The sequence below is a fragment of the Panicum virgatum genome, chromosome 4N (genome assembly GCF_016808335.1).
Source record: "Panicum virgatum strain AP13 chromosome 4N, P.virgatum_v5, whole genome shotgun sequence".
Classification (NCBI taxonomy): Eukaryota; Viridiplantae; Streptophyta; class Magnoliopsida; order Poales; family Poaceae; genus Panicum; species Panicum virgatum.
In genome coordinates, this window is record NC_053148.1 from 11301441 (window position 1) to 11363860 (window position 62420).

The 62420-nt window shown below is 45.7% G+C and overlaps 6 protein-coding genes, 1 long non-coding RNA gene and 1 pseudogene across 9 annotated transcripts; 7 read left to right on the top strand and 1 right to left on the bottom strand.

Annotated features, from left to right (window-relative positions):
- Window positions 1–3589: 3589 nt before the first annotated feature.
- Window positions 3590–5211, top strand: LOC120670798 (protein ALTERED XYLOGLUCAN 4-like). The gene is made up of 2 exons (XM_039950959.1): window positions 3590–3836; window positions 3943–5211. Exons 1-2 carry the CDS (start codon window positions 3619–3621, stop codon window positions 5015–5017), a joined length of 1293 nt encoding a protein of 430 aa, XP_039806893.1. The 5' UTR covers window positions 3590–3618; the 3' UTR covers window positions 5018–5211.
- A 438-nt stretch (window positions 5212–5649) lies between these two features.
- Window positions 5650–7372, top strand: LOC120670741 (protein ALTERED XYLOGLUCAN 4-like). The gene is made up of 2 exons (XM_039950888.1): window positions 5650–5909; window positions 6009–7372. The coding sequence occupies exons 1-2, from the start codon at window positions 5692–5694 to the stop codon at window positions 7111–7113; spliced, it is 1323 nt and encodes a 440-aa protein (XP_039806822.1). The 5' UTR covers window positions 5650–5691; the 3' UTR covers window positions 7114–7372.
- Window positions 7373–8085: 713 nt separating this feature from the next.
- LOC120671272 (protein ALTERED XYLOGLUCAN 4-like) lies at window positions 8086–9496 on the top strand. The gene has a single exon (XM_039951562.1). It carries the CDS (start codon window positions 8105–8107, stop codon window positions 9350–9352), a length of 1248 nt encoding a protein of 415 aa, XP_039807496.1. The 5' UTR covers window positions 8086–8104; the 3' UTR covers window positions 9353–9496.
- Window positions 9497–21220: 11724 nt separating this feature from the next.
- On the top strand, window positions 21221–21873 carry LOC120670510 (annotated as a pseudogene).
- Window positions 21874–25224: 3351 nt separating this feature from the next.
- LOC120668693 (protein ALTERED XYLOGLUCAN 4-like) lies at window positions 25225–27047 on the top strand. Its single transcript, XM_039948445.1, has 2 exons — window positions 25225–25686; window positions 25767–27047. The coding sequence occupies exons 1-2, from the start codon at window positions 25260–25262 to the stop codon at window positions 26855–26857; spliced, it is 1518 nt and encodes a 505-aa protein (XP_039804379.1). The 5' UTR covers window positions 25225–25259; the 3' UTR covers window positions 26858–27047.
- A 1087-nt stretch (window positions 27048–28134) lies between these two features.
- Window positions 28135–38918, bottom strand: LOC120669850 (probable serine/threonine-protein kinase PBL20). Of its 3 annotated transcripts, none has more exons than XM_039949715.1 (6): window positions 37452–38918; window positions 37260–37356; window positions 35278–35293; window positions 35073–35225; window positions 34536–34594; window positions 28135–30284 (listed from the first exon to the last, which is right to left on the bottom strand). In XM_039949715.1, exons 1-5 carry the CDS (start codon window positions 37471–37473, stop codon window positions 34577–34579), a joined length of 306 nt encoding a protein of 101 aa, XP_039805649.1. In that variant the 5' UTR covers window positions 37474–38918; the 3' UTR covers window positions 28135–30284; window positions 34536–34576. The 3 variants fall into 3 exon arrangements, with proteins under 3 accessions (XP_039805649.1, XP_039805650.1, XP_039805648.1); XM_039949716.1 differs by lacking the exon at window positions 28135–30284 and adding an exon at window positions 32642–33685; XM_039949714.1 differs by lacking the exon at window positions 28135–30284 and having other exon boundaries at window positions 32642–34594; window positions 35073–35232.
- LOC120669121 (WRKY transcription factor 42-like) lies at window positions 31008–33443 on the top strand. Its single transcript, XM_039948929.1, has 3 exons — window positions 31008–31713; window positions 32611–32960; window positions 33417–33443. Exons 1-3 carry the CDS (start codon window positions 31008–31010, stop codon window positions 33441–33443), a joined length of 1083 nt encoding a protein of 360 aa, XP_039804863.1.
- LOC120669851 lies at window positions 35847–36484 on the top strand. Its single transcript, XR_005672838.1, has 2 exons — window positions 35847–36233; window positions 36323–36484. It is a non-coding gene; the product is annotated as an uncharacterized LOC120669851 (long non-coding RNA).
- Window positions 38919–62420: the final 23502 nt, after the last annotated feature.

Below are 62420 nucleotides of genomic sequence, written 5' to 3' on the forward strand. Positions count from 1 at the left end.
AAAACTAGGTGTTTTTCTAAGCAAATAGGACTAGAACACACTCAAATCTAAGATCATTTGCTAGGCTAAAATTAACATTTGAAACCGTAATTTGAATGACTCGTCATTTTATGTGCAAAAATTTGTTTTCTCCCCTCGACTTCAACTAGACTTTGGTTTATCATGATGTTGGTGAGGTACCTATTCAATTTCATACGCACATAAACGCTTCTTCTTTATTTGTCAGGAATTTGCTTGTGGTTTGGACATGACATGGGCAGGTGTGCAATACACACGCACGTTTACTCTTTAATTATGTCGCTTCTGCTAGCTATACGCAGAAACCATGAGAAGTTATAGTAATGTAGAATTAACTCTGACGATGAATCCGTTCGTATCATGCATGTGAATTGTTTTTTTCCTGTAATAATATCTATATGCATGCTTTTCCTTAAAGTTAGCGACAAAATTTGTGAGAGACCGTAATTATTTTAGGATGGCAAGTAGTAGGAGTAAAACAGATTGGAGTATTTGAGAACTTGAAAATTTTAACCAGCTATTAATATGTTTTTCATGACCGAACTCACACTTTAAAATAAAAGTTTGTTTGGAGATTTGACTGCTAGGCTTGTACTATATAGGTTGCTTGTCTTGTACGCACGAATAAAGTATCTTTGTCCTATCAAGGATGGTAAACTACCGAGACAGATTAGATTCGTTTTCTTATTTTACAATGTATGCGCAGTCAACAGAATAATTTCTAACATTGTTACACAAATTAAGCTTCCTTGTCAGATGATGAATATATATAACAATTGGTGTACTCTGTTGTATTTAAATGCAGAGAATATGCTACATGGACTTAGTATGAACTATGTCTTTGCCTCTGTTGTATCTTTGGATTGTAATAATTCTAATATACTTTGGATGTATTGTGTTGTAATAATTTATAGGCATATCCGCAATAACAAGAATAATAAAAGTCCAGTTGAGGCCTAAGAGAGAAAATGGAAGTTGTCACATGAAATGACAAGACTTTTAATTGGTAGTTTTTGAAATAATTAAATAACTTTCAAACCATTGCTCAAATGAAAAAGTTCGTAAAACAAAAGTTGTAGATCTCGAAAAACTGAACAAAGTTGGTATTCAAAAGTTTTTCATTTGACCTCGGGAACAGTAGGAAAAACACAAATTACATAATTTTCCGGTCGAAAATCACCGAATTTCGGTCGAAATCACCGAAATTTCGGTCGGAATTCATCGGAATTTCGTTTTTTGAATTTGAGGTCCCTTTCCGTTCGAAATTAGCGAATTTCGGCGAAATTTCGGCCGAAATTTCGTTTCCGGCAAACGGCGGGATTCGGAAAAAAAACGAAAAGGTAAACCCTGGGGTGCGGTAGTGGGTCTGACACCTCATCCCCACGGTGCGGTTTGCCCCGCCACTGGAGAAGGCCTCCGAACACTTCCCTCACCTCTCTACTCGATGGGCAACAATAAATGCTTGGTTCAACCAGGTGTACTCGTACTTGATTCCCACGCAATCTAGCCGGCCCCGGCAAGTATTTCCTTGCAGGCTGAGACGACGAGGCTCCCTGGACGACAGAGCATGCCTGAAGTAGCTAGCGGACATCTCTTCAGAACCAGAGATTACTTGTCCTAGAGTGTGTTTAGTTCCCACCAAATTTCCAAACTTTCCATCACATCTATCACATCTCCTATCACATCGATACATTAAATATAGCAAATAATCCATGCATAGAGTACTAAATGTAGTTAAATAAAAAACTAATTGCATAGTTTTGATGTACGTTGCGAGACGAATTTTTTGAGTCTAGTTAGGTCATGGTTGGACAATATTTACCACAAACAAACGAAAAGTGCTACAGTGACTGATGTGACTTTTTCTCCCTCTTTTCACCTCATCTAAACACAGCCCTCCTTTGTTTCTGGCCCTGAGATTTGATGAGCAGTTAGTTTCCTTTTTCTTTTCTTTTTTTATTTTTACTCTGAAATGGCCGAAATTTCAAGTATTCACTAAAGGTGTGTGTGTGCCAGAGGCGACAGCAACGGTTACCACTTGTAATTTTCAAGTCTCGATATCAGGCAACCAGCACAACGTAGCTTCCCACCGACAGTAATTAGTACTATATTATTTCATTTATAGAAGTTCTAAACTAATCTTTCCAAGGTTAACTCGTCTTGTATATGTACATGGAACCACGAACCCTTGAATCCCCTTAGGGCACCCGCAGTCCTTAGGGCACCCGCAGTGGGAGGTAGTAAGAGGGTAGTAAGCTCTTGTTCCTAGTAACATACATTGTGAAGAGTGAATGAAGAATGAGGAGTAGTATCAACCGGAAACAACGTTAGCACCGGGTAAGAAGAATAAAGAATTCATATTGGGCTCTGTCATGCAGCACTACAGCAGCATGTGAGCTACGGTGAGAGAGGGTGTGGCCACGCTCATCAATTTGGGCTGGACTTTTTTATTTTCATGGGCTCCACCCAGGGTTCACCTTACCGACGGTAAAACGATTTTCGCCAACTAGCGGTATCGGTAAACCGGCGGTAAATCGCCGAAAACCGCTAGAAACCGCTCGAAATGACAATTCAAATTCAAAAAACCGGTAACCGTTGTTTACCGACCGGTAATCGATGTTTACCGACCGGTAACCGTCGTTTTTAACCGGTAAACACCGTATGACTTTGGAAAATTAAAAATTTTGGCAGCATTTCACCGTAATTTTGTAAATATCATTACTGATGGTATATATCAAACAATTATATAACATTTACACATACATAGAATAGAAGTTCATATCCATAAAAATAGAAATTCACATCCATAGTCCATATAGATCATCACAACAATAGTCCATGCAAATCATCACAACCATAGTTCTCACAAACCATCATCGTCAATATATATAATACATAGTAGTGGTTTCCGGTCCAAATGAACAAATGAACAAATGAAAATATATGTACATATTTGAAATATGAACACACATATATACATATAGCTAAAATGAACAAATTAACATCCAACTACCATGAACAAATGGATTCATATAGCTAATATGAACACATGTTTTTGAATATAGCTATACAACAAACATCTAAAAATCAATGTAAAATCAAGAAATACTCACAATGCAGTGGTTTCCGGTCCAAACGCGCCGATTTCCGCTCGGAAAACGCCGAATACCGCTCGGGATTAGAGGATACCGCTCGGGATTACCGGTCCGAAAGATTTTTTTATTTTTTTGAGTGCCCAAACAGTCAAATATTTGAACATGTTCTATATTAGAATGATGTATGTCATCTCTACTTTCTTACCATATTTTTTCCTTTTTTATTTCAAATATTTTTGAAAATTTTAAATTCGGGCGAAATTTTTCAAAATTTACCGCCGGTATGGATTGCCGCCTAGTAGCGATATCGGTAAAAATCGGCGGTAACCGGCGGTTACCGATCGGTAAGGAAAACACTGGCTCCACCTTATTACCAGTTGCATTGTGAAGCTTGAAACAACTACTACCAGCCGACACATGACCCATCCCTATTACCCATAGTAAGATACATTGCGGCTGCTCTAAAGCAACCATCACCCTGTTGTGCTAGTGCTACTGATCAGAGATGGGAGCAGGGTACCAGCCACTGGATCCCCACAACCAGAGGCTATCCAGCAAACACCATGGCCGTTTCCTCTCCAGACCCGCCTGCGCTTGGCTCGCCTTCGGCTTCCTCTCCATGGCGCTCCTCCACCTCCTCTGCTCCCCTCCCGGCACCCAACAGGCAGTGTTCTCTCCTCTGCGCCAGTACATCAACAACACCTACTCCTTCGTCTCATCAGTGTACGTGACAAATGCCGAACGCTTAGACCTTCAAAGTTTCTTCAAACTTTTTTTCCTGTGTTTTCAGTTCTGTTCTGAAGATGTTGTGTGGCTTGTTACCTTGCAGACCGGGAGAAGGACGGAGCTGCAACTACTCCGTGGGGAATTGGGTGTGGGCGCCGGGCCACGCGCGCCGCTACAACGCCACCGAATGCAACGCCAAGGAGAGCCACGACTGCCTCCGCAACGGGCGGCCCGACACGCGCTACCTCGACTGGCGGTGGCAGCCGGCGGGGTGCCCCCTGCCGGCGTTCGACGCCGGGGCGTTCCTCTCGGCGGTGCGCGGCAAGCACGTCGCCTTCATCGGCGACTCCATGGCGCGGAACCAGGCGCAGTCCCTCATCTGCCTCCTGAGCGCCGCGTTCCCCTACCGCCTCCTGTACCGCGACGAGGGCCCGCGCAGCTACAACTTCTGGCGCTACGCGTTCCCGGCGCACGGCGTGACGGTGTCCTTCTACTGGAACCCGTTCCTCGTCAAGGTCACGGGCAAGTCGGAGGACGAGGCCGTCCGCGAGAACCACGTCCACCTCGACACGCCCGGCGACCGGTGGGCGGCCGACGCCGGCGCGTTCGACGTCGTGGTGCTCGCCGCCGCGCACTGGCTGCTGAACGGCGCCATCTACTACAACGAGAGCAAGCTGATCGGCGCCCACGGGTACCCGGAGCTCAACACGACGGGCCTCGGCTACGCGTGGCCGCTCCGCATGGCGTACCGGACGTCGGTGGAGCGGCTGCGGTCCGACGGCCGGCCGAGGACCCTGCTGCTGGCCACCTTCTCCATGTCCCACTTCGAGGGCAAGCCCACCGACGACCCCACGGCGTGCACGAGGACGGAGCCGTACAAGGACGGGGAGAAGGACAACGAGTGGGTGTTCAGGGAAGTGAGGGACATCGTCTACGACGAGGCGGCGGCGGCGAGGGCGAGGGGCGGCGAGAACAGCACACTGAGGGTCGAGGTGCTGGACGTGTCGAAGCTGGCCTCGCTGCGGCCGGACGGGCACCCCGGCATGTACATGCGCCCCAACCCGCTCGCCAACGGCATGCCGGAGAGGATGTACTCCGACTGCCTCCACTTCTGCCTGCCAGGGCCGGTCGACACCTTCAACGAGATACTGCTGCAGATCCTGAGGAAGAAGCGGTGATCTCTTGAGGACCATATGACTGCCATGTATACTTGTGCTTGAAAACAAGTTCTTAGAAGAGATTAAGCTAAATTTTGTCCTTAGGAGATGGTTTAACGACTGTATCATGTTTTAAAGGAAAAAACTATTGTAAGTTCCTTTTTTTTGTTGCATATTGAGTACAAGGAGTTGACTGTAAATTACTAATAATTTTATTTCTTTAATTTGGAGGCCGACATGTTGAGATTCTTGGAAGACTATCGTGGATCTCTCAGCTGTCAGAAAATATATTCTGCTCGCGCACATCTCTATGCACCACATCGTTGAACTTGGAATTCATTTGATCATAGTTGTCAGAAAGTAGTAAGCATCGTTGAGGACTCTATTCAACAATGATAAAGATGTGATTGTAACATGTGTTAGATGCATGGTCAAGAACTGCATGCCCACCGACAGTCCACTCGGTTAATGGTTATATATTTACCATTTTACCTTGAGCAAGCTGCAAGCACAGAGGTCACACTGACTGTACAAAACCGTAGACTACCAAGTTTTGTTTTTATAGTACTATTCTTCCAAGGTTAACCGCGTCTGCTATATATGCACATCTCGAACTACCACCCAACATTGAGCAACCACAGCCCTCCCTTCTACTTAGTAGCTTAGCCCAGTGGGCAGTGGCTAGCTAGCTAGAGATGGGAGTGTACAAGCCACTGGATCCCCGCAGCCAGAAGCCGTCGAGCAAAACTCCTGGCTGTTTCCTCTCCAAACCCGTCTGCGTCTGGCTCGTCCTCGGCTTCCTCTCCTTGGCGCTCCTCCACCTCCTCTGCTGCTCCCCCGCCGCCACTCAGCAGGCGGTGCTCTCTCCTCTGCGCCAGTACATCAACAGCACCTACTCCTTCGTCGCATCAGTGTAAGTAGCTAGCTTCTTCTTCGTCGTCTGCAACCTGCAAGCTTTGGCACAGAGGTCGATCTGATGACGATGAGGTATTGATGCATTGGTTGTGTGCAGGCCGGGAGAAGGGAACCAGCAGAACTGCAGCTACTCCGAGGGGAGGTGGGTGTGGGCGCCGGGCCACGCGCAGCGGTACAACGCCACCGAGTGCAACGTCAAGGAGAGGCAGGACTGCATCCGCAACGGGCGGCCCGACACGGGCTACCTCGACTGGCGGTGGCAGCCGGCCGGCGGGTGCCCGCTGCCGGCGTTCGACGCCGGGGCGTTCCTCGCGGCGGTGCGCGGCAAGCATGTGGCCTTCATCGGCGACTCCATGGCGCGGAACCAGGCCCAGTCCCTCATCTGCCTCCTCAGCGCCGCCTTCCCCTACCGCCTCCTGCACCGGGACGCCGGGCCGCAGAGGCACAACTTCTGGGGCTACGCCTTCCCGTCGCACGACGTGAGGGTGTCCTACTACTGGGCCCCGTTCCTCGTCAGGGGCAAGGGCAAGCCGGAGGACGACGGCATCAAGGAGAACCACGTGCACCTCGACGCGCCCGGCGACCGGTGGGGCGCCGACGCCGACACCATCGACGTCGCGGTGCTCGCCGCCGGGCACTGGCTGCTGAACGGCGCCATCTACTACAACGGCAGCGAGGTGATCGGCACCCACAACGCGCCGCCGGAGTTCAGCAACCACACCAAGATCGGCTACGCGTGGCCGCTCCACATGGCGTACCGGAAGGCGGTGGAGCGGCTGAGCTCCGGCGGGCGGCCGCGCACCGTGGTGCTCGCCACGTTCTCGCCGTCGCACTTCGAGGGCAGGCCGATCGACAGCCCCACGGCGTGCACCAAGATGGAGCCGTACAAGGAGGGGGAGAGGGAGCTGGAGTGGATCTTCAAGGAGGTGAGGGACGTCGTCTACGACGAGGCGGAGCTCGCCAGGGCGAGGGCCGCCGCGGCCGCCGGCGGCGCCACGAGGATCGAGGTGCTGGACGTGACGACGCTGGCGGCGATGCGGCCGGACGGGCACCCCAGCGTGTACATGAACTACCACCCGTTCCAGCACGGCGTGCCGGAGAAGATGCTGTCCGACTGCCTCCACTTCTGCCTGCCGGGGCCGGTGGACACGTTCAACGAGATACTCGTTCAGATCCTCAAGAAGAGGCGGTGGAATCAGTGAAGGAATGTGATCGACTGCCCGTGCTCCATGTCCATGGCTCGCAGTACACCCCGGTTCGTGTGGCAGCTTTGCCTGGCCGTGGATGCATGATGATGAGTCGTCCATCTTGATGGCTCCGCCGTCTAGATCGTGCGGCTACGAGCTGCCCTTGGGGTTATTTTTTCCCATACATATCTCTTTAAAATACTACCTGTTATGTACTTCATCACTTGGATATTAAACAGAGCTAAGCTCTCGAGGAGATGAGCGCTAAATTTTGGCAAGGTTTTTTTTTCGACTCGTAAATTTTGGGAAGCTAAGGTTGTTATTTATTAACGAAACAACGTTCTTTTTGAACGTATCTACGTGCAAAATGCTCGAGATATGGGTTGACTGTTACATGGTGATTTGGAGGCTGATGACAAGTTGAGATTCTTGGAAGACTAGTTTAATTAGCTTCAGAAGACGGTTGAAGAATCATACAGTACTAGTAGATCTCAAATCAATTCTTCTGATGAATACATTTTTCTGTTTTTGCCGCGTGGATCTCCATGAATTCGCATCGGTCAGCTCGCATTTAATTTGCATTGGTCGTCATAGATTTGAGAGGGCGTTCTAGACCCGGAATCTTTGCAGAGGCTGTCGATCATCTTGACCTCGGATGTAGTAGTTTAAGGTCATTCTCAATGGAATTAATGAAATTTTATTGAGAGTTTTATAACATTAAATTCTATTGCCACAATACAAATTTTGCTAACATGGTAAGAAGATAGAAGAAAGAAGGTCTTAATAACTGTATGATGAAACTGTGCATGGACTGAATGTACGTACGTACTACTCCAGATTATTAATTAGCAGATCATTAATTACCTCCCGAGGCGCATGCACATGCAAATACCACGGTCAACTGCATGGTGCTTCGATCAAGCAGCTAGTATATATGGCCCCGGCCCCTTCAAAGTTGAGCAACCATAGCCGGCGCCGTCTTGTACCTGTAGCTCGCCGGCTCGAGATGGCCGCGTGGCAGCCAGTGCGTTCCCTCGGCACCACCGCCTGGCTCGCCGCCGGCATCCTCTTCCTGGCCCTCCTGCACCTCCTCTGCTGCTCTCCCCCCGTCACCCGGGACGCGGTGTTCGCCCCGCTGCTCCAATACGTCAACACCACCTACTACTCCTCCCTCTCATCATCAGGATCAGGACGGAGCTGCGACTACTCAGAGGGGCGGTGGGTGTGGGCGCCGGGCCGCGCGCGCCGGTACAACGGCACGGCGTGCGGCGCGACGGAGGGCCAGGACTGCGTCCGCAACGGGCGCCCCGACACGGGCTACCTCGACTGGCGGTGGCAGCCGGCCGGCGGGTGCCCGCTGCCGGCGTTCGACGCCTCGGCGTTCCTCTCGGCGGTGCGCGGCAAGCACGTGGCCTTCATCGGCGACTCCATGGCGCGGAACCAGGCCGAGTCCCTCTTCTGCCTCCTCAGCGCGGCGTCCCCGCACCGGGTCGTGGACCGGGACCCCGAGACGTACCGGCGCCACTTCATGCGCTGGGCGTTCCCGACGCACGACGTCACGGTGTCCGTGTACTGGGCGCCCTACCTCGCCAGGTCCGCGGGCAAGACCGTGAACTACAGCATGCCGTACAACCTCGTGTACCTCGACGCGCCGGCAGACCGGTGGGCGGCCGACGCCGACACCATGGACGTGGTCGTGCTCTCCGCGGGCCACTGGCTGCTTCACCCGGCCGTCTACCACAACGGGAGCGAGGTGATCGGCGTCCACGCCCACCCAGAGCTCAACCGCACCGAGATCGGCTACGCCTCCCCGTTCAGGCAGGCGTACCGGATGGCGATAGAGCGGCTGAGCTCCGGCCGGGCGCGCACAGTGGTGCTGGCCACGTACTCGCCGGCCCACTTCGAGAACAACCGCCTGGATGATCCCACGGCGTGCGCGAGGAAGGAGCCTTACAGGGACGGGGAGAAGGAGCTCAACAAAATGGATGAGGAGCTTAGGGGCATCGTCGTCGAGGAGGCGGTGGCGGAAGCAGCTCGGAGGAGCGGCGGCGATGTGATGTTCGAGGTGCTGGACGTGACGAAGCTGGCGGCGATGCGGCCGGACGGGCACCCCGGCCCGTACATGAACCGCGACCCGTTCGCGCACGGTGTGCGGGAGAGGATGCAGACCGACTGCTTGCATTTCTGCCTGCCCGGGCCGGTCGACACGTTCAACGAGATACTGCAGCAGATTCTGATCAAGAGGCGGTGGTGAGATTACAGACTTAGCTCTAGCGGCACGGTGTAGGTCACTTTTGCGATAGGAGATACATTTTTTGAATAATGGGAATGAATTCCGGCCTCTCCAAAATGTACGTAGCTAAATGATTATTACAAAATATAGCCGCTCATTGGCTAACTGTGGAATGAACAAAGGGAAAATAATTTAAATCAATCCTGAGGTTATACTTCCACCTGTGATTGTCTAACTCCAAGGCAACGACCTCTGTCATCGTCACGGGGGAGGAGATCCTCCTAACACCGGAACAATTAAGATCCGGGCTGGAATATCATCCTGACCAAAGATGATAGCAATGGGCTATTTTGCCGTTGACAGCAATTAATCGTGCGATTAAACGTGCAATTAAATCTGTAATTAATGGCCATAACCGCATCACCTAAATGACTCTGATGGTGTCCAGGTTCAACGATCCTGAGCACCTGAGTCACTATATAAGGAGTGACATTCCCCTCATCCATTCTGCACCAGAGCACTGAGGCAACTCGGCTCCTCTCTTCTCCCTCTCCAGTTGCAACAACTGAGTTCCCCAACGCTAATTTCTGCGCGCACAGAATTAGCGTGAGCAGGCCTCCGAAACCTTGCTCGCCTTGAGATCCTGCACGGGATAGGCGGGCAATCAGGTTTTTGGGTAACGCTTTAGCGTGACTGCTCAAAAATACTAAGGCTTTGCCCAATTGTACGACTACTTCCTGGTGGACGAGCCGAACGACTACGTCGACTACATTCCGGTGGCCGAACGACTACGTCGACTACATCTTGGTGACCGTTCGCGGGACTGCACTGCGAACTTCTTCCTGCACCGATTTAGTTCGACTACTTCGACTGAGGCCAACCGAGTAGATGTCTACTCCAGTTGGTAACAGCGCAGCCAATGCCTCCGGCAACGGCCCCGCTTCAGGGTACTCCCTGAAACTTTGGTTATTTATATTGTTTATGCTTATATGTGTGATAAGTATAAACATGTTCACATGTTTTATTTTACTCCTTAAAGTCATAGAAATATTGTTAGTTTATACATTTAATTTTGGAATTAAAATATACCGAAAATTGCCTAGATATCTAACAATCCAAAAACCTGATTGTGTTAATAGGCTTTCGGTATCTAGCTTTGCTGCATCAATCAAACCATCACCTTTTGATGGTTCAAATTACAAACGTTGGCAAGAGCGGCTTATACTGTGGTTAACACTATCGAGAGTGATCCATGTGAAAGAGGGTAAGCCTGAACAATTCTCTCCAGAGGAAGGGAGTGCGTTCGATGAGGCTGATATCCTCTTTCGAGGCTTGATCATTAGTGTTCTCAGTATTAACCTGGTGGATTCTTATATCCGGCTGCCAACTGGCAAAGCATTGTGGGATGCTCTTGAGGCTCAATATGGAGTATCTGACGCCGGGAGTGAGTTGTATATCATGGAGCAGTTCCTTGAGTACAGGATGGTCGAAGACCGTTCTGTAGTGGAACAGGCTCATGAAATACATACTCTGGCAAAAGATCTCAAAAATTGCAGCAAAGAGTCCCCATGTGTGTTACCCAATAAATTTGTGGCTGGAGGTATAATCTCTAAGCTGCCACCTTCTTGGAGGGACTTTGCTACTTCTCTAAAACACAAGAGACAGGAGTTCACAATAGATGGACTCATAGAGACTCTTGATGTTGAGGAGAAGGCGAGAGCAAAGGACATACGTGGGAAAGGAGTTGTTGGTGCTTCAAGTGCCAATCTTGTTCAGAATAACAACTCCCACAAGAACAAGAAAAAGTCACCGCAGAACCAACCAAAGACTAAGAAGACAACCACTTTTAAGAAGAAGAAGAAGAAGACGGGAGCTTGCTATGTGTGCGCTAGTACGGATCACTTTGCTGCAAAGTGTCCGAACCGCAAAGGCAATGACTCCGCCAACATGGTTATTAGCGAGCCTGGAGGAACATCGGGGCACGGTAATTTATTACCTACTGTTCTTTCAGTTTTTGGTTCACCCGAGTGGTGGGTTGACACTGGTGTTAATATTCATGTTTGTGCTGATGCTTCTTTGTTCTCTTCTTACCAGACCGGCGGGACTTCCTCCTTGCTGATGGGGAACGGATCACATGCGCGTGTTCTTGGTGTTGGTACGGTAAATCTGAAGTTTACTTCGGGGAAGACCGTGCAGCTGAAGAACGTACAGCATGTCCCCACCATCAAGAAGAATTTAGTCAGCGGCTCTCTACTGTGTAGAGATGGTTTCAAATTAGTCTTTGAGTCCAATAAATGTATCTTGTCTAAGTTTGGTACTTTTGTTGGAAAAAGGTTATGAAAGCGGAGGCTTGTTCCGTCTTTCTTTGTCAGATGTTTGTAATAAAATTGCATACAATGTTATTAACGTTGATGAAACAAATGTTTGGCATTCGAGGCTTTGTCACGTTAATTTTGGTTGTATGATGCGCTTAGCTAATTTGAGCTTAATTCCAAAGTTCACTTTTGTCAAAAATTCTAAGTGTCATGTATGTGTTGAATCAAAACAAACTCGTAAGCCTCATAAGACCGCGGAGGCAAGGAGCTTGGCACCCTTAGAATTAATTCATTCCGATTTGTGCGAAATGAATGGAGTGTTGACAAAAGGTGGTAAAAAATATTTCATGACTTTGATTGATGATAGTACTAGATTTTGTTACATCTATTTGTTGAAGTCAAAAGATGAAGCTTTATACTACTTTAAAATCTATAAAGCTGAAGTAGAAAACCAACTTGAGAGAAAGATCAAAAGAGTTAGGTCAGATCGTGGTGGCGAGTATTTCTCAAATTTATTTACTTTATTCTGCGAGGAACATGGTATTATTCATGAGAGGACGCCTCCCTATTCACCTCAGTCAAATGGGGTTGCCGAAAGAAAGAACCGCACTCTAACGGATTTGGTTAACGCCATGTTAGATACAGCGGGGCTTTCCAAGGAATGGTGGGGTGAGGCTATATTGACTGCATGTCATGTCCTAAATCGTGTTCCTACAAAGAATAAAGAGATAACTCCATTCGAGGAATGGGAGAAGAAAATGCCAACACTGTCATACTTACGTACATGGGGTTGTTTGGCAAAAGTGAGTGTGCCAATAACCAAGAAACGTAAGCTTGGACCTAAAACTGTGGATTGTATCTTTCTAGGTTATGCTATTCACAGCGTTGGATATAGATTTTTAATAGTGAAATCTGGAGTACCTGACATGCATGTTGGTACTATAATGGAGTCCAGAGATGCTACATTTTTTGAAAACATTTTTCCCATGAGAGATGAAACAAGTTCATCTAGACAAGAGTTCATCGAGGATGATGGCTCTGCTGAGCCGATAGAACACAATGAACATACACTTGTAGAAAATCCTGAGGAGAATAACAATGATGCTCCGAGAAAGAGCAAGAGACAAAGGACTGTAAAGTCTTTTGGTGATGATTTCATTGTATACCTCATAGATGATACACCCAGAACCATTGAAGAGGCATATTCATCTCCTGATGCTGACTATTGGAAGGAAGCAGTAAGGAGTGAGATGGATTCTATTATGTCTAATGGAACCTGGGAGGTCGTTGAACGTCCTTATGGATGTAAACCGGTTGGATGCAAGTGGGTGTTCAAGAAAAAGCTTAGGTCAGATGGTACTATTGAAAAGTACAAGGCTAGGCTTGTGGCCAAGGGTTATACCCAAAAAGAAGGAGAAGATTTCTTTGACACTTATTCACCAGTTGCCCGATTGACCACAATTCGGGTGTTACTTTCCCTGGCAGCCTCTTATGGTCTTCTCGTTCATCAGATGGACGTTAAGACGGCTTTCCTCAATGGAGAGTTAGAAGAGGAGATCTATATGGATCAGCCGGATGGGTTTGTATCAAAGGGTCAAGAAGGAATGGTTTGTAAGTTGTTAAAATCTTTATATGGTCTCAAGCAAGCGCCTAAGCAGTGGCATGAAAAGTTTGATAGAACTTTGACCTCTGCCGGCTTTGTTGTGAACGAAGCTGACAGATGTGTGTACTATCGCTATGGTGGGGCTGAAGGAGTGATTTTGTGCTTGTATGTGGATGACATACTGATCTTTGGCACTAGCCTTAATGTGATTAAGGAAGTCAAAGAGTTTTTATCTCAAAATTTTGAGATGAAGGATCTGGGAGAAGCTGATGTTATCCTTAATATAAAACTGGTAAAAGAGATCAATGGTGGGGTGATTCTTACACAGTCTCACTATGTGGAGAAGGTGTTAAGTCGCTTTGGTTATAGCGACTATAAACCTGTCTCAACACCATATGATGCCAGTTTAATTCTTAGAAAGAACAAAAGGATAATGCGAGATCAGCTGAGATATTCTCAGATCATTGGTTCATTAATGTATTTAGCGAGCGCTACAAGACCTGACATCTCGTTTGCTGTAAGCAAACTGAGCCGGTTTGTTTCAAACCCGGGAGATGATTGGAAGGCTCTTGAAAGAGTAATGCGCTATCTGAAGGGGACAATGAACTATGGAATTCACTACACCGGGTACCCAAGGGTACTAGAAGGGTATAGTGATTCAAATTGGATTTCTGATGCTGATGAGATAAAGGCCACAAGTGGATATGTGTTTACACTTGGTGGTGGAGCTGTTTCCTGGAAGTCTTGCAAGCAGACCATCTTAACGAGGTCAACTATGGAAGCAGAACTCACAGCATTAGATACCGCCACTGTTGAGGCTGAGTGGCTTCGTGAGCTCCTTATGGACTTGCCGATAGTTGAAAAACCGTTACCGGCATTCCTAATGAACTGTGACAATCAAACGGTAATTGTCAAGGTGAATAGTTCTAAGGATAACATGAAGTCATCTAGACATGTGAAAAGGCGGTTGAAATCTATCAGAAAATTGAGAAACTCCGGAGTTATAGCCCTGGACTATGTTCAGACGGCTAAAAATCTGGCAGATCAGTTTACAAAGGGTCTTTCACGAAATGTGATAGACAATGCATCTATGGAATTGGGCTTGAGACCCACGTGAGTCATTCTATAGTGGAAACCTGTCCTATGTGATCGGAGATCCCGTGAATTAGGATGGTGAAACAAACTAAAGTCTGACTGTGAGAAGAGAACCTTTGTGAAAAGGGCTCATTCCGTGTATAAGGTGCATTTCTCATCTAATCTGTATGGCAGGTTGGTCTATACCTTAATGTGTGCCAGGTGGTTTTTTTTAAACAAATGAGTTGTTTTCTTGAAACAAAGATGTTGTCCTACAGAACATCTGAAAGGAACACACCTATATGAGTTTGACCACTGGTCATGGTCTATGAGAATTGGGTATTCTCTAGAAACTCATGAAGGGCCTGGAGTATGACTTATAAGCTCCAAACCGCGGGGATGCTTATGCAGCCTAGTACCAGTGTAGGGCTCTGGTCAAACTTGTTTGCACAAAACTGGCAATTCAAGGCATAGTCCATTGCACAGTTGTGAATAAGTGTAGCCTTTGTCCTAGATGGAAGTTCAACTTAACAGTCTCTGTCGAATACTGGTATATCAATGAGGGAATGAGGGTATTTCTAGTGTGGCTTGAATTTCTTGGTGGGGATTGTTGGAGTAATGGGCTTGGCCCATTCATTCTAAAACATTAAAAGAATTTAAAGCCCACTATTAATGCTAGGGAATCAATGCTTAATTCCGTACCGGGAATTGAGGAGGATCTCAACCGACTTAAAAGGTGGACTTCGTGTACACCACTTGTGAAGCCGGTAAGAGGAGGACGGTGAACCACACGCGCGCGCGCTCGCTCGCCTCGCCGAGCCGGGCCGGGCCGGGCCGTGCCGTGGCCGTGGCCGTGGCCGAGGCCGAGACGAGGCGCGGCGCGGCGCGGCCGGCCGGCCGGGCGGGCGGTGCGGTGCGGTGCGCGTGCGCGTGCGCGTGCGGTGCGCGTGCGGTGCGGTGCGGTGCGGCGTGGTGCGGCGCGGTGCGATGTGATGGCTATTTTGCCGTTGACAGCAATTAATCGTGCGATTAAACGTGCAATTAAATCTGTAATTAATGGCCATAACCGCATCACCTAAATGACTCTGATGGTGTCCAGGTTCAATGATCCTGAGCACCTGAGTCACTATATAAGGAGTGCCATTCCCCTCATCCATTCTGCACCAGAGCACTGAGGCAACTCGGCTCCTCTCTTCTCCCTCTCCAGTTGCAACAACTGAGTTCCCCAACGCTAATTTCTGCGCGCACAGAATTAGCGTGAGCAGGCCTCCGAAACCTTGCTCGCCTTGAGATCCTGCACGGGATAGGTGGGCAATCAGGTTTTTGGGTAACGCTTTAGCGTGACTGCTCAAAAATACTAAGGCTTTGCCTGATTGTACGACTACTTCCTGGTGGACGTGCCGAACGACTACGTCGACTACATTCTGGTGGCCGAACGACTACGTCAACTACATCTTGGTGACCGTTCGCGGGACTGCACTGCGAACTTCTTCCTGCACCGATTTAGTTCGACTACTTCGACTGAGGCCAACCGAGTAGATGTCTACTCCAGTTGGTAACAGCGCAGCCAATGCCTCCGGCAACGGCCCCGCTTCAGGGTACTTCCTGAAACTTTGGTTATTTATATTATTTATACTTATATGTGTGATAAGTATAAACATGTTCACATGTTTTATTTTACTCCTTAAAGTTATAAAAATATTATTAGTTTATACATTTAATTTTGGAATTAAAATATACCGAAAATTGACTAGATATCTAACAGGATCCTCCTGCCCGCCCCTTCAATGTGCTGCCCCGCATCATGATTACGGGAGAAGCATGCTTACAGGCATCGCTGCAACCGGGCCAGGAGTGGCCACCTGGCCTAGGCACATCACATCATCTGCCGGTGGACATGCAGGCAGGGTGACATTCTGGGAGAGGACACGGAAGGATCCGGGGATGACGTATAGGATCTCTGGATGACATGGAGACTCGTAAGAACCTAGGGCGACCTCGGGGTGCCGCAACCCAGGTCCCACGCGACAAGATCCCATCCCCAGAGGGTAGACATTGTTGATAGTGCGGAACCCATCTTTGGGTCCCGCATTCACACCAAAGGCGGTAAAATTCTCTCTTAGCTCACTATAAATAGGATCGAGTGACAACATGTAAAGGGATCGGATCCCAACTGACTAGATACCGACCGGGCAATTGACACATTCAACGAGATACTGCAGCAGATTCTAACTAAGAGGCGGTGGTGAGATTACAGACCTAGCGCCGGCGGTACGGTGCGGGGCGTTGTTGCGACAGCAGAGGAGATACATACATGGTGCAATAGGTGCATCTGTATAATTCGACTAATTGTTGATTGAAAATTTTAAAGTCCAATCCTTTTTTTAATATGCACGTCTTAGGGTATCTCCAAAAGACTCTGTAAAAAATATGGATAGGTAAAATTTTGAAACAAAAACCTTTAAAATTTCCATCCAACATCACTATCCTCTCGCTATCTGGCTCGGGAAAGTCTCCCAGCCACTCAGGCATCTTTGCCGAGCCACCACCGCTCGGCATCGGCGTCTCCCGTGCGCGAGCGCCTATTTCCTGAGCCCTCCCACGTGCTCCCGCCATCCCCCGTGCGTCGTCCCGCCGTGGCGCCATCGCGCACTAGCGCCATCGAGCCCTCCCGCCGTCGAGACCTTGTGTTGTGCATCCCTCCCGTCGTTGAGACCTCATGCTGTGCGTCCCTCCCGTCGTCGAGGTCAAGTCAGGAGGCGGGAGGCCAGCAGGAGCGGGATGAGGATCTTCTCATCCCAGGCGGAGCTCAAGCCGCCGTCGAGGTCGACGTGAGTGGAGCAGTGGGCGCCGGAGTCGACCCAAGTCATGGCGTAGGGCTTGAGGTCGCCATGGTCCTCTCGCGCAGCACTGGAGGGGACGGCGGGGCCGAATCAGTGGCAACAGAGCTAGAGGCGTGGCTTGGCTAACTCTCCGCGCGAGGCCCCTCCCGCGAGGTGCACGCCTTCCTAAAACAACGATGTCAATTATTATCCTCTCGTGAATTATGGGTGAATGCAGGATGTTGTTTATTTTTCTTCCAAAATTAATACATTTCTTTTTTTCCTTCCATAAAACAATGGTGTCAATTATCATCCTTCCAAAATAAATAATGACGCAAATTATGGGTGAATACATGTGCAAAGAAAAATAAAGTGTGTGTCAAAGGAAAGTAATATATGGGTACAAGATTTGGGTAGATAAATGCTTTGTGTAAAAAAAATTAGAATTTTGGTAGAACCATTTTCCTTCTATAAAAATATGGATTAGCACCCCCTTTCGTCAAATCTTTGAATTTGACAAATAAGACCTCTGTGAGGGCTATGGGGCGTGGGGCCTAATCTTGATGAAAATAGTTTCAGTTATTTCAACTTTTATTTTTATTTACATTATATATTATTTTCATTTTCATTTTTGTTGCAACCATTTTCATTTGCCCTCAAATGCACTTCAACAAAGATCCTGCCATTTTCATACTACCGCCCCTCCGTCATTTGCGGCAGCGAGACGATTTGGCCATCTGATGGAGTGGAGGATAGAGCGAGACAGATTCACCCATGTCTATAGAATTCCAAATGGGCCGCCCGGCCCTAGCCCGGCACTAGCTCGATGTGGCCCGGCCCGATGCGGCCCTATAAATTTTTCGTGCCGGGCCGTGACGGGCGTCGTGCCTAACTCACGGCCTAGGCCCGGCACTAAGGCCTTTTTTCGTGCCGGCCCGGCCCGGTGGCACGGCCGGCCCATCATGCCGTGGGCGGCCCATCGTGTTTGGCCGGCCCGGCTTGGGGGGCGGCAGCGGCACAGCCGTAGACCCGCAGTCGGCGCAGCGCAGGGAGGCGACTGCACGCAGGGGGGCGCCCGGGCGGGGGCGCGTGGAGGCCGGAGGCCGCGGCGGGCGCCGCCGCTGTGGCCGGCGGCCGCGCGGGGCGGAGGCGGCGCCGGTCGAGGGGTGCGCCCGGCCAGAGGCTGCGGCGGCCGCAGCGGGCGGCGCCGCTGGGGCCGGAGCCGGCGGCTACGGCCGAGGGGGGCGCCCAGCCGGGGGTGCGCGGGGGCCGGAGGCGGGCGGCGCCGTTGAGGCCGGCACGAGGGTGGGGGTGGGGTGCGTGCGGAGGAGAGGGAGGGCGGCTGGGGACTTGGGGTGGGGGGAGAGAAGAGAGGGTAAAAATTAGAGTTTGATGATTTTATATGTAGGAGGAAAAGAGGTAATGGGAGGTGGGCTGCTGGGCCACTAAATGTCTCGGGCCGCTATCGGGCCGGCCATTATCGTGTCGTGCTTCGGGCCGGCACTATGAGCCGAGATGGCGGCCCAAGCACTAAAAAGCTGTCGGGCCGGGCCGACACTAAGTACTATTGATAGTGCCTAGAGCCGGATTAGAGTCGTGTTTTTTGGGGCCGTGCCTCGGACCGCCAATTGTGCCCGGCCCATTTGGAATTCTATACCCATGTCCCACTCCCATGCGGGCATGCGCGCGCAGCCATGCCTGCCCTCGCGCTCGCTCACGATCACCGCGTCTCGCAACCCCTTCCGCATCGCAGCCCGGGCGGCCGGATCTCTCCGGGGCAGGCGGGCAGCCCCACCACCGCGCCGGCGCCACAAGGGTACGGTTGCACCCCCGCCACACCGCGCACCGTAGCAACCTGGAGAAGATCAGAATAGCGCATCACCAGCGACGGCGCCACTGCCGCCGGCGCTTCGCACGGCGGACTCCAAGTCAGCGTGCCCCAGCCCCGCGCCTATTCTAGACCCTACCTAGTACCTACTCGTGAATCGCTCGTAGAGCGGCCGATTGAAACGGTTGGTTTAATTTGTTAGAACCCTAGAAGAGAAGGCTGATTTGAAAAAAAAAATCAACCTGCGGGGAAAAACCATCCCCACGCCATTTTCACGAAACAAGATCTTTCTCACACATGCCGAGAAAAGGACAATCGAGATAAAAACCTCTGATCGAGAATCGGCTTGTTCGCTGATTTGAGTGCGACTTTGGATCCGATTAGCCTATGATTATCGGCAAAGGGGTGATCCAGATGCAAACCATGCATGCACTGGGATGTTTAGTTATGTGGAAGATATCTGGTGGAAACCATAATCTTCGTGAAAATCCGTACAAACCACGACAAAAATGTCGTCTAAATTCATCAAAAAATTACATATATAGATGATATGATGATACACAACCTTGTAAAATTTCTTGTCCAAACTCGACTTCGTTTATATCTCACAAATGAAGCCGAGTTGGGACAAGATATTTTACAAAGTTGTGTATCATCATATCATCTATATGTGTGATTTGTTTGGTAAATTTAGATGATTTTTTTGCTGTGGTTTGCATGAGTTTTCACGAAAATTGCGATTTGCACCAGATATGTTCCCTTAGTTATGTTGTATGGAATTACTAAAAGAAGATGACAGCTTATAGCTAGTGTCTTCAAATTCCCTTGCTTTCTTACGTTCTTTGTGGGCATGAGATTGGAGTGGCAAGAATTGGGTACAGCGGTTCCGTAGTGGAAGATGAGTGCGTATCCATGATTCATTACTATTTTATAATAAGTTAAATTTTTCAGCCCTAACTTATAGTACATGATATACAATGTACCTTTACCTGCAACAATGTTCAAATAAAAAAAACTAGTCTCATTTCTTCATTGCACCCTTTTCTTTTACTTTTTTTTTTCAATTTCAAAGAAGACTTACGGCACACTACACTAGGTCTACATTGTTTTTCTTTCTTTCTTTCTTTTTGGATCGAGGTCTATACTGTTGACTTTACTGCGGAACGATGAGTTGAGGTCACAAATGCCCCCAACTTCTTCTTCTTCTTCTTTTCTTAAAGCAACGTGAACCCCAACTTGTTTGCCTGTGCCGTTGTGCGCCAGCACGCCGCGCGCTAACCGGCAACATGAATAAAAGCCTTGTCGTCGTCGTTGGCTGGAGTTTTGCCACCAGCTGATGATTTGCAGTACGTTCAACGACTTCAATCTACTGCGCAATAGCACTCTGTCCATTACTGACCTAAATAAACGTTGCACTTGCATACTACAGTACACTTTGATGTAGTACATATACCCATCCCATTACTATCAAGAAGGTTGGTTGCAGCAGCAGCAGCAGACATGGGAGGAAATAAAGAAGAACTAGTAGATCATGGCCTTTATTGTTCCCTCCCCAGAAAGCTCCTCAGTTGTTCCTTGTTTGTTCTCTTCACCTTGTCACTCATCTACTTCATCTTCTACTCCTCTCCATCTTCTTTCTCCTCCTACGCCGATCTGTTCGACCAATTCAAAACACAGCGAGCAACCAAGAACACATCATCTCTCCCACCTCCTCAAGGTAATTATTCCTTATTTCTTTCAGAATGTGTGCGTGTATTATTGTTCATTTCAGAAAGGCTTACCTGCCATTGTATTCATGATCGTTTTCCAGCTTGGCTGCAATGTGACTACAGCGACGGGAGGTGGGTGTGGGACGACAGCGTCACCGGCCCGCGGTACGACAGCGAGAACTGCGACATGAAGAGCACGGAGAAATGCGTCGTCAACGGCAAGCCGGACAAGGGCTACCTGCACTGGCGCTGGAAGCCAGCGGGCTGCAACCTCACGGCGCTCGACCCGGCGGCGTTCCTCCGGCTGGTCCGGGGCAAGCGCCTCGCCTTCGTCGGCGACTCCACGGCGCGGAACCAGGCCGAGGCCCTCGTCTGCCACCTCTCCACGGCGGCGCGGCCGGCGACGGCGCACCGGTACGAGGAGCGCCTCGGGCGCAAGTTCTGGCGGTGGGTCTTCCCGGCGCCACACAGCGTCAGCGTCTCCACCTACTGGTCGCCGCTGCTGGTGCGCGCCGAGGGGCACTCGGAGGACTACGCCATGACGCAGGAGGCGGTGATCCTCGACGCGCTCACCGAGCCGTGGGCCGCGGACGCCGATGCCATGGACGTCGTGGTGGTCTCGGCGGGGCACTGGTTCCCGCGCCCGGCCATGTACTACGAGGACGGGGAGGTCGTCGGCGTGTACTACTGTACTCCCGCCCGGACGTCAACAAGACCGACATCGGCTACCTCGGCGTGTACCGCAAGGTGCTCCGGAGGACGCTGGAGTACTTCAACGCCAACTCGACCGGCGACAAGCTCGTGGCGGTGGCCGCCATCGCGCCGGGGCACTTCGACCCGGAGCGCAGCTGGGACCACCGCAACGCGTGCTCGCGCACGAGGCCGTACGAGCCCGGGGAGGCGGAGGTGGCGGCCGCGGACGCCGAGATGAGGAAGGTGGTCCTGGAGGAGGTGGCGGCGGCGGCGGGGCCGGGGCGGCGGCGGCGCGGGGTGCGGTTCGAGGCGCTGGACGTGACGAGGCTGGCGACCTTGCGGCCCGACGGGCATCCCGGCCCCTACCTCTTCGCGCACGCGTACGACTGGCGCCCGGTGCCGGAGACCGTCGCCAACGACTGCCTGCACTGGTGCGCACCAGGGCTCGTCGACACGTTCAACGACAAACTGGCCAAGATGATCGTCACCGGCGGGTGATCTGAATTGGATCTTGGGTTGTCGGTCGCGGGGCGTCCGCGCTTCGAGATGACGATGGACATTTGGCAACAAAGGTGAAATATATATTTATCATTATGTAGATATAATAGATTTTATTTTGCATCACACCTCCATATATATTTAAAATATGTTTAGTTGAACTTTGTTCGTGAATTAGTATTCTTATGTCTTCCATCATACATGAAAATATGATGACATATATATCATGGGTAGCATTTTAATATAATTAATAATATTAATAATATATTAATAATGATAGAAATAATAATTTAGAATTTTATATTGGTGTACTTTAATATATTATTATAATTGCATAATTTAGATTCAGATTTATGAGTAATTAATTTGTAATAATAATAATATAATTGGATAATTTATATGCAAATTTAGAGGAGTATTTGTATTATTTTTATAATGGCATAGGTTAGTAATTTACACAAAAATTAGGGGGTTACTGCATATTTTTATTATAATGGCAGAAGTGGATAATTTAGATACATGTTTAGGGGATTAATTTAGTCTATTTTTATAATGGCAGATGTGGGTAATTTAATAGGAAATAACAGATCCGATGGTTATTATAATTAGAGTTGTTGGATTGATGGTTGGATGTTTCTGATTTTTGTGGGAATTTAGAGGATTTCTCTATTTTTTCAGAGTGACCATCTAGGATCCTAGGTGGCTTCATGTAGAGGCTTCAAAGGAGCCTCCAATTAGTAGTAGTAAGATTCAAGTCATTCGTCAGAAAATTGTATTGATAAAGCAAGCCACAACTAAAAAAGTGGTATTTTGCATAATTTTTTTAATAAAATGAGTGATTAAACTTAGCGTAGAAAATATCAAACGATCTACAATTTCAATTTGGAACGAAGCGAGTACCTCACGAGAGGTCGGCAGGTTTCTGCCGCAGGCACAACGCCCACCACGCCGGCCGAGTGGCCGACAAGCCTTTGGTTGATTTAGGGCATGTTTAGTTTCAAAAAAATTTCAAGATTTTTTGTCACATTGAATTTTTAGACACATATATGGAGTATTAAATGTAGTTAAAAAATAATCAATTGCACAATTTAGCTGTAAATGATAAGATGAATCTTTTGAACCTAATTAGTCAATGATTAGACACTAATTACTAAATAAAAATGAAAGTGCTACAGTTTCAAAATCCAAAAATTTTCACGAAGTAAACAGGACCTTAATTCCTAGCATGAATCAGGGATGCAAGGGGCCTGACCCCCTCGACCACGAGCGCTTTTTTCATTTTTGTATTTAAAAAAAATTAAAATTTCAAAAATATATGGCGGTTTCGAAAAATTTCAAAACTATACCCCTGTCGCCCCTTGCCTGGGTGACAGGGGGCCTGTCGTCCTCTGGCTGGGCGACAGGACCTAAATGTAAAAAAATTATATTTAGGTCCTGGCGCCCGGGACGTATTAAACAGCGAACTTGTAAAATAGATAGAAAATCGTAGAAACATCCGAAAAATACAAACTCAACTGTTCTGGATTCTATGAAACAAGATCTACAACTTTTGTTATGTAAAGTTTTTCATTTGATCAATGTATCTTGCTCTATTTTAAATACTAGTTTAATGCACTTTTATTTAAATCTCAAGATCCATCCTTTGGATGCATGTCATCTTTGGCCAGAGTGTTGCATATGGTAAGCATAGGCTTGTACAAAATTGGTACCCCCAGAAAACATTTCTAGAATAAGTTTTTAAATTAAATCTTGCAATATGTCTAGTTTAAATGAGTTATTTATCCATGCTGCTATACTGAGTTTTAGAAGCCATAACTTTTACAGTACCATTATTTTATTTCCTAAGAGCTACAAAAAAAAGTTTGGTAAATTTTAGATAAGCACAACTAGACCAAATGAATTATTTCAAATTTTTCTAGGTACAAGAACTATTTTTCTTGATTTAGTGCATTTACCTTAGTCATAATTCATTTGGTCTAGTTGTGCTTATCTAAAATTTACCAAACTTTTTTTATAGCTCTTAGGAAATAAAATAATGGTATTGTAAAAGTTATGGCTTCTAAAACTTAGTATAGCAGCATGGATAAATAACCCATTTAAACTAGACATATTGCAAGATTTAATTTAAAAACTTATTCTAGAAATGTTTTCTGGATCTACCAATTTTGTGCAAGCCTATGCTCATCATATGAAACACTCTAGCCAAAGGTGACCTGCATCCAAAGGATGGATCTTGAAATTTAAATAAAAGTGCATTAAACTAGTATTTAAAATAGAGCAAGATACATTGATCAAATGAAAAACTTTATATAACAAAAGTTGTAGATCTTGTTTCATAGAATCCAGAACAGTTGAGTTTGTATTTTTCCGATTTTTCTACGATTTTATATCGATTTTACAAGTTCGCTGTTTAATGCGTCCCGGGTGCCAGGACTTAAATGTAATTTTTTTTACATTTAGGTCCTGTCGCCCAGGCAGGGGCGACAGGGGTATAGTTTTGATTATTTTTCGAAACCGCCATATATTTTTGTAATTTTAATTTTTTTAAATATAAAAATGAAAAAAATCCCGACCGCGAGGCAGGTTGCAGTTGGGCCTGCCCGGCCTATGAATGATCTGCCATGTTGGGCCTTCACAGAATTCACACGGATACTAATTGGGTCGTTCTGTTACTGTGCTCAGGCCCATTACAATCCTGCAACTTCTGCTCTGCTGCAGCCTGCAGTTGAACCTGCTCTATATGCAACCATGTTCATGCTCAAACTATTTTTGCTAGCTTCTGCTTTGTCACAAGCATGGTTCAGCAAACCTTACTGTAGTTATTAGGTGAGCCATCTCCCCGTACACCCAATAGATAATCTGACAGGTGAGACCTTTGCGCCATGAGTTAGGCCATGGAGTAAACAACACAGCCCTGTGACCCACACTGAATCTCCGCGCGTAGGCCAACCGACCTCAACCGTCTATCCAAACCCCTTCCACCCCAACCTCTTTTCTCAGTGCGTCGTCTCTCCTTCTGCAGTGGGTTCTTTGGCTTTTCAAATTGGGTTCTTAACCTTTTCAAACCGGCAGCTGATGAAGTCACGCTTTGCTCGGACTTGGGACTCGAATCGTGACAAGTTTCCTGTCTCAAAATTCCAACAAGTCAAAAGCATCAAGAAAGGTTAACTGCGTGCAGTGCACCAAGTAGTAGTGAGTGACAGGTGAAACCAGCCAGGTGTGCAGTTTGGTGAGCTACGGGCACGGCTGCCACACCAAACTCCAGAGAATTCCTTTACCAGAAGTGAGTGACCAAATGTTCCTGCAACAACTGAACTGAAACGACCAATATAGCCGAGGCAGAAACGCCCATGCATCCTTCAGACAAAACTGCTGAACAGGCCAGCATGGCGCCGCTTCCTCCTACCTCCCCTTCCTCGCCCAGCACCACCGCGAGTCCGAGGCTGCTGCACAGCAGCAGCAGCAGCAGCAGCGAGTGGAGCGCCGTGGTGCAGAGGAACGTCAAGTCCTCGCTGCTGCTGCTCCTGGTGCTCTCCACCGTCTTCGTCTTCTCCGTCCTGTACTCGTCGCACGGCTTCGGCTCGACGGCAGCCGAAGAGGTCGTGGAGCTCACGCGGCGCCCCTTGGTGGGGGATCCTGACGTGAGCACCCGTCTGGTGCCAGGAGAGGAGGAGAGAGCCGATGAACCAGTCGTCGTCCCTGCCGAGAACAATGTCAACCAAGAACAGAGCTCGCCTGCAGAGATCTCCTTGCCATCTGCGAATTCCTCATCACCTCCGACTCCAGGCACAGCTGAACGAACAGGCGAACAAAGTGAGTTCAAATTTCTGATTTCATTTTCGCAGTGAATTTCTCGCAATGTTTGTTAAAGCGTTTGATTTCTACGTGCGTAGGTGTCGTCGGAGTACGAGTCGAGGAGAGGTGCGACATGTCGCTGGGGAAATGGGTGAGGGAGCCCAGGGGCCCAGTCTACACGAACCTAACGTGCCCGACGCTGCCGGACTTCAAGAACTGCCAGAAGTACGGCAAGGACCCAGGCCACCTGTTCTGGCGGTGGCAGCCCGACGGGTGCGACCTGCCGCGGTTCTCGCCGGAGCGGTTCCTCGCCGTCGTCCGCGGCAAGCGGCTGGCCTTCATCGGCGACTCGCTGGCGCGCAACCAGATGGACTCGCTGCTCTGCCTGCTGTCGCAGGCCGAGACGCCCACGGACGTGTACCGCGACGCGCTCGACAGGTTCCGGACGTGGCACTTCCCCGCGCACGACTTCACACTCATGGCGATGTGGACGGAGTTCTACGCGCACGCCGTGCCGGTGCTCGACGCCGGCGGCAAGCCGACCGCCTCCTTCGACATCCACCTGGACAGGCTCAGCGCCAACTGGACCAGCCGCCTGCCGGGGCTGGACTACGCCGTCATCTCCGGCGGCAACTGGTTCTTCCGCGTCAACTACCTCTGGGAGGGCGGCCGCCGCGTCGGCTGCGTCAACTGCCGCGAGGCCAACCTCACGAACCTCGGCATCGCCTACGCCGTGCGCCGCGTCGTCAGGGCGGCGCTCGAGGCCATCGCGCGGTGCCGGGGCTGCAAGCCCGGCCTCGCCACGTTCCTGCGCACGTACACGCCGGACCACTTCGAGCACGGCTCCTGGTTCAGCGGCGGCTACTGCAACCGGACGCGGCCGCTGGAGGAAGGCGAGGTCAGCTCGGGGAGCATCGGGTGGGAGCTGAGGAGGGCGCAGATCGAGGAGGTGGCGAGGGCGAGGGAGGCGGCGGCGTCGGCGGCCGGGAGCAGGCGGTTCGGGGTGCTCGACGTGACCAAGGCCATGATGCTGCGCGCCGACGGCCACCCGGGCGGGCACTACGACAAGCGGTGGGTGAGGAACGCCAGCGACTGCCTGCACTGGTGCCTGCCAGGGCCCGTCGACATGTGGAACGAGATGCTGCTCCAGAGGCTCGCCCAGATATCGCCGGCGCCGCTGGTGCGGTGATGCCAGACACGCAAGGGAACACGTACGTGCTGCTGGTTTCTTCAGGGTACAGTACAGGGTAGTGAAACATTGTTGTCAGGAAGTTACACTCCCCTTCAATTTGAGCCGAGATTTGTGCTCAAGGGTGACGAGTATATGGTATAAGAAAAAAATCAACTGTTCTATAAAGTCTTTTGATATGAGTTTTTTACGCTGAGTTTATATTGGAATTGCAATTACTTTACACATGAGTTGCAATCATTTAATTCATAATTTGCATAATAATTACTCTCTCGAAAAGTGCAACTCTAGTATTTGAAAAATAATCTCACAAATAAAGACTGCAATCCTAGGAATTGGACAACAATAATTGCCTAATTTAGTGGTCAGATCTAATATGCATGCCAAAATTAACTTCTGTACATGATTTTAAAAGTCTGGTTAGTTGATTGCGGTAAAAGAATGAGGGTATGGTTCACACTACTAGTAACTGGTAAGGGTGAAGTGGGTATACAATGGTATTTTCTGGGTCAACTGATTAATTACAATGACATGCCACTCTAGTTCATTTCTCCTATTCTAGTTCATTTTATCAACATTTTGGATCGATCCAATGACCCAAAAATTATCTAAATTGCATTCCTAGTAATCTGTCTGGAAAAGTTATGGGATAGGGCCTGTGTGTGTGTGGGGGGGGGGGGGGGTGGGGAGTATGTAATAAAAATTAGGTTACTAGAGCCTCTAATAATACCTGATTTTTTGGTTATTTCATCAATCAAAGCCATTAGAAGGCTGAAAAAATTGAGGTGCGACTAAACCTTATAATCCTTTATCCATACTACTAGGGTGCACGTGCGGCACCGCACGTGTTTGAAGGATAATATTACAGAAAAAAATGAACACACTAAATTTTAGTTGCAAGAAGCATTTTAACGAAACTATATATGGCGAAAATATGCAATCAGGTCAAAGCATTCATATCACGATAGATGGTTTAGTTGCTGCAGCGGTGAAGATTCGCTTCAAGGAAAACATGCCGGATGATGGTTGGGCCACCGGAGATAGACTAAGATAGTAGGGGTGCCCCACATGTTTTAAGAAACACGCACAACATGCAGCTGGTTTGCCCGCATGTGTTTTCAAAAATCTACTAAATAAGTATTTATGCCTATAAAATATCTAGTAATTTATAATTTATACTTATACTAAAGATGTTCAGACGTCAAGGATGTATCTTCAAAAATTCTAATAGATGAAAAATTTAGCCTAAGTGCAATTCAACCACGTAAGACCACAAGTAAAGTTACGAGTACAAACCACTCGAAAAAATGTCATGACTAATGAGTACAAACTGAAACATATATACATGGTGTATTGTGGCTTAAATAAGGTCAAGTATAAACCGGAACATAGGGTCACAAATACAAACCAAAACATACATAAAATGTATTGCGGTTTCTGTTAAAGGAATTCTACATAGGGAATGTTTTGAATATTCCCAAGAAAAAGTCGATTGATCCTGCCCCTCCACGGCATCTACAATTACAAACACCACTGATTCAGCAAGTTCCTAAGCAAAGATAAACCAGCACTGTAGAGAAAAGTGATAGGATAATAACAAAGATTGGGTAAGTGGGCGGTGGGTGACAAAAACTTTTTATTTTCTGCGGGATCCTACAGCGTGTGTGACGAAAATGTGTTCACCATCGCTTTTCGTCAAACTTTTTGCCTTACTTGTGGGCCTTAAAGGGATGGTTTGTGAGGGGTAGGCTAGGTTAGTCTTGGTATATATCAAACTAAAATTAAGCTTGAAGATCATCTAAAAGAATGATTAACAAATGGAGTATCTTTCCATACCTTCAGATGTGCAAGTATTTGAGCTCAAAGAATTCGAAGATGGGCTCTTTAATTGCACCCCAAAAAAGAGTTTAGCAAATATAAAAGGTAGAGTAATTAGGGAAGAAAATCAGTCAGTAGGAAGTGAGCAACCAACTAATTCCTTTACGATTGAGTTTTGGTTCAGACATAAAGTGTAATGTATTTGTTATTATTGTTACATCTTGCCCTGGATGATAATTTTTTATCCTTCGAACACGTCGTCTTCCACATCTATAAAAAAAACATGAAAAAAAAAGATTTCTCTTCCCCAAATAAGACTCATGACTATATTAAAACAATTGGTACAAAAATAAGACATATTCCCCAAATAAGACTTCTCTTCCATATCAATTAAAGCAATTGGAACAAAAAGGGTAATAATTCTAAATATATCAATAAATCTATTGGGAATTGAAAACAAAATCAAAGTTATTAAAGATTAGAAGCCGTTCTCCTAACTGAAGCAAAACATGTACTGAAGAGAGTCTGCACTATGCTTGAATGTTACTGATATGAGAACCACATTTGGCAAAATTGCACATGCTAATTCCTAAAGTTGCTAATGATCACTAGCATACACACAAATCGTACATATAACAAGGGTTAGGTACATAGTTGATTTATGAACCAAATTCCCACAAGAAGGGATCTCACGTGGTTCATTTTACCACAAGGCTCATATACTGCTCATAGCCACATGGCAAATAAAGCTTCCTCTCTTTCTAGAAAAATAAGAAGAGTGCTGAAAGCATGCAGATGTAGGGCTACCAGTTTAGCATACCTAGGGCCTGTAGCAACTTAAAAGTTCAATTGCCTGACAGAAAAGCAACCAGAATGCAGATCTAAGTCATATGTGCAAAACCTAGCAATGATAAATCTGCGCAGCATCACAAAGAGACGCAGATTAGGACAATCCAAAGCGAACCTAATGGCAATATTCAAGATCGAAAAAAGAAAACGAGGTATTTCGTTCCTATTTTATTCAACATGGATAAACCCTAATGGATCATTATTCAAGAACGCACTGGCCCTTGATGCCATCCTCGTCCTTGCAGTTCCCCGATGAAACGGGGGCGAGAAGTTAACTGGATCATTATTATTGGCCAGCACCTTCAAAGATAACGTGCTGTCTGCATCGAAGAACATACTCCCTCCGTACCCATAAAACTTGACATTTAGGACAACGACACGGTCTGCAAAACACAACTTTGACCACTTGTTATTATAAAAATATTTATGAAAAAGTGGTATATGTATACTTTTATGAAAGTATTTTTCAAGACAAATCTATTCATATAATTTTCACATTTGCAAACTCAACAACTTAAAAATTATTGATGATTTATATTATCAATGTTTGACCCAAATCTTATCCAAAACGTCAGGTTTTATAGGTACGGAAGGAGTATATGACTTGTTACCAGAAACCTTACATTGTTATGCAAGTTATCCAAGCTGAACCCTCCTGCTCCAACAATAGCATGAACAGGTGCGGTATCGTTGCTGTTGTCATAGATGTCGATTCCGTTTGCATCTTTTGCAGGCATGCCATTGCAGTTTCCCTGGTATACTGCAAAGTGAGAGAAAAATTAAGTTAAAAAGTTTTGAGAGAAAACTGTTCTAAAAAAATCAAGAGAAACACAAAGATAACCCAAAATCTTAGAGACTTATCTACCAATCATAATTTGGCATTCATACATTTATTAAAATACTACAGTTATTTTAGACACTTAAACCATACACCAATAATTCCCTTTATGAAAGTAAATCATGAACAAAATCTTAGAGACTTATCTACCAATCAAAATTTGGCATTCATACGTTTATAAAAATACTACAATTATTTTAGACACTTAAACCATACACTAATAATTCCTTTTATGAAAGTAAATCTTGGACAAAATCTTAGAGAATTATCTACCAATCATAATTTGGCATTCATACGTTTATAAAAATACTACTGTTATTTTAGACACTTAAACCATACACTAATAATTCCCTTTATGAAAGTAAATGGCAAAATAGCCAAAATCATCCCTAAACTTTTAGTAAAGGGTAAAGTTCATCCTTGTACTTTTGTTTAGGCCAATTTAGTCCTCGAATTATTGTTCTCCGCTTTAGTTACATCATTCACCCAAACTCCACATCCACACCATTAGTAACACCGTAAAAAAAACATCTAACAATAGGAAAAGACCCGTTTACCCTTCGCTTCCCTTCTAGGGTCACTTCTTCAAGCGTTATAAAAAAAGAAGAAAACCCCCCGCAAGCCCCGCCTCCATCTTATCCGCTCATGGAACCGTGGCAGGGGGGCATCACCGCCGCCATCGCGAGCGGGAGGACTCCTTGGAGCCCGCGCCGGTCTTCACGTCGTGCGGCCGCCCTCGCTAGAAGCTGGTCTTCAAGGCTCGCCGGCCCTCCATCCTCAGCAGCGCCGCGGCAGGGGGGCGTCGCCGCTGCCATCGCGAGCTGGGACGACTTCCTAGAGCCCGCTCCGGTCTTCTCGTCGGGCGGCCGCCCTCGCGAGAACCCGCTCTTCTCAGCCCGACGGCCCTCCATCCTCAGCGGTGCCGCGGCAAGGGGTATCTTCGAGGTCCTCCCGCGACGCTCTCCTAGTCGTGCGGCTGCCCCAGAGGCCAGAGCTGCTCCGCGGCGATGGGTCCGCCGAGGGGAACCCCTGCCCGTGCGCCTGCTACTGCTGCATGGTGGCACCCCACTGCCCGGTGAGGAAGTAGGTGCAGCGGTGCGCGAGGACACGTCTGTCCTGATCACCACGTACGAGGGCCAGCACAACCACCATCTCCCGCCGGCGGCCACGGCCATGGCGTCCACGACCTCCGCCGTGGCGGCCATGCTCACCTCGGGCTCCACCTCCTCCTTCCCGGCCTCGCTCGCCCACGGCCATCACCCCCCGCTCGCGGCCACCGGGCTGCTCGGCCCTACCACCATGGTCTCCACCGCCGAGTCATGCCTAGGGGCGGCGCTAGGGGTATGCCCCTGTATGCCAAGGCATACCCAAGATTTAGAAAAAAATACAAATAAGTATTCATAGATGTATACTATCCTATACAACATATGGGCTCAATTCACCAGTCCAAAGCCCAGCAAAGCAAGAAGACCAATCCATCCCTCTTTATCTCTTGCTTGTGTCTCGCCCCGAGCGCCAGGCGCCGAGCCCCTGTCCCCCCCCCCACCCCGACCTCCCGGCACCGCCGTCCGCACACCGGCTCCTCCCGGCCCGGCCCCAGTGCGTCTCCGCCTCCACCCTCCGACCCTCCGGCCTCCGCCTGTCCGGCGGCAGGGGCAGCCGGGCAGGCCCCTCGCCGCGACGCCTCCCCAGCAAGCAGCAGCGAGAAGGAGGGGGCACCAGCTGGCTGGCGGGCCAGCGGCCAGCGGCGCCGACGAGTACTGCTCCTGTGCTCCACCCTCCCTGCACCCTTGGCCTTCAATTCAAGCAAGCCAGCAACTCAGCAAGGTAAAGGTAAGAGGAACACCCTAGATCCACCTCCATCCACTTATCAGTGTAGTATTCAAGATTTCCTCCGTCCCGTCTGATCCCGTCGCTGCTGCCTGCCTGTTGATTCCCCTCATCCCCTGCCGCCCACCCCTGTTAATCGACGCTCGCCGCCAGGCTCACATCCTGCTCCTGCGACTGCGAGTCGCGTCGCGTCCTCCCCGGCGCCGCCCAACGTCCGGCGTCTGGCGAGGCGGCGACCTGCCCAAGCCCAACTCCGGCTGACCACCAGCCCCCTGCGGCTCCCAGCACGAAGGAGCCAGCCACCGGCGGCCTACGGCCAGGTGCAGCCGGCGCCGCCGCAGCGGCCGACAGGACGTGCGGCGCCCCTTTTGTAGCACAGCAGCAGCCAGTGGCGGAGCCAGGAATTTGGCATACCCAGCCACAAATTCCTGGCTCCGCCACTGGTCATGCCCCACCATCACGCTCCACCTCACGACTGCGGCGGCGCCGCACTCCATCATGCACCCCTCGTCCTACGCTGCCGCCGCCGGTTACGAGTCTAAGGCGGTCCCGGTAGCTTGGAGCAGCGGGTACCTGGCATACGGCGCTGCACCTCTGTCCTACTACGGCAAGAGCCCGCCGGCGCTGGGGCACCTATTCGGCGGCGGCATGGGCGGGTCGTCGAGGCTGGAGCAGCTGTACGCCGCACAGATGTACCTGCAGAGGACGAGCAGCCTCGAGGGCGGCCATGGCTCGGCGGCGCCGGCCGTCACGGACACTCTCGCGAAGGCAATCACGTCAGACCCGTGCTTCAGCCTACAGGGTTTTTTTTTCTATAACGCTGGAAGAAGTGACCCTGGAAGGGAAGGGAAGGGCAAACAAGTCTTTTCCTATTGTTAGTCCGATGTTTTGACGGCGTTACTAACGGTGTGGATGTGGAGTTTGGATGAAGGATGTAACTGAAGCGGAGAACTATAGTTCGAGGACTAAATTGGCCCAAACAAAAATACAGGAACGAACTTGACCCTTTCCTAAGAGTTCGGGGACGATTTTGGCTATTTTGCCAAAGTAAATCATGAATAAAAATGCCACAATTTTGTGCATCACTGGGACATGAACTCAAGCAGATATAATACAGAAAGTATGGCACAAGTGACAAAGGTACAGATGTATATTCAGTCATTCAGCAAGATAGACAACCACACGAATAAATACTGCAAACTTATGGTACGAACTTATTTTCAGAGTATATTCTTTGATGAAGAATCTTAAAGCTAACTTGCAAATATTTAATTTTCTTATCTCTGCACATAGCCGTGGGCACATCATCTGATTCAAGTAAAATACAGGTTCTGCTTCAAACAGCTCATTAAACATGAGTAGTTATCCTAAAGTTATAAAGCACATAAGAATAAATGGTTTCCAAAGTATGATGCGTACTAACTGTCAGCATACTTCCCTTCGTCAAACTTGAGAATTTTGGGTCATGATGTGCTACAAACATCCTGGAATATCTGCATAAAGCAGTCTATTTTATATGAAAATTACCAATATATAGTTGTGATACAAACTACAACAAGTTTGCACGGCATGAAAACAAGAATAGTGAACACAACGCATATGGCTAGGGGAGATGACGATGTTCAAACGGTCCCTAGCTGAATTTATATGGTTATATACCCACCCTGCTCCTAGTTAAGTATATTTACAAAGCTACTCTTCAAAAATCCAGCAATTGAGTGCCACCATAGTACTACTTTTTTTCTACTTTTCCATCTGCATTTATATCCAGACTTTAGTTCTTAAAATATATCACAACAAACATCAGCTATTAAATTTCATTTTCTTATACGAAACTGATCCTTATATACAGCAACACTATAAGACAACATAATAGTTAAGTAAATTAGTAAGCCTTGTTCCAATATCAAGAAGAAAATCCAAACACGTGACAGCAATCTTTTACTGGAGTCTATATGCAGAGAGTGAATGCAATTGGTCAGGCCAGAATTAACTATGATGCAGGTTCTAAAGCTCAACCAGTGAGACACAAACAAGAAACTATGATGCTGATCAATATTTTGTTTAAGCAATGAAAAAGACAACAGTCATATAGACTCAATGGACAAGTATATTTCTTCATGTACATGTTCATTCTTGATGCCATTTGAGAATAAGATCATTTTCAATCAAACACAAAGTAATTAGTTGAAGGTGAAAACTGAACTATCAAAACAAAACTATAAGCAACCAGGCATATGGATTTATATGACATATCAGCTACTGTATTATTATAAATTCCAATGAAAGAACTGAGTAGTACAGAATAAAAATGCATATACTCTTGCGCAAGGGTCTCCAAACCTTGTTAAGAACACAATGCTGATATTATCTTGCTCTGTGACTCAGGGTCTTTGCAAAACCTGCATACAACAATGCTTATGGCTCTAATCAAGTTAGGAGTAGGAAACAAAATAATTTACTCAAATGCTGAAACTCTGAAACAATCCTAGCAATGCACAAGTCAATCCACTGATGTAAATTAGTCATTTGGATCACATGTGACTACTTGGTTTGTTACTCATTACAGAGTGCAGATGATTATTCAAAAATGGAAAATAATTTTGAAGTTCTGAAATGAAACACTACATTACTATGCTTTTCATACATGCTAGTATGCTGTTGTAGTGAATAGGATAGCATGGCACTGTAAGGCTTGCAACCATTAGTGAAATATAAACTACAGAGTCTCACTTATAATTCTAGGTAACCACAGTATCACAGAGAGAGATTTATGTAAACGACAAGCACCAAGCATTAGAACCGTAAATTAAGTGCTGATGAATTCATGATGAACCAAGACAAGGCGACACGAGGAGCCAAGAAAACACAGATGGGCACCTGATGGCCTTTGGGATTGAGCTTCTTGATGGCGACCACCATGCCGCCCGCAGGCCCTTCTAGCAGCCGGATTACGCCCTTGTAGACGCTCCCGAAGCCGCCCTCGCCGAGCTTCAGCAAGCGGCTGAAGTCGCAGGTGGCGGCCAGGAGCTCCTGGAACCTGATTAACAAACCTGAATACAAGCTCCAGATTTGGCTTGCTTACCAATAACCAGACCCACCTAAAAAGGAACAAATCATAAGCAAAAAAAACATGATAAAACAATACTTACTAATTATATATTGAGAATTGGGCACTTGTGATTATTTCAAAAACTGTGATAAAGTGTAGTTTTCTCATCCTAAAGTTACGCTTATCAAGAAAAAAAGCATGTGTACCAACCTTGTTATTAGCAATTTTAATCTGGAACGTGTCGGCACCTGGCTCTGATGCATTATATTTCTGGCCACTAAATCCAGTACCAGAAGACCCAGCATCAGCCTGCAGAAGATTGCATGATCAACATGATATATGCAAAAAAAAATGTAGAACAAAAGCTGTGGTCGGTCTAGCTATTAGGACCGGACCGGACCGCCGGTCCGATCGAAAAAACCGTGAACCAGGGACTACAACGGTTCGGTTCACTTAAAAGACCGTCTGTGCAATCGAACCGGTAGTGAACCGGAGCGTTTTTGATTTGGACAAAGTCACCCCTCTATCTATTCTGTGTAACCCTATCCATCTAAGGGTATAAACGGAAGAGTGAGATTGTCTCACATTCAGCTGAACATGGGTGGGGAAAGTTTCGGTTTTTCATTCTTTCTTGTCACGGCGGCGCATCTAGCTAGAGACTGGATCTAGACCGGAGACGAGCAGGGCGCAAGGCCGGCGGCGCATCCGGACGTGATCAGGCTAGCCGCTCCAACTCGTCGCCTCTCCCTAGTTCACTGCTGCTCTTCGTCAGGTCGCCCGCTGAGCGGCCCCTCCGTCTCTCTGCCTTGATGTCTGGTCGTCCGCCGCCCGCAGCTACCTATCTCCGCCAGCATGCATGGCTGCAGGCTCCGCAAGTGCGGCCCTCGTGGCCGGCGATTGGTGGCCGGCCTACCCCTGCAAGCTGTGCTTGCCTGTCTCCTACATCGAGCAGATGAGCTGCAGAGAGAAGACATGGCTAACGCCTGACGGTTAGCAACTCAGAATACAAATAGATTTGCGTAAGTGTATAGTGTTCATATTGACTGATTTGAAGACTCAAACTTGCTTGCAATTGCAGATCAGATTGTTGTTGGAAATAGCAAATTTGCAGTCACTATGTCAGAGCTACTGAATACTTGTAATTTTTCATCGTAGATTCTATTGTTGGCTTGGACATGTTGCTTGCTTCTGCACAAATTTAAATTATATTTATGCTCTATATCTTGAGCTTGCAGTGCTATATAATTATGTTAGCTATGAGCTTATTTTCCCATGATCAACTATGTAGTATTTACTATTAATTACTAGTATATAGTACCGGTTCATAGTATTCATGGCCGGTTCAGTTCAACGGTCCAAAGCTTTTGAACCAATGGTTCAACCGGTTCATAACGGTTGAACCAGTGAACCATTGAACCGAGACCCTCACCGGTTCGATGACTGGTCCGGTCCTAATAACTTATGGTCGGAACAAGTAATACCTCTGCCAAAACTTCTTTGATCAGCTGCTCAGCTTTGCTTATCTGTTCAGGAGTGCCTGAAAGCTCAGCTGATCTTGTCCGTGCACCTGGTTCAGCTTCATTGTCTCCTGTTACTTGAATCTTTGCTCCTGAGTGAAGTTGGAGATACCTGATAGTTTCCCCAGCTTTTCCGATAATAACACCAACCTACAACAAGTCAAACAACAGTGCCAGTTAACATGACTACTAACTTCTGCACCGTCATTAGTAATTTGGCACCAGTTTTTTAAACTATTGGCATTAAGCACCATTTCACAATATTCAAAACTGAACAAGGATCCAAAAATGGCAATGTATTTACTGCAAAAATCAGCTTGGAAACGTGAGCAGTAACAGATCACGACAATTAACATTAACTCTAACCATGACAATTAATATAAACTCTAACAGATCAGAGCAGTAAAAAGGGGAACGTGTGTGCTCACCAGAGGCAGGATGCAGATGCAATTAACTCTAACAGATTAGAGCAGTAAAAAGGGGAACGTGTGTGCTCACCAGAGGCTGGATGCACATGCAGTTGGCCTTCCAATACAACAACAATATGAGTCAATGTTGTGCCCATTGCTTAGTGATGGACACCAGTTCTCACAATCTGCAGAGGTATTGTCAGTGCACTCCATCAGTTTCCTTCGAGAAACAACCGAGAAAACACAACAGACTAATCGAGACAGTAAGTGAGATGCATACACTTGAGATTACATGTTGGCATGTGGACAGGCCTTGGTCATCATTTTGCCATGCATAGTATGCATCCACAGTAGTGGCAAGCCCAAGAGCCCTCTAGAACCTGGAATCTACAGCAACATTAGCTATACATGAGACGTTGTGTTTGCACTGCTCCCTTTTATGCAACCAGCATTGTTATTTTTCAGACAAATAGAGCAAGCACTTCGATACAGAAACAACCCCAAGGTATCAGCAGGGAATAACAATGATGACTTAACTGAAACCATTCACATAAATTCAGTGAACTTATAATGGCAACATTTGAAAAAAAATCAACATAATTTATTTGTTGGAGAACCTGCAAGCACAAAAGGTGACATGCCAAGGTGACGTCTGAAGTAGTCAATTCATATCCGTGTACTCTACCACACCTTATTATCCCGGCGTCCAAATTACGGTATAATTCTCCAAGACCGGTGATTTATGATGCCGATCATCCACTGAAATTAATATTCTCCAAAGGTCTATGATACGCACACAACAGGAAAATAGAGATAAGTAATCAATTAGTTTACTCACAAACAAGAAGGGTAGTAGTAATCTGTATTGCAATGCAGGAAGGAGTAAGACTGAATTACCTGAAGAGTGAGTGGGCTGGTTCACAAAGCAATGCATACAATGATTTGTAGGAAGAAAAAAAAGTATCATATGAACCCTATCACTGTATTTGCTAACTGGCACTTATAATCCAGAACTTTAATTGCTAACTGGCACTTATAATCCAGAATTAGAGAAAGACCTAGCAATCCTGAATACACAAGAGGAGAGGAGCGTGACCATCTTACTCAGAATCCACAAGAGAGGGACATTACAGTCAACACCACATTGAGGCGGATCAATGCGAGCATTCCAGAAATTCAGGAAAGTGAGCTCCTATTTGAGTATACATTCATTGAGGTAGATCAATGCTAGCATCCCAGGCTCCCTGCTGTCTCACGCTTCATCTCAAATGACAATGCATCGAGGCAGCTTTAGCCGCCGGTGGCGACGGCCCGTTGCCATCGCGCTCACCATGAACACCTGCATCCTGATCTCGAAGAAGAACTGGTGCATTCGTTCGGAGAAGCTGTTGGTTAGGTATTTTGCATGGAAGAAACAAAATCTTTCAATCTGTACACTCGATTAAGGACAGAAGGGGAGGGGGAAGTGGCTGGCGAGGAAGAGGACGGCGTGCAGGGCCGGCGGCGGCCATGGCGGATGGTGACGGTGGCTCTGCTTGTGGCCGCGGGCGAGCGCGAGCAGACGCGATGCGCGCATAGGGAGGCGAGCCCACGCCACGTCGGCGGATAGCGAAGGCGCCGTACTTCCGCTCGGAATAGGGGAGCTGCGGCCATCCGCTTGCATAGAGGGAGAGATAGCGCTCCCCGCTGCAGCCATCCGCTTGCATAAAGGGTACTGCAGTAAGCTTTGCAGTACCCAGTGCGGGTAGCCTAAGGGCCCGTTTGGGACAACGGTCGCGGCGCTTAAACGCGAAACGCAGAAATAATCGCGCCAAACGGTTCGCGTCAGTCGCGCGTTCCCCAATCGCACCCAACGCAAAACGCGGAGGATTGAACTGCGCAGGGGAGAATCAGAGAAGTGACGTTTTGTCCGCGTTGGCGTATAAGCGAAGCGCGTCTGGCGCTCGCTGTCCCAAACAGGGCCTAACACACACGGACACACTCGTGTGATGGCAACGGGTCTAAATCCATCGGGTTTAGCCGTCCCAAACTCAAACTCATGAAAAATATTTGAATCCATTAAAAAATCCATACCCGTGACGGGTTTAGAATTTTGTCCAAACTCAAACCCATCGGGTTAGCGGATACCCACGGGTAACACGTGGGTCTACACTTTACTATATAATTTTTTATGATCAATAAGTTTAACATAGTAAACATCATTTGTAGCGTATTATGAGTAAGAAACATATGTTCACTAACAACTCTATATTTAAATGATCATAACACCATGCAAAGTCATAAATCCATCGCATGCATATACAAACACGACAACTGCAAAGCGACAACACTCATACCCACCACCTAAGGGTTCACTAAAATAAGAATTGAAGGAAAGGATGTTAAATTCGTTATAAACTCACAAAATAAAATGACAATTGCTCTATGTTGTATCGGGTTTAAAAAAATCATGGGTTTACGGGTTCAGGTATTATAGGAACAAACCCGTGCCATAAACTCAATGGGTAGGACTTTGTGCCCATTAATAAACCCACGGGTCTAAAAGTTAACCCAAACCCGTACCCTAATGAAGCAAAAATTTATCAGATTTCGGGTACCCATCGCCATCCCTATCCGTGCCATGTCCATACTACTTCCTTGTCAGCACCATTGATTCTCTTATTAAAAGCAGCACTCCTTCATGCTCCTTGTCTGACTCGACCTATCGGCTCTCGCTCACTGATGGATATATATTTAAAGAGGTTTCCTTAAATCTTAGTTAGAAAGAATATAAAAAATTTATTTGAAAACATTTTCTTGAAAAATCTTCTAGAAGATATCTCACGAAAAGTTTAGGGAAAAGTTACAAGGAAGGTTTTGAAAGAGTTTCTAGAAATTAGAAGTTGCGAGTGAGGAAAGCATTTTTATAAAAATATTTTGATCAGTCTAAAACATTTGGAATAATGCACATCATAGTGCATTCATATATGTATTTTGTAGTAAAAGTTAGACCGATGAAACTTAATCTAGAAATTTCACATGAAAACGATAAGTTTTTCTTCATTTTTGTCTTCTAGTGCCCATGTACATGAAATATATCATTTTCGTGCAATTTTTTTTTAAAAAATATTTGCACCACACTTTTGTAACAAGTACAAATATGGAGTGTTCGCACAAGAAAATGGCACAACTGGGAAGACAGGTCAGACCTGTCCCTAAAACCGGTAAGACCGGTCTGGTCAAATTGCCCAAAAAGCAAAATGGACTTCGCCATTCCGTAGATCTCGTCGAAACGATCGAAATGCATATATGGAACGTCCAATTTGGACTTCGGATCGGATGAGAGAGATATGACTTCGGGAAGTTCTGCACCACGAGCAGACCGGTCAGACCGTTTTACAGGGGCGGTCAGACCGGTCTGGACAGTCCAACCTGGTTAGTAAGGGTCACAGTCGATTCAAGAGATACAACCCAATCGAATCTATCAAATATATTTATTTTTCATTGTCTTTACCTTTTCTCTTTACCCTAACTTTTCCAACCTCGACATGCTATTCTTCTCTCATCTCCATGGCGTTTGAGGACGATCTAGCTGGCCTGCCGAACCTAGGGCAACCCTACGCGCACTTGTCCCGATAGGGTCCCTCCCGGGCGAGCATTCTTCGGATCGTCGCCGTTCTGCACGGCGACCAGTCTGACCGGTCCCTCTGACCGGTCTGACCGCTCCACGCAGGAGGTGCTGCAAGGAGCATCTCCTCGCATCGCGCGGCCTAGCATGTTCGTGTGTTGACCACAAAAAGCATCAACTCAAATTGGCGACTCCAGTGGGGAACAAAAATCTGGCTATCATGGCCGATCTATCAAACTCCAATAATATGATGACACTTCAAGGATTGCCTGAAGACCTAGGCAAGGGCATCGACATAAATTTGCATTCTCATTGTTATCGGGTAGCTGAACAAGGCGTCATCATGATGAAGATATCTACCATCGATGAGTTGAGGATGTACGATCTACCAAGGCTTAGTAAGTCCACAGATACTTTGATAAGTGGTTTGCTTATTTTTGTGGATATCCTGATTAATAAAAAGAAGATTGTAGATCCAATTCCTGTTATTCAAAAGTCGGCTATTGAAAAGCCGGCTAATAATCCTTGCAAAAATTTGCCAGATGTTGCTGGTCAAGATATCGGCTGTCTCAAGCCAAAATTGTCGAACCAAAATCCCCTGGAAAGAGCACAGAGACTACATCTTGTACTTCAATGTTCGGGGACAACAAAACAAAGGCAAAGATGCTGATTGCACTGCAACCGGTCTGACCGGTTCCAAGACCGCTCTAACCGGCTCATCTAGGGTTTTGCAAAATAAATCAAACCTAAGACGGTTAAGCCCAAAAACTCGAGATTGGTGTTTGGAAAACCATTGAATCCAAAGGCCGTCACAAGCATCAAAAGGAAAAGCCGAAGCCCTTTCTTGGAGATCTTCCGGCTAAATCCAAAAAACAAAATAATAATGCTAGTCAGCCAAAACATCCAAAACACTCAAGATCTACTCCAAGACAGCAATTCCATGATTCGAATCGGCAACGGAATAATTTTTCTAACTCAATGCTGTTTCCGTCATGTAGTACAACATGCCTTGTTTTTGTCCATCATGATATTATAATTCGTGTATGCCGTCTCTTCCTAAATATTTGTGTCTAGATTATATCACCTATAGGGAGTCACAATTGGTAAACCATCATCTGCCATTAATGACCATTTTGATGAAAAAGATCGGTCTATACAGAAAAAAATACAAGGTGATCAAGCAAGTTTATCATGTAAAAAAAGATAGACGATTAAACATAAATTCAGATTTGTCACTAGATAAAGAAAAGCCGGTTGTGGAAGAGCAATCGGATAGCTCAATTAGTTAAATTATCCCCAATGATGATCATAAAAGGGCAGCCTGGTGCAAGTGGTAGTACTTGCCGCCTGTGAACTGAGAGGTCACAGGTTCAAGTGGTGGCCTCTACACATTGCACGGTGTGTGGGAAAGACCTCCCGCTAATAACCTCCCCCAGACCCCCGCACAGTGCGGGCGCCTACGTCACTGGGTACGTCCTTTTCGTCCCCAATGATGATCATGGTTCAAACAATAAAGTCAAACAATGTTCAAGTTTGGCCGGGGGCAAGATTCGAGCAACCATATTGGTTCTGACAGGACCGGTCTGAACCTAGGAAGTCTGGTGGTGCAAATACATATTACTTATTCCTCTACTGATTTGTTCACACATATATCTATGTGTAATCTTCATTTTACTTACTGTTTTAGGTTATAATGTTAAATAGATTTGGGACACACACCTGATATTATCTCATTTGCTTTCTTTTAGTATTCTCTAATTTTTTTAGTACGTAGCTCTCAAACATATATACACCCTACTACTGTTTGTTTCCAGGGGCTAAACTTTAGCCCCTGTCACATCAAAAAGAATTTTACTATTTAGAGGTATTAAATAAAATATGTTTATAAACTTTTTGCAAATATGGGTGCTAATTAACGAGACAAATCTAATAAGCCTAATTAAATAGTAATTATCAGCTAATTATAGATTAATATACCTCATTAGATTCGTCTCACAGTTTAGCCCCGGAGTTATGCAATTAGTTTTGTAATTAAATTTTATTTAATACTTCTAAATATCAAGATTCTCTTTGATGTGATATGATCTAAAGTTTAGCCTCTCTGGATCCAAACAATCCAAACATTGGCGGATCACATTTTATTCTGAAGTTTTTAGTGATCTTTGGACATGTGTGATGTGACGTTTTTCATATTTGTAAGTAGAAAAAAGGGTGAAAATTAAATGTAAAAATTGATTCCCTTTGGCACTTTAACTTACCCACTTAGCCAGTAGAGACGTCATGCATGGATAAAAGGAGAATGTCAATACAGGAGAAAGTGACTGGACTTTGTGTTTGTTCCGTTAGCAAGATATAGATGATATATACGATGGTATATACCTTTCGTTTCAAGTCGGATAAATGTATGTAGATGATTAGATGCTCGATCCATTATCAGACGGATAGGATCCCCAACGGTTCCAGTACTAATCACTACTACAAAAACGTTGATTTGTCCCGGTTGGGAAACCGCTGTTGTCCTGGTTTCCCAACCGGGAACGCCAGTCCGGGACAAAAGGGGTGCCCTTTTGTCCCGGGTCTGGCAACCGGGACAGAAGAGGACCTTTTGTCCCGGTTGGTAACACCAACCGGGACAAAAGGTGCAGCCAGCGCCCACGTGGCTGGCGCACCCTTTTGTCCCGGTTGGTGGGCGCTGGCTGCACCTTTTGTCCCGGTTGGTGTTACCAACCGGGACAAAATGTCTCTTTTTTTCATGTTTTTCTTTTCTCAATTCTTTTTCTATTTCAATTATACTTTTGCATTTCAATTAAACTTATGTATTGGAATTCAGTGTGTATGATCTCGACTAATATATACATATATATAGTTACTTATATAATATTTTTCCTAGATAGTTTTCATATATAAATTAATTCACTTATATATATATGTATACACATATCTATACATGTGAATTCCTTTACATATGAAAATGTCTAGGACCAATATTATATAAATATATATATACACATATATATTATTGGAGTGCTTATATATATAATACATACATACTCCATCATATTTGCATAGGTATATTCGTTCTTAATTACATAGTAGAATTCGCCTTTTGGAAATTTAATACATACATACTCATAAATAGAAATTTAATACATAGACACACATATATATTTACATACTTATATTCGTTCTTAATTACATATATACGCGTATATTGTCATATTTGCTGTGGTTGTCAATATTAGATATTCCATCGTAGTAGAATTCGCCTTTTGGATCGAGGACTTGCTCAACAATAAATCCGGAGAATTGTTCTTGAATCGCCATAATCTTTTCCTCCGGTATGAGTTTATCGCGCATCTCCCCGACCTATGGAAAAAGGGGATAATTAATTTCGACTAATTAAAATATGAGTTCAAATATTAACAAATTTTTTACTTACTTCCTCCTCCCAATCTGTCCAGCCCTTTGGAGGACCTACCAGACCATGGATGTTCTCGCATACATAGTATGCGCACAATACAGTGCCTGGTTTCTGCCTCACACACTTTAAGAGAGAAGAAATTATCAGGTATTTACATGAATATATAATAAAACTAATGAATCGTGCAATGAATCATCCAAGTGCGTACCGGAAAATCTGTCTTGATCTTCAATTCCTTGTCAAATTTGCCTGGATGATTTTTAGCGAATTCTTTCCAAACCCTGTACATGATTAGAACAATTATAGTCAAGTAACAAAGTGATTCAAATTATCGGTCACCGACGGAGTAGTGGTAGATTTACTTTTTCATCATGTTAAGAAGATTTTCGTATTGTGCTGGAGGTCTCCTCAATGAGTCCATAACCACGAGTAGGCTCTTCTCGGGAATTATGACAATTAGGACCCAGTGTTCACTGCAAGATTATACGGAGGCAGTTCTTGGTAGTTAAGGTTTAAACAATTCGATTACAGAATAGAAAGAGTTAGACGGAAGGAATCACTCACGCAAAGTTGTAAGGAAACAATATCATTTGCTTGTTGTGATAAACGCTTATGTACTTGAACAACATTTGGAATATCTCATCGGTATTGTCGCGTAGAAGCCTCCAATTACAAGTAATTGGGTCGATGAAGCCGAGGTGAGAGTATCCCTTTCTTCTGCAAGTATGTATCTCCATTCTACATGATACCGAATAAATCAAGAGATCAGTATGTTGAGATCATGCAAAACAATACGTAAGGAGAGTAAAATACTTACAGAACCCACAAGGCGACCATAGAGATGTCGAGGGCCTCCTGATGGAATAGTTGGTAAATTTCTTCCCAGTTTATCCATAGAATGGCCTCCCCCTGTAAGAAATCGTCATCTTTAATCTTTGCGCCCTGCATGAAGATGCAATCGGCCATCGCACGCTTGTAGTGCTGGTGCAGCTTATACATTTGCGTTGGAAGCACAGACACTACTTCGGGGGGTACAAGAGTTTTGCCGATCTCAAACGTCCATTTGACGACCACATCGGCCTTTGGAATATCTTCCCCCCCTGCAATCTGAGCGGCCGTCAGGTTTGATTCTTTCAAAAATGTAACAAAGTCTTGTTCTTGCGTCGTCTGTCCCACTACGAGAGGCTCTATTGATTGTTTCTTTTGGGCTCCGAGCTGTGGAACGTCGGACGACGACGACTTTGATTGTCTCTTCTTTTTCTCAGTAGTTTTGATAATTGTGCGTTCGTAGTCTGAAGGGGGGTCTCTCGGAATGAATTTTCTCTTATTTGCTTCGCACATTCCCTTAAAAAATTTCAAATCTATCAGATTTATCACTTTCTCGGGCTCCGGCTTCGGCTTCGGCTTGAAGTGCTCTTTAACTCTTCTTGAGTTATCCGATCGCATTCTTCAAGGCTCATGTCCCAGGGTTTAATAGGAGCCTCCTTGGTTTTCTTCTTCTTTTCCTTCTTCTTTGGAGGCTCCTTAGCCGGTGTAGCTACCTTCTTTGCCGGCGGCCGTTTCTGCTTCTTTGCCGGCGGCGGAGGGGGTGACCATGGAGGCGACGGTGACGCTTGAGTGTTCATCGGCGCATGAGATGATGGTGATGGAGAATGTGCCGGTGAACCTTGCCGAGACAGTGCTGCCCTTGGGGAGTTTTGCGGAGATGCCGGTCTTGGAGAGGCATGCTGAGATGCCGGTCTTGGTGTTTGATCATCCGACTTTAGGACAATGTAGCGCTTATCCCATAGGATGTAGCCATGAATGGCTTCTGATAGTGTCCTCTCCCCATCGCCTCCAGGAATATCAAGCTCGAGCGTCTCCCAACCCTGGCACACCTGCTCCACGCCAACTCTTGTGTATCTAGGCGGAATTTGCTGCCCGTGGTACACGTCGCCTGGTTCGGTTGGCATGGCGGTACCGTACGCAACAGTGAACATTAAATTCTTAACGGCAGTCTGCAGGTCACAAGGTGTCCGGTGGGTGATCTCATCCACTGGAAATCGCTGCGGGGCCGACGCTTCAACTGCGGCCTGGATCCCCGTGGGCTCGGCGGCGGCGACGTCTGTGGAAGCGCAGCTGCTTTTCCGCTGAGACAGGTGATCGGCTGCGACACTAGGCTCTGGAGGCAACGTTTGCGCTTGCTGCTGCTGGCTCATTGCTATGGCCACTTGGCGTTGAACCTCTTCCTCCAGTCTTTGATCGTGTGACATGAGCCGTTCCTCTAGCCTTCGTAAGTGCTCCCGCAAATCATTCTTTCTTCTTTGCCGGCTTCTATATGACTCAATGTAATCCCTGAACCCATACTTCCATGGAACCACGCCTTTGCCTCTTGTGCGGCCCGGATGCTCTGGATTCCCAAGGGCGTAAGTCAGCTCGTCCCTCTCTCTATCCGGCTTGAATGTTCCCTCGGCCGCTGCTTGTATGGCCTCCTGTAGTCTCTGGGCTGCTCGCTGGATGTTTGGCCCATAGACACAGTCACCAGTCAATGGGTCCAAGCTTCCCCCGTGACCATAAAACCAGGTCCTTGACCTTTCAGGCCAGTTCATGGTCGCAGGTTGGATGCCTCTGTCAAGCAGATCCTGCTCCATCTTCTCCCATTTGGGTACTGCAAGCTTGTAGCCTCCTTGGCCTAGAGTGTGATGGTACACTTTCTTCGAGGCGTTGTCTTTGGCCTTCTGCACCTTCTGAAGCCCAAGCTCTGAAGACTTGTATTCTACAAATGCATCCCAGTGACCCCTGAGCTTTTCGAGCTCGCCGGTAAATACGGGTGTGGTCCCGGTCTTGATATATTTCTTCGTCAAAATTTTCTTGAATGATCACAGCTGTTCGGCCATCTTACTCAGGGTCCAGTGCTTGCATATCTCTTCGGATTCAGCTGGAACCGTGAAGTTTTTCTTAAACTCCTGCCAGCACCATTCTTTTTCTCTTTCGGGTACCGCATCCCGTTCCTCGCTTGGATTGGAAGCTTTCCAGAGCTTGAAGCTGATCGGGATGTGGTCCCTGACAATACATCCGGATTGTCTTATGAATTTTTTGGCGGCAGCTTCTGGAGCGATCGGTTCGCCATCTGGACCAACTTCCGTTATAATGAACCGCCCTTCCAGTTTTTTTGTTGGGCCTCGCTTCGTCTTTTTCTGCTGCGACGATGATCCAGACGGCTATAAAAAAACATTCATAGTATTCATATAGATTCAGATGAAAATATGATTGTCACTACAAATAATTATAGTTGTGATATGTACATTAGCACTTTGTTCAGCAGCAGCGTCATCCTGAATAGATGGTGCCTCAATTCCATCACCGGACATATTCAAATATATGTCGGTATTGCTGCCATCATCAGCTTGTTCAGCGACATCTCCTTGACCTTCGCCAATCATATTCAACAAGAACTGTTCGTCTTCCGCGTCTGTGTGTCGCGGGTCCATCGTAACTAAAATATGAATACAAATAAAACCCTTAAAAAATTATCTAAATAATCCACATATTTGCGAGCATTTGACTAAGTACCGATCGATGGACGAGGTCGAGTAATATTCTCTAAGTAATTCAAGAAATGAACTTGAAATATTCTATCGATAATTTCACTAAGTACCGATCGATGGATGAGGTCGAGAAATATTTCACTAAGTAATTCAAGAAATATACATGAAATATTTAAAAGAAATTTAAACTCACTTTACACATACATACATACATACATACATACATTCATACATTTAAAAATTTGTAAATATACCTTTATTTACACAACAAATTATGATTTCACTCTTAACAACAAATTATGATTTCACTCTAAATAACATGAACTCTAAATTATGATTTCAAATTATGAGCATGTCCCAAAGTTACATGAGTGTAGCTTCCTAGCTACTGAAAATGAGCCATAATTGGTCGACGATGTCGATCTCAGTGCTGCAAACACTCGACACACTCTGAAAACTAAAAATTAAAGAACATTGGGGAACTATATATACAGAGGCAGGAGCTTCCCAATGTAGCGAGAGCTTCTGGGGTTCAATGGAATGGAGAAGGTGTTGAGGGGACTCTCGTAGTAGGACGATCTTTTAGGAGATGAAACCTCGGTGTCAAATGCAGTGGGATTCGGCCTTTCTCCAATATGATTCCATCTATTTTTAGGTACAGGCAGCTTTAGTAGTTTATGTACCAGGCTGCTGCATTACTTTTACCTTTTAGGTATAACAAATGTATTGTTGAATGATTGATCGCTCTTATACTAGTTTACCATGCTTCTTAGTACACAATTCTTGTAATCTTCTAGACCTTCATTGATCCTGTACAATGCTAAATTAACCATATAATTTGCTACTTTCTTTGAATTGTGCCGATTTCATCAGGTTCTTTTGTTGTGGTTGATTTTATGGACTTAGGTCTAAGTAGCACAAAACTAAAAGTTTTTTTATTAGTAAATGTTATAGAAAATTTATGGATCCATGTTACTTACTTGCCAAGAGTTTTCTTTCTAGTAAATCGAAGTCAGCAATTTACGTCAATTAAGTTGGACCCTGAATGTTATTATAGTAAATTCATAGATTCATGTCAATTACTTATCAATAATTTTTATCTCATGCAGATCATAATTAGAAAGTTATGTTAGTCATTGTTGTGGTACTGTAAGTTTGACAGATGATTTACACGGTGCGTTTGTGTTGATCTGTGAGCTTATTTCCTTCCATTTCCTATTTGTGACAGATGATTTAAGTCAGATTCAGGGTGAACACTATAATAGTTTTGTGAAGCCTCATTTCCTATTTGATGACCAAGCATCAATGCACCTACATTTGAGAGCAGCAGACAAGCATGGTGATTCTGTTAGTGCTCTGTGTTGGAGGGGACGAGATCGAGCTCTACCTTTGGGTACGCGGCGTGGGCTGGGATGGCCTGTAGCGGCGGGTCGACGGCGAGCAGGGCATGGTGGCGAGGGCGTTACGGCGGCGGCGGTGGCTCTGGGCGGCGGCGTGAGGTCGGGGCTCTGGGCGGCGGCGACGTCGATGGCGGCGGTGCTCGGCTCGCGCGGTGGGGGGAGCAGGACGGCGGCGGCGGTGGCTCTGGGCGGCGGCGTGAGGTCGGGGCTCTGGGCGGCGGCGACGTCGATGGCGGCGGTGCTCGGCTCGCGCGGTGGGGGGAGCAGGACGGGCGCAGATGAGAAACCAAGTGTTAGGAGAAGGGCGAAGGAGGAAGGAAATATATGGGGGGGGCCTTTTGTCCCGGGTGAAGCCACCACCCGGGACAAAAGGGGTTTTTGGGCGGGCCGGGAAAATTCCCAGCCCGCGGCCCACCTTTAGTCCCGGGTGGATCTACCACCCGGGACAAAAGGGGCCCGTTTTCCCTCGTTCCCGCCTAATGTTATGTTTGTTTTTGTTTCTTTTTACTTCTCTTTTAAAATTGGCTTTCATTTGTTAATTCAGTTAATAAAATTATGATTCCAAAAATTATGGAACAAAATTTCTTATCTCTATATAAACTTGATACACGCAACAAAAATAATTAATTTTCATTCAAGTGATTGGGTCAATGAAATATCTAACTTTTTTGAAATCATATTTGTTATTTTGACCATGCAAAAATATATTAGGTGAATTTTTTTTCAAACTGTTGCTTTTCGATAGAAAGTGGATTCTATCACGATATTAACGTTTAAAAAGTGAATTTTAGATAAAATTAAGCAATTTCATGATATTAATGAGTAGTGTGTGAGTTTGAGAGATAGTGTGTGTTAGTGAGATTGTGTGTGTTAGTGAGAGAGTATAGTGTGTTAATGTGAATGTAATTTCATGAAATAAATAAAATTAGTTGAGTAATCCATTATTGAATGAAAATTATAATTGAGTCTAGTAATTAAGTGAAAAATATATAAAATAATATAAATAACACATAAAGTATAATTGTACAGTACATATATAATAAAAGTATTCGAATTGCGATTATGTTTTTATACAATAATATAAAATGATTCAAGTACATGAAGGATTAGCGGTAACAGACTTTCTCTTCACAAATGTCCCTTGATTATGATCACGGCGCAAGTATGGAGCATCATCATTGGCTAGCAGGATGCATGGATCAGCATTTACTTCGAAAGGTGGAATGACAACAAAATTATTATATTCATCTGAAAAGTCTGTCTTGTCCTCCACTCCAACGATGTTTCTCTTTCCTGATAGAACTATGTGTCGCTTAGGCTCATCCTTTTGCTTGTTGATCCCCTTCTTTGGCTTGCTGGACATGTCCTTAATGTAGAAAACCTGAGCGACATCCTGGGCTAGGACAAATGGCTCGTCTCTATACCCAAGATTGTTGAGATCAACTATTGTCATCCCATACTCATCTTTTGTTACCCCTCCTCCAGATAGCTTAACCCATTGGCAACGAAATAGAGGCACCTTGAAATTGGGACCGTAATCCAGCTCCCATATCTCTTCAATGTAGCCGTAATATGTGTCTTTTTTCCATTATTGTCCGTGGCATCCATACGAACACCGCTGTTTTGGTTGGTACTCTTTTTATCTTGGGCTATCGTATAAAATGTGTTTCCATTTATCTCGTACCCTTGGTATGTTAAGATATTCCAAGATGGTCCCCTAGCCAATAAGAACAGTTGTTCACTTATATCCATGTTATGCATTAGATGCTTCCGCAACCAGCTGCAGAAAGTGTTCATGTGCTCACGAGTAATCCATGCCTCAGACTTTTCCGGGAAATTGGAGAGCAGAATTTTCTTGTGTTCCTCGATATATGGGTCAACCAAGGATGATTGTTGAAGAACCGTATAATGCGCTTTCTTAAATGAGAAATCATCTGTGCAGACATAAGATTTCTTTCCTAATGTACCCTTTCCAGTTAGTCTCCCCTCATATCGCGATTCAGGGACTCCAATCGGTTTAAGGTCATCAATAAAGTCAACACAAAAGTCAATGACCTCCTCAGTTCCGTAGGCACTGGCGATGCTTCCTTCTGGACGAGCTCTATTACGAACACATTTCTTGAGTACCCCCATGAACCTTTCGAATGGGAACATGTTGTGTAGAAATACTGGTCCGAGAATATCAATCTCTTTGACAAGGTGCACTAGAAGATGTGTCATGATGTTGAAGAAAGATGGTGGAAATATCAGCTCAAAGCCAACAAGACATTGCACCACATCGTTTTGCAGCTTTATCAAATTCTCCGGGTCAATTATCTTCTGAGAAACTGCGTTGAGGAAGGCACATATCTTCACGATGGTTAACCGGATGTTATCAGGCAGAATCCCCCGCAGCACAACCGGAAGAAGTTCGGTCATAAGCACATGACAGTCATGGGACTTGAGATTTGTAAATTTCTTCTCTGCCAAATTTAAGATTCCTTTTATATTGGATGAGTATCCAGATGGAACCTTTATACTGCTCAAGCAGTCAAACATGGTTTCTTTCTCTTCCTTGCTAAGAGTATAGCTGGCAGGACTTAAGTATTGTCGTCCATTATCTCGCTGTTGTGGATGTAAGGCATCTCGTTCTTCCATACGTTGCAATTCTTGACGTGCTTCTACTGTATCTTTTGTCTTTCCGTACACTCCCAAGAATGCTATCAGGTTGACGCAAAAATTCTTCGTGAGGTGCATCACATCAATTGCATGACGAACATCTAAGACTTCCCAATATGGTAGCTCCCAAAATATAGATTTCTTCTTCCACATGGGCGCCATTCCGTTTTCGTTCGGAACAGGTTGGCTACCAGATCCCTTTCCAAAAACAACTTCTAGATCTTTTACCATGTTGAAGACGTCTTTACCACTACGGTGCATCAGTTTTGTTCGGTGGTCCGCTTGGCCTTTGAAATGCTTGCCCTTCTTTCGTACCGCATGCCTGATGGGAAGAAACCGACGATGACCCATGTATACAACCTTCTTACAGTGAGTCAACCATATATTATCGGTATCATCTAAACAGTGTGTGCATGCTTTATATCCCTTGTTCGAATGTCCTGACAAGTTACTAAGAGCAGGCCAGTCATTGATCGTTACGAACAGCAATGCTCGTAGGTTGAAGTTTTCCTGTTTGTATTCATCCCACATCCGTACACCTTCATCGCCCCAGAGCAATAAGAGTTCTTCGACCAATGGTCTTAGGTACACATCAATGTCATTTCCGGGCTGCTTTGGACCCGGGATAAGCACTGGCATCATGATGAACTTTCGTTTCATGCAGAGCCATGGTGGAAGATTGTACAGACAAAGAGTCACAGGCCAAGTGCTATGACCACTGCTCATCTCACCAAAAGGATTCATGCCATCCGTACTCAAACCGAACCTTATGTTTCTTGCATCCAAATCAAATTTAGGGTACGTTCTATCTATTTTTCTCCACTGCGACCCATCAGCGGGGTGTCTCAACATCGAGTCTTTCGTGCGTTCCTCTTTGTGTCATCGCATCAACTTAGCATTATCTTTATTTCTAAACAGACGCTTCAAACGTGGTATTATAGGCAAATACCACATGACCTTCGCAGGAACTCTCTTCCGGGGAGGCTCCCCCTCGACATCTCCATGATCATCTTTTCTAATCTTGTAACGCAATGCACTGCATACGGGACATGCATCCAAATTCTCGTACTCGCCTCGGTAGAGGATGCAGTCGTTGGGGCATGCATGTATCTTTTGCACTTCCAGTCCCAAAGGGCAAACAAGTTGTTTGGCTTCATACGTTGTGGCAGGCAATTCATTGTCCTTAGGAAGCATTTTTTTAACAAGTTTGAGTAATTCACCAAATCCCTTGTCGGATACACCATTTGTCGCCTTCCATTGCAGCAACTCCAAGGTGGTGCCAAGTTTCTTAAATCCATTTTGACAATCTGGGTACAACAACTTATGGTGGTCCTCTAACAACTTCTGGAACTTCAACCTCTCCGTTTCACTCTCACAGTCTGCCTGCACATTGTGCAATGCTTGCCCCAGATCGTCACTGGGATCATTTTCTGCTACATCTACTTCGGGCTCTTCCATGGGAATATCGTCATCGAATGCACCGATTCCAGCATTCCCGGGAAAGTGGTCGTCAAAATCTTCTTCTTCATTGTCTTCCATGGTAACCCCCTGTTCTCCGTGCTTCGTCCAACAAACATACTTTTTCATGAAACCATTTGCGAAAATGTGGCTGTGTATGGTTCTTGAAGATGAGTAATCCTTGTTATTGTTGCAATGAACACACGGGCAGCACATAAAACCATTCTGCTTGTTTGCCTCAGCCACAGACAAAAAATAATGCAGGCCATCAATGAATTCTTTCGAACGTCGGTCAGCATTGTACATCCATTGCCGGTCCATCTGCATTTTAAATAAATCGATTTGAATTCTTTACACGTATCGAATAAATAAAATATATCAAACCTAAATTAAACTAAATGTAACATAACATGAATAATTAAAAGATATGCAATATCCATCATACATCTTGATTAATTAAAAGGAGTACTTAATCCATTACAGAACTTAACAAAGGAGTACTATACATGAAATTTAAAAATTCGGTCAACAACACATAGGTTTTCAACCGTCCTTGCGTTGGAACACAGAATGTTCTAACGGATTTCTTGCTGGCGCAGAAGAAGATGGCGGAGCTGAAACCTCCGAGTTTGGTGGTGACGAACCGTAACGCAGCAATAAATCCTCAAGATCAAACAGAGGTTCCTCGCCCCTTGCCATGCATTCTCTATATTCTTTTTCCAAATAACGGAGCGCTGCCCTATGAAAAGCACTATGTTTTTTGGACCGACGACCTACTCGAGTTGTGCCCTTCTCTCCAGAAGAACAACGATCACCCCCACCGGCGCCACTCTCTCCAGCTGCTGAAGCCATATTTTACTAAAAAATACCTTTATTTTCCACATAATTATAAATTCTTACCATTACAATGCAAAAATTATTTACTATTACAATTACAATGATCAGATTAATAACTCTTGCAAATAACAATGAAATTATATAAAAAAGACGAAATGTATCATTAATCCTCAAGAAATCTCTAATTAATTGAAAGAAATCTCTATAACTTCTAATTACTTTGACACCGTTCAGTTCCAGGAGTACACTCTTTTCAATATCCAGAAACCCTCTAGAAGAAAAATAAACCTTTATTTCTGAAAATGTATATGTCAGTAACCTCAACCCTGCGGTGATGACACTGCCTTTCGGGGGGACACGGTGCGGTACAAGGATGTCACCAATCGGCTAGTCGCAACACCAACATTTACGATTAATAGGCACAGCACTTGGCACAGGCAGCATGCTCGTTGATATGCTCTCAGTACAACAACGGGCATGCTGACTGCGTCAAATGCTGTCTTCTTATCAATCGGAAGTGCTGGTGATGCGACCAACCGATTTGCGACGTCCTTATAGCGCATCGTGTATCCCTGAAAGGTAGTGCCATCACCGTTGGATGGAGATTAACGACGTATACTTGTTTCGAAAAAAAGATTTTTTTAGCTTCTAGATGGTTTCAATGTGAGCCTGATTAAATACATCACTAGAGTGTCAAAATAATCCATTCATAATACAAAAAATTCTATAATATACTCATTTCATTAATTCATTCATGAATAAAAAAATCAACTATCCACAATATGGTCATATATACAAGTACATCACATGAAGTATCTACACTCATTCTAAAAATTTCTACTATCCATATACTCATCTAAATCTAAAAGAAAATTACACCTACATATGCAATCTAGCTAGCTAAATGTCCAAGAAATGAGCTAGCTACACATTTTCTCTATTTCTAAAGTATGAAATGAGCTATACAAGCCAAGGAAGAAGAGAAAAACAAGCCCCAAACCTTTAGAGCAGATGGATGGACGGGCAATCAAAGATCTTCACAAATGTGGTGAAGAAATGAGCAAGAACTCATCTATCCCGAGCCAAGAACAGCAAGAAAACAAGTGAGCTGAATGGCTCGGGCGGGGGAAGAGGGAAGGGGATAAGGGGCGCAAGGCCTTTTGTCCCGGTTGGAGGCACCAACCGGGACAAAAGGGGGGACTTTTGTCCCGGTTGGTGGTTCCAACCGGGACAAAAAGGCTACGCGGGCCTTTTGTCCCGGTTGGAACCACCAACCGGGACAAAAGGCTCCCATTTTGTCCCGGTTGGTGTCTCAAACCGGGACAAAAGGCCCCCGTCCCCCCCCCCCCCCCCCCGCTGGCCCGGCTAGCCGTTGGACCCGGGACAAAAGCCACCTATTGTCCCGGGCCCAAAGGCTGCCGGGACAAATGGCCAGGAACAAAGGCCTGTTTTGTAGTAGTGAATATTAGAAAAAAAGAATAATGAGTTGGGTCTAATCTTCTGCAACATTCTCTAATTTAAATTAGTTCACTCATTTTTGTTCTCTAAATATTTGATTATAACCCACCTCAAGAGATAACTCATAACTGCGATCGAGGGATATCAAAATAACAACTGTGTAGGTGTAGCATTGCCATTGTGATAACTCATAACTGCGATCGAGGGATATCAAAATCACAATGGCTTTGTAAATGATCTCTGATTAACCTGGAAAGCCCATCGACCGGGTTTGATCGCACCATTTTTGAGGGATAATGATCGCAAGCCTGCTGTTAACCTATTACGGCGCGCGCGTCCTGTGTACGCGCTTTAATTTACCGGGCAGTTTGGTCTTCATGGCAAGTGATGTGACACCGCCGTCTTCTTCATTCTTTCCGACCACACACAAGCGAGGACCCTTTGGAATAAGTTCAGATCTTGTTCACCTTTCACATCATCGTCAACATGGACGTAAAAAGAAGCTTTAATAATTTATATACCACAGATCCACAGCAGGCCTTCAAAGAATAACTTGAGCGTGCATAATTGGCAAACATTTCCTCGTAACCAGCTTTACGTAATTACCTAGATGCATGTGTATTCTGGACGGCAATGTTTTGATTACAAGAGAAAACGGCTGAAATCTCGCTGGCATCGCTAGATTCTCTTGATTACATACGTAATCCTGCTCCTCCAATACTGGCACCAGTTACGCAATGATGGACGGCTCCATCACTGTTGGATGGTCCGCTCGGCTCGCCTACAAGCTACAGCTGAGGGAAGTGTGGCCCTAGTAATTATCTCATGACCAATCCTAGTATGCCAAGTAGCATGGTCACACAATAACTATTCTATAGCCGGCCACGGAGTATAGTCTCCCATTAGCCATTACTCTATATACTTTATCATGCACATTGATAGTTTTTTTCTCAATTTGTATAGCACCTCCACGTGTATTTGACATGTGTTTAGTTAAATCCAAGATTGAGTTGCGTGTTTAAAGCCTCTACATTCATCTCAATTTCCTCTACATTCATCTTCTTCTATCTTTCTTCTCTTCCTCCTCCACATCATGTTCCAATGGATTTTCCAAGCTATGCAGGAGGCACTACCAGAGACCGCACATTTGCCGAGTGCCGACGGCACAGCACTCGGTAAACACATGGCACTCGGCATGTCTGAACTTTGTCGAGTGCCGGCCGTGGGCAAAGCTAGGGGACTTTGCCGAGTGACACATGGCACTTGACTGATTTGTTCACTCCTTTTGATTTCAGGTAACTAAACAAAGATGACAGGCGGTGGCAAGATGACTTGGCTGAGCTCCTTGTACAGGGGCAGTGGTGGAGGTGGAGGAGGAGGAGGTGGTGGTGGTAGTTCCGAGGCATCCGGGAGCCGTAGTGTTCGCAAAGGTGGTGGAGGAGGGAGAGGGAGAGGGAGAGGGAGAGGTGGAGGAGGTAGTGGGAGAGGTTGAGGAGGGAAGGGGGGAGGAGGAGGAGGGAGAGGGACACCTTCTCCTGTAGAGGACGAGGAGGAGGAGGAGGAGCAGAGGGAGGAGGAGTAGTGGAGCGAGGAGGAGGAGGATGAGCAGAGGGAGGCCGAGCAGGGGAGCGAGGAGGAGGAGGAGGACGGGCAGGGGAGGAGGAGGAGGAGGAGGACGAGGAGGAGGGCGAGGAGGGGGCAGCAGGAGGTCAGCGGCAGGTGTGGTAGCGTGGACCGTCGCAACTCCCGCGGCGGCCGATACCTCTAGAGAGACACCCAATGATTCGACTAGCAGAGCCTAAGTAAGTATATTAGTACTTCTTTATTATGCATTATATATGTTGAAAATCACAATACTAACTAAAACTTTACCTTAAACACTCTTGCAGGGGGTAGTTTTTTGTGTAGCCAGGTGACCACAAACGGAAGCCCAATGGTATCTTGGGTCTTCTGTGCGGGTTGCACTTCCCCGGGCTCATGATGCATGCTGGGGTCCTGGAGCCGGCCTACATGTGGGACCACACATGGCCATCCCGGACGCAACTGATCAAGAAGATAGGAACTTCGGCACCAAAGCGAGGCGGGTGGTCGGGGAGTTGTGGGTAAGTCATCCTCGCACTAAAATGGTCAAAATATCGCATTCTGTTTCACTTTTTGGAATGATGGTTGCAATTATCGGGTCTATATGCAGGATTTCTATAGGTGCATGGAAGGCCATGAGGCCCGAGCGAATGAGCAGGCTCACATGGCTTGCTACAAGCTGGTGAAGGACATGCACTACAAGGCGCGTGTCCAGGCTGTCATTTTGTACTGCACCAATTACGAAGATAGGAGCGTGAAGAAACCAGCCGCAAAGGACATATTTCTCATGCGAGACCAGTACTTAAAGGTAAATAAATACCATATCTACTCGTTTATCTTGAATTTGATATTACAATATGTCATACACTTCATTACGTGTAGATGCCTCCGAACTGGTGCGCAAACAAGGGCGAGTGCTGGTCTATGATGGTAGACAAGTGAATCAGTGAGGAGTGGGGCCGCCAGCACGCCTTATGCCGGGAGCGCCATTTGAAGATGCCGGGTCCGGCACATCATCAAGGGAGCCGTAGCCTCACCGAGTACAAGGAGACTTGGGTAAGTTCACTAATATCTTCATTCTTTCTGAAGCTAAATTTTGATTTCTTACTAATCATCTTGTTGATTTTTTGGCAGTCCGCGTCACATTCAGACCAGTCTTGCAATGATTTCATGGCATACGCCATGTCTCACAAGGGTAGGGCAATGTCCGACGTGGCCTACAACCCGACAGATCCACCAGAGGCCTACACCAACCCCAGCATCCACGCGCGCATCAATGCGTACACAGAGATGGGAAGGGCGCTCCACGGGGAGACTTGGGATCCGGCCACCGCGCCACTCTCTGGAGAAGCCATCATGAAGGCGGGAGGCAGGAAGAAGCACGACCGGTACTGGATCGCCCACAGCTTGGTCGACACGGCGAGTACGCCCAGCCTCTCGCAGCTTCGGGCAAGTACCACCGACTCAACCCCGCCCATACTCCCACGGCCTAAGACTTCAGTGGCTAGCGTGCACCAGAGACATGTTAGTTCAGATTCAGTTGTCGTTCTATGATTTTTACGCAACTTTGCTTCACATTGTAACATGGAGGTTAAAATCTTGTAGACCGAGATGGAGGCCAAGTTTGAGGAGGAGAGGAGGTGCCGAATGGAGATCGAGGCCAAGTTGGAGCAGGAGCGGAAGCTGAGGGAGGAGCAGGCCGCTATGTTCCAGAACATGGTCACCGTACCTGGATGTAAGGACTTGGCGCGTCGGTAAACTATGGACCGACGCCTCCCTTCGCCTTTGCACCTCAGCCTTACTTTCCTCCGGACCTGGAGGCACTCCTGTGAGTATACTTTGTTAGTAGGTATTATTATATCTTTGTTATGCTTCTTCAATTTATGTGTTCCTATTTGTAGAATCAGTCGTGGAACGCATCGAATGACCCTCCTCCGGACCAGAACTCGCCGGCGGCGCAGTGGCCAACTTGGCCCTCCGGATCTGACCAGTGAGTGTCTTGTGGACTTGTAGTACTTGTGGTCTTGTGGTATTATTTGTGGACATGTAGTACTTGTGGACTTGTGGTATTATTCGCAGACATGTAGTACTTCTGGACTTGTGGTTACATTCGTGGACTTGTGGTTATATTTGTATTGGACTTGTTCTATGTATCGTACTTGTGATATATGTGATGGACTTGTATTATTTGTATCGATATTTTGGGTCATTGTGGTATTTGTGAATTATATATTTGTTATAATATCTGTCTGTAATGTGACTGTAATAACTGCCAATATTGTGATATATATTCGTTATATTTGTATCAAAAATAGAGAAAATAGGAACAAAAAAAATTGGTCACTTTGACGAGTGCAAAAGCCAAAGCACTCGGCAAAGTGACCATACAAGGCCTCCATGGAACCCACTTTGCCGAGTGCTAAAGTCCTGACACTCGGCGAAGATTTGAACTTTGCCAGTGCCAGGGGCTGGGCACTCGGCAAAGTTCAAATCTTTGCCGAGTGTCAGGGCTTTAGCACTCGGCAAAGTTCAAATCTTTGCTGAGTGCCACCCAGTCGGCACTCGGCAAAGTTCAAATCTTTGCCAAGTGCCGCCCGTTAGGCACTCGGCAAACTCTCCGTCATCGTCGCCCCACGTGGCCATTTTGCCGAGTCTCGTTTGGCTCTCGGCAAAGCCCCCTTCGCCGTCAGGGGGTTTGCCGAGTGGGCTTTGCCGAGTGTTACACGCTAGATCCGGCCCAGTGTTTTCCGGCCTTTGTCGAGTATATCTGGCACTCAGCAAAGTGCCAGATTCCGGTAGTGAGGGGGGCTGGTCCCCACGCTAGATCCAGCCCTGCATATGTATATGGTCTATACCAGTAATGCACAATATGTTAGTATTTTCTATACTAACGGATTTTCCAGGCTGTTCGGACGGGGGGGCTAGTCCCCACGCTAATCCGCCCCTGCATATGTACATGGTCTATACAAATAATGCACAATATGTTAGTATTTTCTATATATTTACAATGACGGAAATTGGTAATTTGAACAGTATACTTATGTACTTCGATATATTTTATAGTAATAGATTTATGAACTTAGATGCATATTTAGGGGTTAGTTTAGGCAATCTAAACTATTGAAAAGGGTAATTTGAAAGCAAAATTTGAGGTTTCATCAAATTATTTTTATGGTGACATAGGTGGATAGTTATTTAGATGATATGTTGGGAGTTATTTTTTTGTAATGGCAAAAGTACATAATTTAGATATAGATTTAGAGGTCACTTTATACTATTTTCATAAAGACATTTGTGAATAATTTTTAAAAATACATAATACATCTCGTGGTTATTTTTATTGGTAATTACTAGAGTCTATAGAATCCATTGTGGGATGTATTTTACTCTTGTGAGAATTTATAGAATTTGTTGTTTTTCCCATCACGTCATGTGAGGTTAAAAGGTAAAAGGAAACATTTTCTAACAGCCTAAGTTCTAGCTTTTGGCATGTATATAATTGATTATAACATCACATATTACTAATTGATTGCAGCTTAAATCTGTTGAATGCTTGAATATCCCGTCATTTTTTGTTTTCTAAATACATCTATATATACATATAATTTTTTGACCAAAATAAAATGTATTCAATTGAATACACAGATGACTAGAATTGGGGGTGCCTGTAGAAGCCGGCCTTTTCTTTTTGTGTTTAACGGATTCCACTTCTCCAATAAAATCTATTATCTTATTATTTGGCCAACGAATGGAGTCTCTACGTTCGCTCTCAAGGTCTAGAAATTTTCACTTTAATCGGAGAAAAAAAATTAAAATTACCCACCACTGCCATTACGAAAAAATTAGCCTAAAATACCCATATACATGTTTATAAATTACCCACCCCACTAAAATATATTTCTATTTATAAATATAAATCTATCCATCGTTTTGTATATCAAGCTACATATCGTATATACATATAGGATACTAGCTACACAATCAAACGGAGTCTGCACGTTCGCTCTTAAGACCTAGAAATTTCCATGTTAATCGGAGGAAAAAAAATAAAAATTAAAATTACCCACCATTGCCATTACGAAAAATTAGCCTAAAATACCCATATACGAGTACATGTTTATAAATAATCCACTCCACTAAAATATATTTCTATTTATAAATATAAATCTGTCCATCGTTTTGCATATGAAGCTACATATCGTGCATACCTATAGAATACTAGTTACACAATCAATTAACATGTTTTACCACACATATATCTTATTATATTACGAAAATCCCAAATGCACCTTTAAGATTATATTATTATTAGTCAAAATAAATAAGATAATTCTAGACTTTGCACTGTATTAGACTACCACCCTCCAAATGTTTGTTGCCGACATTTCTACAAGACACTACCTCACCTCACAATTAACACCACAAGCTCAAAAAAAATTAACACCACAAGCAGATCAGGAACTAGAACAATATCGATCAGGCCATGATTGGTATAGTAAGCTCATCAGGCTTGAATATGAACATGGTTGCTGAAAATTTGAACGGAATCTTGTGCTCTGCACTATGGAGATTTGTTGGCTTCCAAAAAGTAAGAAACTTGGATCGATTGTTTCCCAACAAAAACTAGGCCATCGAGGCATGGCGTCATGCAACAAATGACAGAATTAAACATAATAGCACCAGACAACCAAAAGGATCATAAAGTAGAGAAGCTAGCAAAAGAACAACTGAGTCAGTTGAACTGACCAGTTGGCAGCACTGTTGTAAGGGCTAGCAGATAAGAAACATGTTACTACCACTACAGCGAATGGTAGTAGTTAAGATTGAGGAGATAGGTAGTCGTGACAGGATTAGGGTTGTGTGCTTGTCATGCGGCCACATTACTGACAAAGAAAGATGTAGACAAAAGGAGGTACTACTGCACTAGAAATAGAGATGTACTCTTGATTCCCGAAGCAAATAGCATTTGATGAAAAAGATTTAAGTTTATAAATAATAATTAGATAAAAAATGCATGATATATTTAAAATATCAATACTAGCCGCGCAAATGTGCAGGTCACCTCACTAGTTAAACTATTCTGGAAGAAGTCCTCCCAAATAGTCTCTGATCAGAGCGAGAGTTGATAGACAGATTGATAGATATGTGTGTATGGTCGTCACCCATGCAATAGCAGCATTGACGACGCTGATGCGTACATATGTACTTGCGATCTCCAATAGGACACAGCTAGCCATTGCTTTGGCGGGTGGATCAAAAGCGCGCGATGCCGACTGCCGAGCCTATCACGTCCACATGGAGA

Bases quoted from the DNA above. Each gene is read 5' to 3' on its own strand.
- LOC120670798 (XM_039950959.1), top strand. From the start codon at position 3,619: ATGGGAGCAGGGTACCAGCCACTGGATCCCCACAACCAGAGGCTATCC. The intron at 3,837-3,942 runs GTACGTGACAAA...GTTACCTTGCAG, and splicing joins TACTCCTTCGTCTCATCAGT to ACCGGGAGAAGGACGGAGCT.
- LOC120670741 (XM_039950888.1), top strand. From the start codon at position 5,692: ATGGGAGTGTACAAGCCACTGGATCCCCGCAGCCAGAAGCCGTCGAGC. The intron at 5,910-6,008 runs GTAAGTAGCTAG...GGTTGTGTGCAG, and splicing joins TACTCCTTCGTCGCATCAGT to GCCGGGAGAAGGGAACCAGC.
- LOC120671272 (XM_039951562.1), top strand. From the start codon at position 8,105: ATGGCCGCGTGGCAGCCAGTGCGTTCCCTCGGCACCACCGCCTGGCTC.
- LOC120668693 (XM_039948445.1), top strand. From the start codon at position 25,260: ATGGCGCCGCTTCCTCCTACCTCCCCTTCCTCGCCCAGCACCACCGCG. The intron at 25,687-25,766 runs GTGAGTTCAAAT...CTACGTGCGTAG, and splicing joins TGAACGAACAGGCGAACAAA to GTGTCGTCGGAGTACGAGTC.
- LOC120669121 (XM_039948929.1), top strand. From the start codon at position 31,008: ATGGAACCGTGGCAGGGGGGCATCACCGCCGCCATCGCGAGCGGGAGG. The intron at 31,714-32,610 runs GTATGCCAAGGC...TGGCATACCCAG, and splicing joins GGCGCTAGGGGTATGCCCCT to CCACAAATTCCTGGCTCCGC. The intron at 32,961-33,416 runs GCAATCACGTCA...ACTTATTTTCAG, and splicing joins TCACGGACACTCTCGCGAAG to AGTATATTCTTTGATGAAGA.
- LOC120669850 (XM_039949714.1), bottom strand. From the start codon at position 37,473: ATGCCAACATGTAATCTCAAGT. The intron at 37,357-37,451 runs GTATGCATCTCA...ATACCTCTGCAG, and splicing joins GCCAACATGTAATCTCAAGT to ATTGTGAGAACTGGTGTCCA. The intron at 34,595-35,072 runs GTGCCCATCTGT...TGTTGTATGCAG, and splicing joins TCAATCCCAAAGGCCATCAG to GTTTTGCAAAGACCCTGAGT.